The 72,089-nt window shown below is 38.7% G+C and overlaps 3 protein-coding genes across 4 annotated transcripts; 1 reads left to right on the forward strand and 2 right to left on the reverse strand.

Moving 5' to 3' along the window:
• Positions 1-845: 845 nt before the first annotated feature.
• Positions 846-8,630, reverse strand: LOC124261598 (toll-like receptor 2). 2 transcript variants are annotated; one of them, XM_046695927.1, is made up of 2 exons: positions 8,515-8,630; positions 846-3,117 (listed from the first exon to the last, which is right to left on the reverse strand). In XM_046695927.1, the coding sequence occupies exon 2, from the start codon at positions 2,759-2,761 to the stop codon at positions 968-970; it is 1,794 nt and encodes a 597-aa protein (XP_046551883.1). In that variant the 5' UTR covers positions 2,762-3,117; positions 8,515-8,630; the 3' UTR covers positions 846-967. The 2 variants fall into 2 exon arrangements, with proteins under 2 accessions (XP_046551883.1, XP_046551882.1); XM_046695926.1 differs by lacking the exon at positions 8,515-8,630 and adding an exon at positions 5,317-5,581.
• Positions 5,973-10,827, reverse strand: LOC124261554 (toll-like receptor 6). Its single transcript, XM_046695868.1, has 3 exons — positions 10,790-10,827; positions 7,377-7,554; positions 5,973-6,449 (listed from the first exon to the last, which is right to left on the reverse strand). Exons 1-3 carry the CDS (start codon positions 10,825-10,827, stop codon positions 5,973-5,975), a joined length of 693 nt encoding a protein of 230 aa, XP_046551824.1.
• A 6,099-nt stretch (positions 10,828-16,926) lies between these two features.
• Positions 16,927-28,286, forward strand: LOC124261555. Its single transcript, XM_046695869.1, is given in 4 exon segments — positions 16,927-17,047; positions 24,778-24,914; positions 25,164-25,362; positions 28,216-28,286. Coding segments are annotated over 4 exon segments (528 nt in total).
• Positions 28,287-72,089: the final 43,803 nt, after the last annotated feature.

Here is a 72,089-nt window from a genome sequence, read left to right on the forward strand (position 1 = left end):
GCTCTAACCCGGATCTTTACGGGTCAAGTACACACTGATGTGAACAGCTCATGGGAAGTATTCTTTCCACGGTACGCCGACAACAGCATTGCCACGACATCGTGCTTTGTTGTATAACGTGTTTAAACAGACAGTCACCCACTTGGCCAGAGTTGACCGTTCTCACTGCTGTTCCTGTGACTCAGTTATTATTAAAGAGATCCTTTTGTCATATAAAGAAGCAGGACACAGTTGTGTTTCATGGAAACAGGAAATATTACGTGTACACAAGTTCAAACAGATTTCACTTATGAGATGACATTCATTTTGGGGATATTTCGTCACAACCTGTCTGCTTTCATAAACACAAGGTTGAAATGTATTCAGAAGCGGATAGTGGTTTATTTGATAACATATCAATACAGACAGAAATATATTAAAATAGTTATGCCTACACGTTAAATGATTTTAATACGTAATTTGCTCTGGCAGCTTAAAATATTTGGTTGTTGTTTAACGCCGCTCTCAGCAACATTCCAGCTCCATGGCGGCGGTATGTAAATAATCGTGTCTGGACAAGACAATCCAGTGATCAACATCATGAACAACCGGCAAACTGTAGCGCAAAAAGGGCTGTGCAACAGTGAGAAAATTACCAGTCTTTTTTTATGCGAGGGAAGCGAGCAAAAGTTGGCAACGTACTTCCCTCGCTTCGGTTTGAAGAATATTTTTATTATCAAAATAAAATATCGCCACTATCATAGGTAGACACCCATTTCCTCCCAGGCTTGTGCTCTCAGATTTCCAACCTCACATTTAATAATTACTCACGTAATTTATATCTAATTCAACATTTTAAGCTCCACTCGTGGCATATCAAATCGTTCTTCGCCTGCATTACCCCTGCCAGCTTCCGGTTCAATTGACAAGACAATCCAGTGATCAACATCATCAACATTGATGTATATAATGAAAGTGCAGATCAGGTTCAGCGTTGTAAACAATGCCGGAGACGCATCCAGAATAACTCCCTGTCTTCCTCCTCTACAGGCCACGTGATGTAGGTTGTCGTCTGCAGCAGGGCATACAGTGATGACGTCATGTTCTGGGCGTGTATTTCCTCCAGCAGCACCACCATGACGTATCCGTCATCCTGCTCCAGAGAACGTTTCAGAACCAGAGTTAGCTCAAACAGACACCATGGACTCTGACTGAAATTGTCGGACAGCACTAGGACTATGTTCCTGCTGTTTTCCAGACTCTTCACAATGTTGTCCACTATGTAAAACCCAGGGGTAAAATCTCTCTCATGTATACATAACTTTAAATTGCCATCAGTTTCAATTTTTGGCAGCAAGTTATTTCGTATCCACCAAGAATCATCTTCACAATACAGAACAAATGCGTCATAGATGAATGCTTCCTCTCTTTCAACGTTTCGCTGCCTCTGTCTAAATCTCAGCATGTAAACGCAATATCGGATGTGCCAACGCCATCTGTATGTAAGGGAGATAATCACTAACAACACAATTGCTGCAATGGACAGGCCAAAAATAATAGGAAACATGTAAGGTGAGATTTGGCAGGTCTGTTCAGAGATGTTGGCATCAATGAGACGTTTTGATTGGAGTTCAGTAGGATATCCGCACACATAATTATCGGGGAAGTAATCAAATATATTTTTATCTGATTTTATCCAGGTTATGAACCAAAGATTTGCGCAAGTACAGACATAGTTGTTAACTGCTAGGTTGATATATTTAAGTTGGTTTCTCAGATTTACCGGGAAATTTGCTTCATGTATAACTTCGATAGCATTCTCTGATAAACTAATGTGCTGGAGTTTCTTCAAGTTGTTGAATAATCCCTGTTTTAACCGCATTATTCTGTTTCCGTGCAGATCGATTGTTCGTAGTTCTACTAACGTTGATAGGACCTCGGGGAAGAATGATAATTGGCATCGTGACATTTTTATCACTTGTAAGGTGTGTAAATCACCAAGAAGTACATTTAAATAGGTGTCGTTAAAATATATCATGACATTGTATGACAAAATGAGTCTTGTAAGTCCTGTACACCCTTTAAATGCATTGGGATTAACGATCAATTTAAAATACCCAAACCGAGCGATACTTGCAAGATAAAGTACTTTGACAACACTATTATTAAACGCATATGGCTCTATTCTTACTGTCTCTGCATATCCCCTTTCTTTAAAAACACCATTAAGACTTAAGATATCAATTTGAGGTAGTAACGAAAATGTACCCGGGGTAAGTGTGATTAATCTATTTCCACCTAAACCGAAATACTTCAAGTTAATGAGACACACTAAACTTTGTCTCGACAGATGTCCTATATTATTTCCACTCAGATCTATTTTAACCAAATTAGAATGGCTACTTCCAGAACAAAATTGTGGAAGTATCGACAAACGGTTCCACTGGAGAAAAAGGTGAGTAATTCCTTTGGGTACAGCATCTCGTATTTTATAGATATCATTTCCTTTGGCTGATAATCTCTGGAGAACCTTTAGCTCACGAAATACAGTAAAATCCAATGTTTTGATGTTATTTCCTTCGATGAAGAGATCTGTGAGTTTCAATCCAGTGAGTCCTTTGATAAACTCTCCTGTGATATTAACGCCCATCTTATTATGTGATAGGCTGAGGTATCTGAAATTATGCTGCAGGCTGTAGAAGGTTTGTTGTAGAATTACTTCAGACACATTATTATAGCCAAGAAAAAAGAACTTCAAGCTCTGTAAGATCCTGAAATGCATCACTGGAGATGTGTTTAATACTGTTGTTGGTAAGTGCTAGAACTCTTATGTGCGTCATATGGTAAAAGGTCATTCTTGATATGCTTTCTAAATAGTTAGTTGAAAAGTTTAGCTGTTCAGTTGAGGGGCTCAGGTCAGGAATCGTTGTAAGATTTCGTCCATTACCTACACAACTGACACATTTCGAGGTGCAGTTACACATGTTTTTGAAACATGGTGTCCACTCTTCTCCACACTGTACCCGGTCGAGGTTCTTAGCGACTGTTTCCTGTGGAATCCCACACAGGGTAAGTACTAACATCAGAGGGAGTATTTCCATCATTTACATGAAATCCAAATATTTCCAGAATCCTAATCTGAAGAATAAACGAAAGAAGATCATATTTACATATTTTATAAAGTGTACCAAAACTATTGTTCATTAAAGAGGTCGCATACTGTGGTTTGTGCGCATACCGTATGCAACGGGATGTGGCAGTAGGGGGGCGTATTTATGTTATGTTTCCCTTTATCTTCCTTCTAATCATACTTCATGATATTTTGACCACACAATCATTTATCCTGAGTTAAACCTGGGCAAGAGTTATCTCCCCTTATCAAATTTAGGTTGGGTATGCTGTTTTAATTACAGATAATGTTGATACCCTCTGGTAACATATTAATATTGATCTAGTGTGAATTTACTATATAAAAATTCATTTACAAAAAAATCTTGTTATTATAAAAATCTTTTTTTTCATTAATGAATCAATACATTTTTTAAATTCCTGTTTTTGTAGAAGTTAATGAATGTGTCAAATCCTACATACTGCCTTGAAAATTGATTTTCCTGCTTTATTTCATTCAATACTGAAATATCTTTATAAAAAAACACATATTGAATAATAAAAGTAAACAATTTACTTTTAAGAGAACTTTTATTGACATATTACTTTTTACAGACGGTGACACAAGGGGGCGCCACTTGTCAAACAAATGCCGTGGTGACTTGCTATTTTTTTTATTACATAATTAGATTCGGGACACATTTTTCAACAAAATTATACCAAATTTAGCAATTTCTTGACATTTTGATATTTAGTATGCAACCTCCTGAAGTGATAACATGTTATATTACATGACGAATGCTTTTTGTGAATATACATAAAACGTCAACGCCACTACTCGACTATCTACTGATTCCACCAGGCTTAAAAAACATCCATCCATCCATCCATCCCCACTAGCATTGGCCTTGGTATGACTTTGAAAAACCGGTATCTTCCCATTATGACTACTCCCAGTTTGACTACTCATGAACATAAACGGTTCATTCCCATTATGACTACTCCCAGTTTGACTACTCGTGAACATAAACGGTTCATTCCCATTATGACTACTCCCAGTTTGACTACCCGTCTAATACACAACCTGTTCCAGTCGAGTGTTTTTTATTACTAGCTCTCTCCCCTCCATCAGGTAGACTGTTCCACCAACACTTATACACAATTATAGCCTGTACCAATATTGATTCAGCTAATTACATAGGTCATTGTTGTGGAAGAGTTCAAGTATACACTTATACTGAGTTGCACGATATATCATATACACTACATAGTAAGTGAATTAAGAAGTTAGTGTGCTGTATAATATTTTGACTATGGGCAGCACAAGCGACACGGACTTTGTAAACACTGTGATGGGTGCGCCATTGACAATTTAATGAACTCTGGTACTTTAATATGGTTTAAACATATTTTTATTTCGTCAAAGCAGAAGCCTGGACAGGCGAACAAGCCTAGTGGCAATTAATAACGTCTCTCCAGGACATTGTTCCAATAGCTGGATACATAATTGGAATAATCTGACAACAAAAGAATGATACTGGGACAAAATAACAGATAAATGATTGAATAATAACTATGGTCGTTATGGTGTTGGTTATGCCTAGCAACGAAATGATCTGCCGCAGAAGTTATATAAAACTTGTGGTGATAATCACTGGAATCATTTTAGAAATGAACTGGTGTAATGAGTTGTAATTTCGCTGTTAGGCATAATCAACACCATAACGAACATATTGAATCTCTGGTCTCCTTAGGGCTCCTTTTCAATTTAAATGGGCTTGTTTGTTACTATCAAAATTATATATGTTCAGAGATTGAGCATTAGTCCATGTATGTGTATACTTGAACTCTTCCACAACAGTCGCCTATGTAATTAGCTGACTCAATATTGTATGAAGCTGGTACGGGTATAATTGTTTATAAGTGTTGGTGGAACAGTCTACCTGATGGAGGGGAGAGAGCTAGTAATAAATACCACTCTACTGGAACAGGTTGTGTATTAGACGGGTAGTCAAACTGGGAGTAGTCATAATGGGAATGAACTTAGAATCATAATTGGGGCGAACCAGGATTCGAATCATAGGTTCCTGGCATGACCAAGGGACGGAACTCTGTACAACGAGACCAAATCACCCGTAAGCGCTATCAATAGAATGAAATATCGTTTCTCAAAATGAAAATGTGGCTGTTTCTATGCATATTGGATATATGTAAGAATGAAACACTGACCTTTCAGTCCTCGTAATATCTGAATGATTCCCAGTCAGGATGAGATTTATGAATTACAAATTATTTCACAAAGTAGTTGGTGTGTTAATGCTGGCGTCTAAGTTTAAACTGAGGCGGGTTCAAATTGAAAAATACATTTAACATTGAGATATCATTATCAGCTACTACGTGCAGGAATATGAAAACGAGGAACATGTCCTGGCTTAATATCAATAAGGAAACACACGTCAACATAACATGAGTTAAAGGGCAGAGACGGAAGTAACAAATCACTGAAAAGGAGAATCACCGAACTCGCTCCAATAACGACACACTGAGTGCAAGGTCAGATGCAGTTGTTAACTAATCAAAACGATATGATGAAATATTTGATTGAGAGAGAGAGAGAGAGAGAGAGAGAGAGAGAGAGAGAGAGAGAGAGAGAGAGAGAGAGAGAGAGAGAGAGAGAGAGAGAGAGAGAGAGAGAGAGAGAGAGAGAGAGAGAGAGAGAGAGAGAGAGAGAGAGAGAGACCTTCCAGTGACACTATGACACTATTACAAAACCGAGCTTTTAGTCAAGGGCTTCAGTTTAAATTTAAACTTTAAATCCGTTAATGGTCCACCACTACTCATGGAGGAGAAGCTGCTAATTCAGTTAGGTCGCAAAGCTAGCCCATTCACACAAAAGAATTGGACAGCACCATGATGACTTTTCTGCTCCTTTCCAAACTGGTTACAATATTATCAACTATATATTCCCCAGGAATAAAGTCTCTTTCGTGAATACACAGTTTTAATTTGGCTTCATCTTCAATCCTTGGTATGATATTATTTCTTACCCAAGGGGAATCATCTTCACAGTACAGCACAAACGCGTCATAGACGTATATCGTTTCATCAATTGGCTTCCTCCTTTTGTATCTCAACATGTGCAAACAATAGCGAATGCTCCAACGTAATCTGTAGGCAATGGAGAGAACTACTATAAACACTATTGAAACTAAGGACAAACCAAAGATTATGGGAAACACATAAGGTGAGATTCGACAAGTCTCTTCAGAGATGTTGGCATCAATGAGAAGCGTTGATTTGAGGTTCAATGGATATCCGCATTGATAGGACTCGGGGGATTTAATGAATTTACTTGTATCTTCCTTCGCCCACGTAATGAACCAAAGATTAGCACAAGTACAGACAAAATTATTGAAAGCCATGTTCACTGTTGACAACTGCTTTCTTATTGGTATAGGAAATGGAGCTTCACTAACGACCTCAATGGAATTTTGTGAGAGATTCAAACTTTCGAGTCTTCTCAAGTTAGTGAAGACTTCTGGAGGTACAGACATAATTCTGTTTCCGTGAAGATCAATTTGTGTAAGTTGTTGGAGATTAGATATTACACTGGGAAAAAAGGATAACTGACACCTTGCCATTCGTAGGACCTCTAATTTGTCAAGTCCAGAAAGGAGATTTTGAAGATAGCTGTTGTTTAAATAGATCATAGCGTTGTAGCACAGGTCCAAATAGGCAAGTTCCGTACATCCTCTCAGTGCCTTTGGGTTAACAAGGTAATCAAAATATCCAAATTTAGCAATGCCTGAAAGAATAAGCTTTTTCACTGCACTATTATTGAATGTATATTCCTCCAGCACCTCATCGATTGAGTAACTTCTGAAAGCATTGTTAATAGAAATATGTTGAATATTTGACAATGATGAAAAGGTATTTGAATAAAACCTCCAAAACATGTTGTCTCCGAAAGTTACATATTCTAAATCTGTAAGACATTTCAAACTAATATTTGACATATGTTCAATGGCATTTTGACCTATATCTAAATCTCGAAGTTGTGAATAATTGATATCACTACAAAATCTGGGAAGCACTGTCAGGGAATTTGAAAGGAAAGAAATATGGATCAAATACCAGGGAACATCAGCTGATGTCCAAGAAATGTCGTTGTGAGCCACACTTAGATCACGGAGTGACTTCAGACGAGATATCACAGAAACATTCAAATGCGTGATATGATTGTATTCAATTATAAGAGTATTTAATTTGAGTCGTGAAAGCGCATGCACAAAGTCTTCCGTAAGATTTCGAAAATATTTGTTATTTGACACATCAATAGAGCGAACTGTATTTTGAAAACCGTTGAGTGATTTCTGAAGGTCCTTAACGTGTACAGTGTTGTACCTAAGATCCAGGACTTCTATCCGGGACATATCTTGAAATGCATCACCAGAAATGTAGGTGATGCTGTTGTTTCATTAACAGAACAGAGGATCCGGGTTAGAATTGGTCTTCAGCAACCGGATTCAATTACTTTTGGTTTAATGATACATAGAAATATAACCCTTTCCCCAACCATAAGAGATACCTGCTGACAGTAGAGAGGAATGTACAGTTCCGACTTAATCATGAGCATGAATCCCTATCAATGTGTTCGCGAAAATGGTGAGCGTATCATGCACCATCTGCAGCCAGAGATGAAATTGTTGCGGAACTGTTTAAGTGACAAATGTTCATACAGGTAGCTGTTGTTTTTCTGACAGCGTCACTCAACACATTCAGTGCCTCGTTACTCGCATCATGTGTCAAACGAAATACAGTTGTTGTCAATGAAACAGTTAGTTGCTAATAAAATGGTAATGGACGTTCTGAAGTAGGTGAGGTGAAGGTGAGGTGAAATTGGGTTTTACGTCGTGTTTGAGAATATTTCGCTCATATGACGACGTGCATGCGTGTGTATGTGCGGCTGCTTGTACTAGCCCAGACTGAAGCTGGTTTTATAGCGCTACCCCTTTGAGATACCATGCCGCAGTGAAGCATGAATACCCCACTTAGACACATTATACTGACTCCCGAGCCGACCAGTCCTTGTTGTACCCATTAATGCCGAGCGCCAGGCAGGGACCAACAAGTACCATATTTTAACGTCTTTTGGTATGACGCGGTCGGGGATCGAACCCGCGACCTTCCGCTCTCCGGGCGGACGCTCTAACTACACCACGGAGGCGGTCGTTCTGAAGTACAATATGAAAGTATACAATCATTCCTGTCATAAATGTACCAGCGAAATCAATGTTACGCAGATTTAACTGGAACGTACATATACTGGCTATTAGCTCTTAGATTGACAGCTACTTACAAACATTTTGAAGGCTGTCCCCGCCTTTAGTCATATGGGTTTTACATTAAACGAACACTTTGACATACCTGCAAATGTGTCTGTAAGTGACGTATGACGGCGATGTAAATTATATTTGAAGCCTTTTGTTCTAAGGATTTCTCGTGAACATATCAAGTCAAGTGTTCACAGGTACACGGCGTTCTGGACACTATCTGTAGTGTGGGGTGATATGCTGATTAAAATGTTATTTATACCCATTTCCTCGTCATGTGATCAATTTGAGAGTGTGGCATGAGTAATTGAGTGAACGAATATTTATCGAGGTATCATAAATTTGCACATGTGTATATTTTCGCCGTATAAACAGGCCTTATAGACTAATAATCATCATCCCATCTAAATTGAAAAAGAGCGGTAGGTGATGGGTGGTGGATGGGTGTTGAATGAGTGGTAGATGATGGTTGGTGAATGAGTGGTAGGTGATGGCCGGTGGATGAGTGGTAGGTGATGGGTGGTGGATGGTGGTGGATGAGTGTTAAGCGATGGATGGTGGATGAGTGGTAGGTGATGGGTGGTGGATGAGTGGTAGGTGATAGGTGGTGAATGGTTGTTGGATGAATGGTAGGTGATGGGTGGTGGATGAGTGATAGATGATAGGTGGTTGATAGGTGGTGGATGAGTGTTAAGCAATGGGTGGTGGATGAGTGGTAGGTGATGGGAGGTGGATGAGTGATAGATGATAGGTGGTTGATAGGTGGTGGATGAGTGTTAAGCAATGGGTGGTGGATGAGTGGTAGGTGATGGGTGGTGGATGGTTGGTGGATGAGTGTTACGTGATGGGTGATGGATGTGTGGTGGATGAGTTTTAAGCGATGGGTGGAGGATGAGTGGTAGGTGATGGGTGGTGGATCGTTGGTGGATGTGTGGTAGGTGATGGGTGGTGGATGTGTTGTGGATGAGTGTTAAGCGATGGGTGATGGATGGGTGGAGGATGAGTGGTAGGTGATGGGTGGTGGATCGTTGGTGGATGAGTGTTAAGCGATGGATGGTGGATGAGTGTTAAGTGATGGGTGGTGGATGAGTGTTAAGCGATGGGTGGTGGATGAATGGTGGATGAGTGGTAGGTGATGGGTGGTGGATGTGTGGTGGATGAGTGGTAGGTGATGGGTGGTGGATGAGTGGTGGATGAGTGTTAAGCGATGGGTGGCGGATGAGTGGTAGATGATGGGTGGTGGATGGGTGTTGGATGAGTGATAGGTGATGAGTGGTGGATGAGTGTTTAGCGATGGGTGGTGGATGGGTGGTAGGTGATGGGTGGTGGATGAGTGTTAAGCGGTGGATGGTGGATGAGTGTTAAGCGATGGGTGGTGGATGAGTGGTAGGTGATGGCTGGTGGATGAGTGTTAAGCGATGGGTGGTGGATGAGTGGTAGGTGATGGCTGGTGGATGGGTGGTGGATGAGTGGTAGGTGATAGGTGGTGGATGAGTGGTAGGTGATGGGTGGTGGATGAGTGGTAGGTGATGGGTGGTGGATGAGTGGTAGGTGATAGGTGGTGGATGGTTGGTGAATGAGTGTTAAGCGATCGGTGGTTGATGAGTGGTTGGTGATAGGTGATGGATGGTTGGTGGATGAGAGGTAGGTGATGGCCGGTGGATGGGTGGTAGGTGATGGGTGGTGGATGAGTGGTAGGCTGATGGGTGGTGGATGAGTGGTAGGTGATGGGTGGTGGATGGTTGGTGGATGAGTGGTAAGTGATGGCTGGTGGATGAATGGAAGGGGACGGGTGGTGGATGAGTGGTAGGCTGATGGGTGGTGGATGGTTGGTGGATAAGTGGTAGGCGATGGCTCGTGGATGAGTGGTGTGATAGGTGATGGACAGGTGGACGGGTAGGTGATGAGTGGGTGAGTGGTAAGTGATGGCAGTGGATGAGTGGTAAGTGATGGCTGGTGGATGAGTGGTAAGTGATGGCTGGTGGATGAGTGGTAAGTGATGGCTGGTTGATGAGTGGTAAGTGATGGCTGGTGGGTGAGTGGTAGGTGATGGGTGGTGGCTGGTGGATGAGTGATAGGCTATGGATGGTGGATATATGGATGGTGCTGGGTAGGTGCTGGGTGTTCATTCAGCTACGGATGGAATCGATTCCGGCGTTGTTATTTGACCTGCCAGATTCTTTTGATTCATTAAAATGAAAAGGAATCACAGAAGTGTATACACATATTACTTAATTACGTTTTAGGCAAAAATAATGTTAATGCGTTTGAAAATCCCGTGGATGTTGTTTCAGTACCTATAATACCTATAAATATATCTTACTAAAGAAACATCATCTTAATTCAATGTTAATTCGAAAAAGTGGTACCTGTAAATGGCCAAGCCTTGTAGTGTAGTAAGCGCCATGACAAATGCAGCAAATGATGGCTGGTGGGTGAGTGGTAGGTGATGGGTGGTGGATGGGTGGTGAATGAGCGCTACGTGATTGCCGGTGGATGAGTGGTAGGTGATGGGTCGTGGATGAGTGGTAGGTGATGGGTGGTGAATGAGTGTTAAGTGATGGCTGGTGGATGAGTGGTAGGTGATGGGTGGTGGATGAGTGTAACGTGATGGCCGGTGGATGAGTGGTAGGTAATGGGTGGTGGATGGGTAGTGGATGAGTGAGAAGCGATTGCTAGTGGATGGGTGTTATGTGATGGGTGGTGGATGAGTGTCACGTGATGGCCGGTGGATGAGTGGTAGGTGATGGGTGGTGGATGGGTGGTGGATGAGTATTATGTGATGGATGGCTGGTGGATGAGTGTTAAGTGATGGTTGGTGGATGAGTGGTAGGTGATGGGTGGTGGATGAGTGGTAGGTAATGAGTGGTGGATGAATGTTATGTGATGGATGGCTGGTGGATGAATGTTAAGTGATGGTTGGTGGATGAGTGGTAGGTGGTGGGTGGTGGATGAGTGTTAAGATGATGGTTGGTGGATGAGTGGTAGGTGATGGGTGGTGGATGAGTGGTAGGTAATGAGTGGTGGATGAATGTTATGTGATGGATGGCTGGTGGATGAGTGTTACGTGATGGTTGGTGGATGAGTGGTAGGTGATGGGTGGTGGATGAGTGGTAGGTAATGGGTGGTGGATGAGTGTTATGTGATGGATGGGTGGTGGATGAGTGTTAAGTGATGGTTGGTGGATGAGTGGTAGGTGATGGGTGGTGGATGAGTGTCACGTGATGGCTGGTGGATGAGTGGTAGGTGATGGGTGGTGGATGGGTAGTGGATGAGTGGTAGGTGATGGGTGGTGGATGGGTGGTGGATGGGTGGTGGATGAGCGTTAAGTGATGGGTGGTGGATGAGTGGTAGGTGATGAGTGGTGGATGAGTGGTTTGTGATGGCTGGTGGATGGGTGTTGGACGAGTGTTACGTGATGGCTGGTGGATCATTTGTAGGTGACGGGTGGTGGATGGGTCGTGGATGAGTAGTAGTTGATGGGTAGTTGATGGTTGGTTGATGAGTGGTAGGTGATGGGTGGTGGATGAGTGTCACGTGATGGATAGTGGATGAGTGGTAGGTGATGGGTGGTGGATGAGTTGTAGGTGATGGGTGGTGGATGAGTGGTTTGTGATGGCTGGTGGATGGGTGTTGGACGAGTGTTACGTGATGGCTGGTGGATCATTTGTAGGTGACGGGTGGTGATGGGTGGTGGATGAGGGTCGGTGTTGATGAGTAGGTGAAGTTGATGGTTGGTGGATGGTAGTTGATGGTTGGTGGATGAGTGGTAGGCGATAGTTGATGGTGGTGGATGAGTGGTGGATGAGTGTTGGATAGTGATGGTGGATGGTGTTAAGTGATGTGGTAGGTGGTGATGGGTGGTGGATGGGTGGTGGATGAGTGTTAAGTGATGGGTGATGGATGAGTGGTAGGTGATGGGTGGTGGATGGTTGGTGGATGAGTGTTAAGTGATTGGTGGTGGATGAGTGGTAGGTGATGGGTGGTGGATGGGTCGAGGATGAGCGTTAAGTGATGGCTGGTGGATGAGTGGTAGGTGATGGGTGGTGGATGGGTGGTGGATGAGTGTTAAGTGATGGGTGGTGAATGAGTGGAGGATGGGTGGTGGATGAGTGTTAAGTGATGGGTGGTGGATGAGTGGTAGGTGATGGGTGGTTGATGAGTGGTAGGTGATGGGTGGTGGATGGGTGTAAAGTGATTGGTGGTGGATGGGTGGTGGATGAGTGTTAAGTGATGGGTGGTTGATGAGTGGTAGGTGATGGGTGGTGGATGAGTGTTAAGTGATGGGTGGTGGATGAGTGGTAGGTGATGGGTGGTGGATGGGTCGTGGATGAGTGTTAAGTGATGGCTGGTGGATGAGTGGTAGGCTATGGATGGTGGATATATGGATGGTGCTGGGTTGTAGGTGCTGGGTGTTCATTCAGCTACGGATGGAATCGATTCCGGCGTTGTTATTTGACCTGCCAGATTCTTTTGATTCATTAAAATGAAAAGGAATCACAGAAGTGTATACACATATTACTTAATTACGTTTTAGGCAAAAATAATGTTAATGCGTTTGAAAATCCCGTGGATGTTGTTTCAGTACCTATAATACCTATAAATATATCTTACTAAAGAAACATCATCTTAATTCAATGTTAATTTGAAAAAGTGGTACGTGTAAATGGTCAAGCCTTGTAGTGTAGTAAGCGCCATGACAAATGCAGGCAAATTGATACACCGTTAGGAGCTGCATCAAGAAATACTGTATTCAAGACCTCAAATAGAATATGACCGTTCTGTGTGGGTCTGCTGACGTCTTACAAGAAAATATTACCAGATGTAGCCAAAATGATAACAGGTGTAAGTAATCTTATACCCAGTGTCACCCGTGAAGATCCGGGTTAGAAGTGATCTTCAGTAACCTATGCTTGTCGTAAGAGCGATAACCACACTGACGGGATCGGGTGGTCAGGCTCGCTGACTTGGTTGACACATGCCATCGTATCACAAATGCGTAGATTAATGCTCGTGATGCTGATCATTGGATTATCTGGTCTTGATTATTTTCAAACCGCCGCCATATAGCTGGAATATTGCTAAAAGCGGCGTAAAACTCGCTCATTCACTCAACTTATGTTCTTGTCTGTCTGAGATACTACAGTTCATTTGGTAAAGAAAATAGAAACAGCAAGTATACTTGTGACGTCATTGTAACACAGCACGTTACCGATACATGATATGGATACGAAGGCACAGTAGCGAGAAGACGAGGCGAATCTGTCTTGGAACACAGCCAAGTATTCCGTCACACGAATGTTCTCTATGAACAGTGATCGCTTATGAAAGCCCCGTTCACTGTCAATCAGTCGTTATGCATTAACACCCAACAGTAAGGAAGCAGGACATTAAACGTAGTTTCGATTCGGACTGTTTTACATTTCTAATTCGTGTCTCGCAACAGGAATATTTAGTTTATACAAATGAAATAGAGTTGAAAAGCATTCGAGGGCATCGTCTCATACTGATAGCTTTCATCCAAACAAGGATAAACAAATACACTCTCAAGCGGATACTGGTTTATTCAAGAAAATATATATAAAGACAACCGTGTTACCCGTGAAGAACCGGGTTAGACTGGGTCTTCAGCAACTCATGCTTGTCGTAAGAGGCGTCTAACGGGATCGGTTTGGTTGACACATGACATCGTATCCCAGTTTCGTAGATCGATGCTCATGCTGTTGATCACTAGATTGTACAGACCTCCGCCATATAGCTGGAATATTGTAGAGTTAGGCAACAACCAAACAAATCAAATACCATGTACAAACTGTAGCGTCAACCTTAATCACCGAAGAAAAAGAAAACGGTTATGCAAGGTCATCGCGAGCCGATGCAATATGCACTTACAGCTCGAAAGTATTTTAGAGTCAATATATTTTTCAATTTCTACCCAACCTTACAGAAACATGGACATATTTCATAAATTTGTTGTATGTCGAACACAAGACCAGACATAGCAGCATTAAGTCCTCTTATCGCAAGCATAGTCCAACGAGTGGGTACCAAATTTGGTAGATTGATCGTGTCATATTTTCGTCATGTCGCATCAGATGTCTCAAAGATACATAGTTTCGTCAAATATTGCCTATTGAATGCCATTGATTGAGGAACCCTGTTGATAAATACATTGAAAGTCAGAGTTATTGTGACAGAAGAACCTGGTACAGTGAAATGATATTTGGGTCTGGTAACGATCAAAAGTTCATACGAACAGCAAATCTGGCATATGCAAATAAGCCACGTCACAAGTAGGTTCTCACGGTCAGCTGACACGTGCTCCCTCTCGCAAGTGCTCATTGTGTAATGTATTCACAGGAAAAACTATAGACAATTACATGCAATAAATCTTAGATATTTACACTTTGTATGAAAAACAGTAAGCTAAGGATTGACACAGAACACGTTGTACCTTCAAACAAACTTCATTAACACACTCACGCCGAAGACCCGGGTTCGAATCCCGACATGGGTACAATGTGTGAAGCTCATTTCTGGTGTCCCCGCCGTGCTATTGCTGGAATATTGCTAAAAGTGGCGGAAAACCAAACTCAGTCAGTCAGTCTTTAACACACAAGCTTCAAACAACAGTAATGTAAACCTAACGGACTAGTTCAGCACTCCGCCTATATCTCTCATTTAGCTTTAGCGTTATCACATGCCGTTTATCAATATCATATGCTGATTACACCATAACTCACTCACTCACTCACTAATCTGACGAATGCAACGAGAGTTATGACAATTAACAATCTCCTCTACTGAAACTGAAACAAGACGCTACTTTGTGTGATTCAGAAGAAATGTATTTCTTTGCGTCACTTAACATCCGCGCTTTTGTCATTAATATTACCAGCGCAAGGAAGCAGGAAGCAGAACTCTTTATCCATGCTTGGCAGTTGACATTTTATTTACGTAGCCAAATTCCAGGGTGTGCCCTGTGAGGTTTCGGTATTCTTGATTTGGAAAAAATATATGGTGTTCCTCACCCAAATGTTCACATTTCTTTTAACACACACACACACACACACACACGCACGCACGCACGCACGCACGCACACGCACACACACACACTGATAATTGACCAGTCTCAATTAGCAACTCCAAAGTATATCTCACAATAAAAGTTCTTAACCGTCGCTTATTGGGCTTACAAGTATCAAGTATCAGAACTATAAGATCTTTGCAATTATGATTGCAAACGACCTTGTAAAATGATGCAGTCTCGAACAAACTCGTTAGAATAATAAATTACCAGTACCAATTTACATCTCAATGTATATCTCACAACGAAAGTCAACTTTATACCAAATATTCGTATCCTCACATCCACTATATACAAGTCATATCCACAGTGTCGTTGCTTTATCTGCCCAAGATTTATCCTGGGAATGGTGACTGGTTGGGTAACCCTACTGGGTATTGAGCTATGGCAGATAGCCAGGATATGATTTGCGCCAATATGAAATCCTTCCAAAGGGGCACGAGTCGCTATTCGGCTTGTCCCGGAATAACACGAGTTGGTCACGAATCATTATATAGTATTATTGTTTTGAAACTCGTAGCGATGTATAATTACATTTCCTAAAATTGTTGGAAGCGCACGTACAATATCCATAACAAGCCCGCAAGATCGTCAGAAATACACTCAGTTGGACCCATGAGAGCCGTTATGTCAACAAACGCACGTGAGTGTGTTTGTATCTCTCACCGTCAGTCGCATGATTCTTATTAAAAACTTCATAATAGGCAGCAAAATCCTGTTAGCTACGTTCTTTGTACTTTCAATATGGCAATATATATTTTTCATGATTTTTTAAACAATGCCATAATGCCATAACGATTTAAGTACTCGGGATTATATTTATCAAAGTACCGCGGTAATTTACGAGCGTTTTGATTGGTTTGTCGTATTTTCGCACATAACAAGCATCGAGAGGGGGACGAGTCTTCTTGGAGTTTACGGAAAGGGGCGAGTGGTGACGAATGCTTCCCTGCATGGACTCTGGGTTGGATAAGGCGCCAGAAAAGGGAGGTAATGCAATTATCGGGACGAGCCTTAGATGCATCCAGGGTACTATTGGAGATTTACCGGAACGTATACCCTGGAGATTATCGAGGATGGGTTTAGATTGGCATACAGAAAACTTTGAGGCCTTAGGTATAATTTTGAATGTTAACTTGAGTGATCTGTGGGTTATTAACACAAGGCAAAGACTAAAAGCTATTTCAAACATTCTTGGAAATAGGAGGAAAAGGAAGTTGACTATTCTTTGGAAGATTACTGTTATAAAAACTTTGGCTGTATCCACACTAGCTCATATTTTTACATCTCTCCCTAATACTCCAAAACATTTTATTGATGATATTGAGAAACTGTTTTTCTCATATATTTGGAATGGTAAACCGGATAAGATAAAAAGAGTAAATTTAAAAAAGGATTATGGGGACGGAGGAATTAGAATGATTGGTATAAAGTTCTTTATTGATGCATTGAAAATATCCTCCATAAAGAGATGTTTTAAGAATGAAAGTTATAATAACCCGTGTAATGTTCCCATCGGACAACTTGCAAGTATTGAGGGTAATATAGACCAATATTGTAATGTGGACAATCCATTTTGGAAAGATGCCCTGCAAGCATGGAAGAGATATATAGGTCTTTTTACAACCGATCAGAATGATATTTCCAAAATACTTCCGGAGCCGTTCTGGTTCAAGCATCAGCTTTCGGATCCATCTATATTTATAAAATATTGGTTTGATAACGGAATTAAAGACATAAAAATACCTCTGTAACTCTAATGGTCTGTTGTCTTTTGATGAGTTCGAGACCAGATGAGGAACGTTCTTAGACAGGAACGTTCTTAGACAGTAACACGGTGATTAAAATATCCCAGTGTCCTGGAGAGATGCTGTCACTAATACTAAATTCGTAAACCAAAATCTAGTGATCCGTGATGCAGTATATTCACTTTTTGTATCTTCCAAAGGATGTTTTATGACAAATTCACAAAAACTGATGTTTTACCCGAGGTGTGTAGCAAGTGGGAAAGTTTGATTACTATTTCATTACCAAATTGGATTTTCCCAGATCAGTCGACCCAGTCTGCAGCATTCCGATGGCCCTCTCCCGCTCTTCTGCTGTTAATCTCGGCATTGTAGTGAATGTACGGTGTGAAAAGATAAATCTAGGGGCCTTATATACCCGTTTCCAACAGTTTTCACGTGCATTTCATGCAAGGTGAAGTTACAATGGGTACGTTTTGGCGTTATGCTTCCTTATACAAGGACAGAAATAGGCAAAATTTTACAGTATCTAAGGGAAAAAATTAGTCTTTTCTCGTTTGTCGACTCTTCCTAAAACCGTCGAAAGTGATGATGATCCAAAAATTAAACCTCAAGTGGTTGGAATGTGTTTTAAAGAGGGAGAGAGGGCCATTGGAATGCTGCAGACTGGGTCGACTGATCGGGAAAAATCCAATTTCAGCATTGGGTCCCTTTTTACGGTAAACAACCATTCTTTCATATCCAAAACCCAACTTTATCACTCTTTGTGAATGTGCATGCATTATCTGGTTATATATATATTTATTTCGGTACTGAAAGGCCACAGGCCTGTAGTACAATGCATTTATAAATCAATATTTACACGCACGGATAATATACATGAAGAAGGGAAAATAATCAACTTTAGGTTACATTGTGTTCTGAGATATATTCTGTCCTAAACAACATGGCATAGTAAACAAACATGGACAAGTTTTGAAGTATAGTATGGGTTTTGTTATTCAACAATGCTGAGAATTTATAAAGGTTTGGATGGGCACAATAATATTTCTTAATATACAACTTTCTGATGGAATTATAAGCAGGGCAAATTAAAAGAAAATGATATTCATCTTCTATTTGGTTAAGATCACATAGTTTGCAAGTTCTATTTTCTTTTTGACATTTTTAAATCTTCCACTTTCGATAGATAAATCATGTGAAGAACATCTCAATCTGCTTAACGCTATCCTATACTTTTTACGTTTAGACATGAAAGATAAGTTTCGGAGTCAAAAGTACATTTAAACACCTTATAATACAGACATTTACTGGAAAGTGATATCTTTTCAAACCATTCTTGCAAGTAGATATCTTTTTAATCTTTGTGTTAGTTCTAAAATAAACTTACCCTCAGAATCAACATACTGATCGTTCCATACAAAACCAAACCCTTTCGAGAATAGAAAATGTCTAACAGCAGAAACCCAATTTGTGTGTCCATTCTTATCGAATAGCATCATCATATTGTAACATTTCTTTGGTAGCCTATAAGAAGGCATCTTCAGTAATTTTAACCAGTATTTTATAACTCTGATATTTGTAAATAAGTGCATCGGGTATTTACCACATTCTCCATAAACAATATCATTTGGACCCATTTTTAGCTGTTTTTTACACTTTTGATTTGAATTTTTACATGATTGAAAATAGGACAATGGACCCCACCTAAACAAACATGTCGATATCCTAATTATCAATGAATTCCTCAGTCTGATGTTTTGACTCAATAGAGGTTAATGATTGGTTGTTAAAACATACCAAACCAAAGTCTTCTATCCATATAACATTTTAGAGGATATGCTAATGTTCAGAGGTGTAACATTTCTTTTGGCGTTCAGTTTATATACCAAAAGACTGACTGACTGAGTTTGGTTTTACGCCGCTTTTAGCAATATTACAGCAATATCACGGCGGGGGACACCAGAAATGGGCTTCACACATTGTACCCATGTGGGGAATCGAACCCGGGTCTTCGGCGTGACGAGCCAACGCTTTAACCATTAGGCTACCCCACCGCCCCTATACCAAAAAGAATTAATGAAAATGAAATTAGTAGATGGAAATTTGATATGAGTTAAATGCGAGGGAACATCAGCTGTTGTCCAAAATATATCATTGTGAACAAAGCTTAAAGCCCTTAGTGACTTCAGACGAGATATCACGGAAAGGTTGACATATTTGATTCGACAAAACTCCATGTTGAAAACGTGTATGTTCAGTCGTGTAAGCCCATCTATAAAATCATCTATAATATTCCGCAAACACCTGTTTGCTGAAAGGTCAAGAGATCTGAGGTTGTTTTGCAAACTATGAAAGGATTCCTGTCAAACTTTCGGACACACTACTGTATCTAAGATCAAGAATCTCTAGCATCAACATGTCTTGAAATGCGTCTCTGGAGATGTTTGTGATACCGTTGTTGCAGAGTATCAGAATTTTAAACTGTAATGTATTTCGAAACATGTGTCTAGTTAGCTCTCAAAGGTGGTTTGATGAAAAGTTCAGAAACTCCATTGTAGGTTACAAGTCTGGAATCTGTGTGAGATTCGCTCCGTTGTTTATACATCTGACGCATTTAGCTGAACAGCTACACAAACTTTCAAAACAAGGTCTATACACTTCTCTACATAGAACAGTCTCTCCTTCCGCGTTAGACGTCAGTGATATAGCGCAAGATATTGCACAAATTGTTATTTCCAGAAGACCCGCCATGCCTTTTCGAATAGCTGTGTTAAATCCTCAGATTAAGATGTAAGATTGCTTCTTATTTTAAATCTGAAATTAGAAACGAGACCCATGATAACTCCAGACACGTCTTGAACAGCAGCCATTGAAACTACTGATACGTTTTAAAGTTACATGTATATATTTTGTTCTGTATATATGCAAAACAACACCTATGTTTATTAACCCACATACGGCTAATTACATTCATATCCTCATTATGTTTATATGAGTATTTTGACCCTTCTGGCACATCATACACTGATTTTAGATATGCACGTGCTACGATCAAAGGCGTTGTTACGTGGTTATCTCCAAGCTGAAATGTTGATAATCTCTACCATGGCCCACCAGGAGTCCAGGCCCCGATTTCTCGAAACAAACTTAAGTCTGAGTTTTTACTCAAATTTGAGAAAACGCAGGAAAATGCATTTCCCAGAATAAACTGAAATCAATATTAAACTCAAACTTAGTAGACAATTTGAGTTTGGTGGATAGATTACTTAAGTTGTTTTGGTTTTTTATTTAAAAAATGCAGTTGAGTTAAAAATTCAGCTGTTTCAAATTGTCAAACTCAGTTTGAAATTTGAGTATAAACTTAAGTTTGTTTCGAGAAATCGGGGCCTGGTCTCAATCCCATAGATCATGTTTGGGACATCATGGGTCGTAGACCACGCCAATACGATCCTCCAGTACCAAACCATGATGTATTGGAACAAGCCGTCCATCAAGAATGGAACGCAATACCTAAACGTCCAACTCAACGTCTGATACGGTCAAGAAGAGAGTCAGCGATTTTGCAGTTGGCACAGTTACACCAGATATTGATATTGTAATCGGTTATTGATATTTATGTGATATTTGAGGATTATGCCAAAATCTTGAAAATGACCTCACATGTTAACGTCATACATGTACGACCACAGTTATCAAAATTAGTCAATATTTTGTCATGTATTCTTTTCTGAACAAACTCCAACTTTTGTCGTTTAGATATGTCATTTAAAGGTAAGCTAGAGACAATATGAGCACGTAAATAATGTAGGCATCATCAAAATCTCAAAATATCGTAGCTTTATTTTCCTAAACTAGGTATTTTCAATCACAAGCATCAAGTCGGGCAACGATGTGAAATGTATTAACTATATGCTGTAAAAAACAGGGAGTCAAGGGAACCGAAATTTGATTGTAGTGATTCCATATATATATATATCTAAACATATGAATGAAATCCATATTTCGGCCATGATATTCACCATTAAATCACGATAAAAGCGGATTTTACCCAAAGTAAACAAACGCTTCTCAAACATATAGTATGAAGAAGTAACCACTTATATATGTCGAAGTCAATAATATAATACGAACCTCATTCGTAGACGTAGTTGTAGCAGAAAGACGCTTCATGTGTGGTGCTTGATGTGTTGCATGATCAAATGAACATGCCCCAGTTTCATGTTAAAATATTTCCTTCAATAACCTCGGAGTAAAGGTCCCCGACTACGCCGACAGTTTTCACCAATGAGTGCTATTCTTGTTTAGTTTCACAGTGGGTGAGTTTGGTTTGTGAAAGTAGTTACGGATTGTTTGGGTAGTCTAGTGGCTAAAGCGTTCGCGATTGCAGACAGCGAGTGAATAGCCCGAGGGCAGAGACAGAAACATTCGTGACCAACTCGTGCTATTCCATTACAAGCGGAATAGCGACTCGTGCCCCTCTAGAAGGATTTCCTATTGGCGCATGAAGATCAGACCTACTTTAAACAGGTATCCTCCCAAAACTTCCACAGCTTATAACGACAACATTTCTGGTTGACTGCACACACTTTAGCATACTGTGTGTGGTAGTATTGGGATGTGGAATTTTTAGGATGTGGAAGTTTTGGGATATAACCCTTTAAACAAGAATGATAACTTTATTCCTGTTTGATTCCGGGGGTACTTACTATCAACGAAGCACTCGTATATTGTGTTGCTTTTTTTATAGTTATTTATTTTGATACAACTAAAAGAAGGAGAAAACATATTTGTTAAACACTTTTTCTAACGTAATTAATACCAGCTGTTCACCATATATTTACACATATCTCCAGTCACGTGAAATATAAGGCCAGTGTTAAAGATTAAAGTTGATTAGTGACATGTCGATGCAATATTGTTGTTTTGAAACTCGTGGCGATTTATAATTATATTTCCTTAAAATGTTGATAAGTGCACGTACAATCTCCAAAACAAGCCCGCAAGATCGTCCGAAATGCACTAAATTTGACCCATGAGAGCCGTTATGTACACAAACACACGTGCGTGTATTTGAAACTTTCACCTTCCATGGCATTATCCTCATTAAAAATTTCCCATGAGGCAACACATTTCCGTTAGCTAGACTCTTTGTACTTTAAATATGGTGACACACATTTTCCATATTTTTTTAAACAATGAGGTAATGCTTTAAAGAATACTCGGGATTATTTTTTATAAAAACACCACAATCATCACTGGATGGGCAAGATAAGCTCATCTTTTCACGAACACGGGCATGTTAAATATCTGTGGTGTTCCATAGACGGTGTTCATCACATAGTCAGAATCGTACAATCTGCTCTGCTATCAGAGCATGTATACGATTTCATCGCAATTATGTGAGTGGCACAATTGTTAATGATAAGTTCTTCTTCCTATAAGCTACTGTTACATTATGAACGATCTATAATACAGCAAACACATCCCACACAATCATCGAGTATCTTAATTCGATTATTTTCTAAGATCTGTTTTTTTGCATTCTAATTAAAGATCAGTCATAAATCACTTTGACTGACTGAACACAATGAGGAACCTGGGGTCAGTGTCTCTGCATTCGTCAGAACATGGCTGACAAAGACACATCCGCCACTGAGGCAAAGGCTTGAGATGACAGAAAGTCACAAACCTGGAAGAAAAAGTTACCCTTGGCCCATTGCGAGACAAATGTTGCATGCTCAATTAACTACTCTTGGCAATTAAAAAGATAAATCAAATTAAACTTGACTCGCGTTGATATATACGTTCAAGTGTACAAAACTGTTTAAGTTCAAGAAACAATTTGTAGCTTTGGTAAATATATAATTTGTATGTTTCAAATTTGTGGTAAAATATGACCTCTGAATCATGTGGCTTTGGACTCAATAAACTCCTTGTACCTTGATGCTCATGTCGTTGTATATTCTGCACTTCCTCAAAGACTTTTGGGTTTTATAAAATCAAAATCAGTGAATCACATATTTTCACAATGTAAATAAACAGACAAACCTATTTACATATTACTGCAGAGTTCGATTTATTGTGACGATTATGACTTTATCACTAGCATGTGTTATAAATCACTCTCAAATGTTGATGGGGCGGTGGGGTAGCCTAGTGGTTAAAGAGTTCGCCCGTCACGCCGAAGATCCTGGTTCGATTTCCCACATGGGTATAAGGCCCATTTCTGAAGTCCCCCGTCGTGATATTGCTGGAATATTGCTAAAAGAGGCGTAAAACGTAATTCACTCACTCCCTAATATTGATGACACAATAAATATGAAACCTGTTTATTCACCTTAACTATGCTGACATGCATTTAACTTTCGTTTATCTAGCTGCACCATGATTACCTTTGGCGAAAAGTACAGGCATTATAGTGAGTGAGTGAGTTTAGTTTTACGCCGCGTTCAGCAATATTCCAGCTATATGGCGGCTCAGGCATTATAATCTGAGTGGACTGTACAATGAAAGCTACATGAAACACCAAAGAATCCGTTACATTATACATTTATTTAAGTTAAATAAGAATAAAATTACATTTTAGGTTTGTGCGATTATAATTGAAATCATCTGAGAGACCTGTCATCAATTTATCAATAAACACCTACGTCTCCCTGGTGAAGTATTTTGTTTACACGGACCTTTATTTACACGTCACTATACATTATTAAATCACGTAGCGGGGTTTCGCCGGGTGACATGAAAGTCCTGACAGAGTGTCAGTCAGTCGGGAAGACAGGTGTGTAATTAAGTTATACGTATGTTGTGAAGTAGCAAGAGATAGTGACTGTCAATGATCTTGGCCACATCACCGTGAACATGCATAAGGTTGGGAACAAGGTAAATATATCATACAGCGAAAAGAACAGCAGCTTAACATAAACTCGTTATTATTAATGTTATGATGCAAATGATATATGCTTGCTATTTTTCTTATATATCCTTCCATTCATTAGCCCAGTGGTTAAAGCGTCAGCTCGTCAAAGTCCCTTCTGTATCAATCCAAGTTCCGTCTCTTGTCTCCAAGTGGATCTCTGACTTCCTTGTGATGGAAGAACGTCATATCCAAGGAGACTAAAGATTGCAATATTCATTAAAGTTATCGCATTTCTACCTAATCCTCCTGGTGTTTTTCTTAAGGAACTTAACAAAATATTATTTAATTTTGTATGGAATCAAAAACCTGACAGAATAAAGAGAAAAACAATATGTAGACCAGTTAAGGAGGGTGGATTGGGTATGATTAATAAATTTGAATATGTAAAAGCTTTGAAGGTGACTTAGATGAGAAAACTAGATACTAAAGATCCCAAGTGGAAATATATTTAAATGTTAGTTATTGTAAATGTAGTGAATTTGATAAACATGGCAAAGAATTTTTGAAAAAAATTGTCAGAAATCTGAAAAATCTCTTCTGGATTGATTGTTTCAATGCTTTTTGTGATTTTTCAAGTAAAATTAAACCTGATAATTTTAAAGATTTCTTGTCTGATCAGATATTTTATGATAACAATATTGTTATTGATAAGAAAACTATTTTTTATGAAGGGTGGTTTCAAAGGGGTATCTTTCAAATTTGTGATCTTGTCGATGAAAATGGCAGTTATCTGTCTCTGGTTGATTTTAATGAAAGGTATCAATTGAATGTATCTTTTTTAGAATACTATGGAGTCATTAGCTCTATGAGAAAATATTTTGCTGGCTTGTCAATTGTGAAAGAAAACACTGGACAATGTGCAGGAAATACACCAATTACTCGGTTGTTACTTTCAATTAATAAAAGCTCAAAAGCCTATTACTATATATACTTTGTTCTTCAAATAGGAGACCAAGAGCACAGTTAATGTGGCAGGATGGATTTTCAGTGTGGTCTTGACTGGAACTGTATTTTTCTAAAATCGTTTAAATCAACACAAGACACCAAATTGAGATGGTTCCAGTACAGGATACTCCATAGAATTTTAACTACCAATACTTTTCTTTAAAAAATTAAAATAAAAGATTCTGACTTATGTTCATTCTGTAATGAAGAAAAGGAATCTATTTGTCACTTGTTATGGGAATGTGAATTTGTGCAAACCGTTTGGTCAAAATGTTTATCATGGTTAACAGAAGGTTGTGACCACATCCATAATCTCCAACTCAATATGGAACTGATAATTTTTGGCTGTAAGAAAAATGTTTTTACTGACTCTGTGTTTGGCCTGTTCATATTATTGGGAAAATATTACTTGTACAAATGCAAGCTCATTTCTGTTTTACCAAATATTGCTCAGGTCAGAAGTGAGTTGAGATTGAGATATAGTATTAAAAAATGTATTTTCTTTAGCAAAAGCTGTAACGTCGAATTTTATTCTAAATGGCTCTTATATCATGGCTTCTTCAAAGACGACTGAATTAGTTATATTCTTAATATGTTTGATAATTAAAATAAATCTTGTATTTGTGTGAATGGTGAGTGAATGGATTGTCTTGTTTCGTAAACGTTTTCCACCTATATCCCATTAAATTACTGTATATCTTCGAACTGAGCTGTCGCCTGGCTGCTTAGTTTTGACTGTAACAGGGAATCAGAAATAAAATTTTAATTACAAAAAAGTTATTGCATTTCGATGGTTATGACTGTGGTGGTTTCTGTTACCCTCCTCCCCTTCTCTCTCTCTCACATCACTTGTGCGACAAGGTAACGCCGCAGCATATATACGACGGACCCGTGAAGATCCTGGTTAGAATTGATCTTCAGTAACCCATGCTTGTCGTAAGAGGCGACAAACGGGATCGGGTGGTCAGGCTCGCCGACTTGTTTGACACATGTCATCGTATCTCAATTTCGTAGATCGATGCTCGTGATGCTGATCGCTGGATTGTCTGGCCCAGACTCGATTATTTACAGACCTCCGCCATATAGCTGGAATATTGCTGAGTGCGGAAACCTGCACAGGAGAAACTTCAAAACCAGAATACAAATTAATCTATTTTGGGTAAATACGGTAAAGGTTTGGGCTAACGCAGCAGGGTTGAGTTGCACGTGAAAATGGTGTCACGTGAGAGAGGTTTCTTGTTGTTTGGAGAAGAATGAACAATCATTCGAGGTCTTCGCACTGTGCAGGCGAGACGTTATCTCCATTACGTGTTTTCCATTGAGCAGCAGGCAGTTTTTCATCCCTATAGCCCCCAGGAGTTGGAAGAACAACGAGAACAACAAGGGTATGAAACATTTCCACTGTTTAAAGATTATATGGACATAGAATTAAAAACATTTCAACTAAGATTATTGAAGAGACTGAACAAAGATCAATAACTAGCATTTAGAAGTGCTTACAAAGATTCCGAAATTCCTTCATTCCGATTCAAAGGAAATCAAGTTCAATCAAGTTCAATTTCAATCTTTCAGACTTATTCAGACACAACGTTATGCAGAGGGTTTAGAATCTCTGCAAACACTTTCTGCCGACATACACAGGTGAAACAAACATATTAGGTTGGCTGATCGTTCTCCTTCTGGTTGGAGTGTTGTATCAGAGTTGGAAGGTGATGAAATTGCTTCAGGTTCAGAGGAAAAACGTAGGTTTGAGAAAGCTGAGATGAAAGCCTTAAGCAAACGATGTGCTTCCTCCCTTAGGCCCAGAGGAAAGTATCAGAATGTATCAAATACTATGTCTTCTCCACCTAAAGTACTGTCGGAAATAGAAAAAACCCTGTTTTATAGCATTTATATCTACAATTTATGTAGTTAATGTGTGAAAGTGTGAAACATCTGTTAAAGTAAGTTCGGCCTAACTACAGTCTCAGTAATAGGGAGATAGGAAACGTAGAAAAAGGACTTTACTGAGGAGAGATTAGTGCAGAAATGAGCAAAGTGACTTATTTGGAACAGACCATGGCTTTATGCAAATTAGTGTGCGATGATATTGTTTTACAAAGGTCATTTTTAAGTGCCCATTTTGAAATTAAACTTAGCTTAATTATACACGATAGCTGACGTAAAAAACCCCAAAACTTTAATACTGAAACTATTAAGGATATAGCTACCATGGAATCTCACTATCACTATAAAAAGAAACAGGTAGGTCGTCTCAGATGCATAACCAGGCCGGGTGTCGCAGACAGTGGTTGGGGTCGGGCTGAGATAAGATCATCCTTTAGGGGAATTAAGCTGGGGAACTGGGGAAGCAAACGACATGTCATTACAATTTACAAATATTATCCAGTCCTGTCGATCTTCGTGTGGTCATGCCACATATATATTTTGAGATATTTAATACGATAGCTGATTTAAGCTTTTCTATGGGTGTCATATTCTTTTACATATCTCAACATAAACCTAATGAAAGAAAGAGACGTAAGATGTTAATCAATAGATGAGACATATTCAACACACATGAAAAAGTATAATTATCTTTGAGATGACCCCTTGTGCCTGTAGGCAGCACATGCATTTCATACCAGGTGAGTCGACGGTCCGTCGTCATACCTGGCCGAGCGACCTAATTGCAAACTATAGTCTGATCTATTGTTTTCAGCATCTATTCGGTTTTGTAATACTATATCTCAAGCTGAACTCACTTCTGACCTGACCAGTTTTGCCCGATTTTACGAGTAAACATGCTTTTCTGAATATCCTATTCCGCATCCCACTGAACGCCCAGTTGATTATTGCTGATGTGGGCTGATGTGGGTTATTTCGACATATGTTATTTGCAATTGTGTAAATTTTAGGGATGCAGAGTAACAGCCTAAAATCAGTCTTTTTCTATTTCCGACAGTACTTTAGCAACGATGTTAATGTTAATGCTTCAAGTTTATACCCAATGCAGAATCAACCCTTTCGTTCTGTCAAACGAGGCCCTTCCCAAAACCAACAATGTTTCTACTGCGGTGGATTTGGGCACTGAAGGGCGTCTTGTCCCCTTGCAGCTTCTCAACGCGCAGCTCAGACAGCCAGTACATCCCAGCGTGAGCAGTCAAGCGAAACACTCAAGAAGTAGTACAACCTCAGATCGTCGAACAAGTTTGTCGGACCCAAGAGCGGCACATGATACAAACCCATTCAGTTTGGTCAAAGGGAACAGTCGAGTTCAGGGATGTGGAACAGCTGGTGGAAATAGCGCGGACTTTGAAGGTACTTTTGCAAAACTAGATTCGGTTTGTTTACAAGAGTTTAGAACATACGAGTTCGAATCCAAATCTACATTTATTGTCAAAGGTAGTTTAAGGAGGCATTATTGTTTTGGATTGGCATTGGTGCTCCAAACTTTGTTATTGACACTATACGTGATGTCTACATTATTCCTTTCATTGAGGGGCGGTGGGGTAGTCTAGTGGTTAAAGCGCTGGCTCGTCACGCCGAAGACCCGGGTTCGAATCCCCACATGGGTACAATGAGTGAAGCCCATTTCTGGTGTCCCCCGCCGTGATATTGCTGGAATATTGCTAAAACCGTCGTAAAACCAAACTCAGTCAGTCAGTCCTTTCATTGAAAGTCCGGCTTCACATTTTGCTAATAATATAAGCTATTTTCAGCTATCAAAAATGCAGAGTTCGTTACAGACGCTATTCAAGAACTCCTGAAAAACAAGTGTATTATTCGGCTAGATACTCTACCTCATGTTGTCAATCCTCTGTCGGTTTCCATACAACGTTCAGGAAAAAAAGTGGCTCATTCTAGACTTGAGGTTTGTAAATCAGTTTGTGTGGAAAGAAAAGATTGTTTTCGAAGGTCATAAAACCGCCTTAGATTTTGTCAAACAGACTGATTACATGTTTAAATTTGACTTAAAGTCAGGGTATCATCACATTGGCATTCATCCTAGCCAGCAGCAGTTTTTAGGTTTGCTTGTAAGTTTAATGGTTGTGTAAAATATTTCTGTTTTACGGTATTGCCTTTTGGCCTCTCGTCTGCCCCGTACAGTGTTTACGTCCTTGAGTTAAACACTGGGGAAACATTCAATTAACATTGTGGTATACCTTGATGATGGTTTTGGATACGATGAATCTAGAGAATTATCTTCTCAACATTCTGATATGGTAAAAGATACTTTGGACAAATCTGGTTTCGTATATAATGTTGAATAATCATGATGATCAGTGTGGGCTCCAAACACAAAAATGGAATGGCTCGGATTTGTTTGGGATTTAGATCAAGGTGTTCTTTCCGTTTCGGAGAGAAAATAGAGGATATAATATGTATTTTTGAAGGTTTCGTTGCTGCTTTACCTAGATTTACAGCGAGAAGTTAGGCTCGTTTGATAGGGAAGATCATATCACTGACTCCAGTATTTGGCGATATTTGTCGTCTGCTTTCAAGACAGATGCATGCAGTGATTCAGAAGTCTTCGTTCTTCGTCTTGGGATAAAGTTTTAAAAATGAATAATCCAGAATGTGTTCACGAACTGTTGTTCTGGAGAGACAATCTTCATTCCTTAAAGCCCAGATTGTTATCAGTGAGTTATATGCCCATGATTGCTGTTTTTTCTGATGCGAGTGATATCGGTTGCACAGGTCATATTGCAAGCTCTGAATGAACATGTATTTCAATGTACATTGGACTTGGAACAGGCTAAATTAAGTTCAACTTGGAGGGAAATGAAGGCTGTTGAATTAACTCTGAATGCTTTTTCAAACATATTGTGTGGAAAATCTATGAAATGGTTCACAGACAGTAAGCCTTGCTGTCACAGACTTACAAAAGCTTGCTATGTCAATATTTTACAGCTAGTCTTTACAGTATAAGGTTAAAGTTCAGTGGGATCCCTAAATTGGAGAATGAAAAGGCTGAAGCTGTTAGCAGATTTGAAGATTCTGATGACTGGAAAATAACAGATTTGGTTTTCAGAATCCTGGATAAAAGATGGGTCCCACATTCCATCGACCGTTTTTCAAATCACGTTAACAACAAGTTAGTGAGGTTTAATTCCAGAGTTTGGGTTCCTTGCACAGAGGCAGTAGATACGTTCACACAACAATGGGCGGGAGATAACAACTGGGCTGTCCCACCAGTACACCTTATACCGAAGACTATTCGGTTTGTTTTGAGTTGCCAAGCACAAGCAACTTTAGTTGTTCCTATGTGTGGTTCTGCCCCGATTTGGCCAATGCTGTTTTGGAAGGACAAACCTAGACATTTCGTTTCAGATATGATACAGCTTAGTGCTAACAAGTCCATTACAGGTGGCAGCAAGAAAGGTCTATTTGATAAGTTCAGTACACACATTATTGCAATCAGAATTAACTCTCTTTGTTGAATTTTGCAGATTTGTTTTCCGCGGGCATATGGAAGCAGCGTGAATCTTTGGTCCATGAAGATTTACTACATCTGTCAAGGAAAATGGCTAATATTGTTTGTAAATCGAAAGCAACTTCTACAATTCATAAATACAAAGGGGCTGTGAAATTATGGCAAAAGTGGGCATCAACGTTTGATGTTTGGTTTATCTTACCTCTCTTATTCAACAAGGTAAACATTCACCGACTGTAGTTAAAGCTATATATGGTATAAGCTGGGCTCACAGAATGGCGGGTTTGACAGATCTGTGCCAGAATGATCTTATCAAGAACATCAGAGAAGCAGCTATGAGGCATTACAGTGAACCAGTACACAAGAAAGAACCGATTGATACTGATATGTTGAGAAAGTTGGTTTATGAGTTTGGTAAAACAGATTTTTCGCTGTTAGACTTAAGGTTTCTTGGAAATGTCAATTATTTCGTTTGCAGGCTTTTTCAGATTTTCTGAGTTTGTTAGTATAAGAAGGTCAGATATAACTATCGCACACTGAGGAGAGACGCACCTATTTCATATTCTAGAGCCAGAGAAATATTTATTGAAAAATTCAAAGTTATAGGGGAAAATGTTAAGAAAATAGGATTGCATAGTTTTCGTTCTGGTGGCGCCACGACTGCCGCTTGTGCAGGTGTACGAGACCGTCTGTTCAAAAGACATGGCCGCTGGGCCTCTGAAAATGCGAAAGACGGCTACGTGTAATAATGTGTTTATTTCTTGCAGTTTCAGGCCATTGGCCCACAGAACATAGGGTTATGACAATAATTCGTACATACTGAGTGAAAACGATACATAGAAAGGGTGATATGTGGACAATCAGGTTTGTGATGAATGCTGTTTAAATGAAAAAAATACAAATTTTGATAGAGATACAAGTGCGCATTTACTTTCATACGACATCCATTCAATAAATTTACTGTATGTAGGATTAGAGTGATATTTAGGTTTCAGGTACTTACTTCTTAGATATTTATAGGCACCACATACAAGCAAAAAGTGATATTCATTTTCAATTTCATAAGTTCCAAAACGTAGACACTAGGCACATAGTCGGTCTTCTTGTTCTATGTTGAGATGTCGTCCTTTCTCAATCATGAGGGTGTGGCAGGAGCATCGGAATCTTAATAGGGCTTGTCTAAATAAGTTTATCAATATGAAGGAGATAATGTTCTATAGTTAGAGATGACTTGAAAAGCGAGTAAGCATAGAGTTTAGAGTTTGAGTTCATTGAAGTGTGCCATATTTGGATTGCAGAGTCTCTCACTCTAACGTTGGTAACCCAGGAAGTACACGTCTAACGTTGGTAACCCATGAAGTTCTGCCGATATCATCCAGGTCTGTTATATGTAAGATTATAGTCCAGTATTTGATAACTTTGAAAATACAGTTAGTATATATTTTATATCTCCTAGAACGACACTCTCCTAGAACGGCATCATTACTGGCTGAGGGTGGTAAATACAAAATCCTCTTGAAAAATTTAGTTCGAACTTTTTCCAATAAATCGAGGTTACTAAATCCCCAGATTTCTGCGCCATACGTAAGAATAGGCAAGATCATACTGTCAAAGAGTTTAGCTGCTGTTGAGATAGGTAGACCGCCAGTTCTGTTATGTAGTTTATAAATAAGTAGACTTGTCTTTTCTGCTTGGCTTGATAATACTTGTATCGTTTTAGTCCATATAAATGTTGGTGTAAAGAAGAGTCCACGATATTTGTAGGTTGAAACAGTCTGTATTTGCTGGCCATTGTAATACCACTTTTCGTAACTTCGGAGTATTCCTCCCTTTCTGCAAACAACAATCTTTGATTTTTCCAAATTTAGGCTCAATCCCCACTATCACAGAAACTGCTTACACAGTCGATTTGTTGCTGTAATCTCCCGACTGAATCTGCAGAATTAGCGATGTCATCAGCGTATAATAACGAGCAAATGTTAGGCGCTTCTTCTGTGATATCCCTCTGCACTGAAAATGGTTAAGTTCTGTAATCAGCTCATTTATATAAAACGAGAACAATAACGGGCTCACCATACATCCTTGACGGGTGCCGATGGAACATGAGAAAAGGTCTGTGAGACCATATTTAGTACGAATACATGATTTTAACTTCGAGTACATGTCGCGTAAAACTGAAAGAATGTGTCCATGGATGTTATACTGAATGAGTCTGTGCCACAGATGTGAATGTTGGATGCTGTCGAACGCCTTTAAAAAGTCTATAAAAAAGCAATAGAATCGTCCTCCAGACGACTTGGATAAATACTTGCTGATCATTCCCTGAAACGTAAAGATATTGTCAACAGTAGAATATTTCTTTCGAAATGCAGCTTGATTTTCAAATATTATGTTTTCGTCCTCCGACCATGCTTGAAGTCTGTTATTGAGAATTTTAGTGAACACTTTCCTGTGATAGAAATTAAAGATACTCCACGATAATTGTAAACGTCATTCGGCGAACCTTTCTTGTTAATAGGGCAAATAATCGCTTCACACCAGCTTTTTGGGAAATGACCTTTAAACAGTAATTGATTAAACAATTCCACCAATATGGGAGCAATAGTTGAAATCGAATTTTTTAAAATTCCAGCTGTAATTCCATCAGTTCCTAGAGATTTGTTGTGCTTGAGGTCTCTGATTGTCTTTGTCACCTCATCTAAAGTAACTGATTTATTTAACTGCTCAGGTAATCCGTCTGTACAGCTGTCACACTGTGCGTCATGTACTGAAATATCGTCGTTTACTTCATTTTGCATAGTCGTTGGCAAAGTGGCTGTGTTCAGCAATGTTTCGAAATAATCCTTCCATTCTGTTGCTTTTATTGTATTTGTAGTGTGTTTCCTCTTTTGTAATTTTATTTCCTTCCATAATAAGTTCGTGTCATGTTTCACTGATTCCACTTTCTCACGCAATGATTTCTGATAATCTTCTTTCTTCTTATTAAAGTTTGTCTTGAATTGAGCACTCAACGACTTATAATTTCTCAAACTGACCTCTGTGCTGTTAGTTCTGAATATATCCAATGCTACATATTTCTCTGTTTTTAACGCTTTTAACTCACTTCTGCCTGGCAGAGGACTGGTCGGCTCGGAGTCAGTATAATGTGTCTGAGTGGGGTATTCATGCTTCACTACGGCATGGTATATCTCAGTGGGTCAGTGCTATAAAACCGGCTTCAGTCTGGGCTAGTACAAGCAGGCGCACATAAACATACACACGCATGCAGGTCGTCATATGAGCGAAATATTCTCAAGCACGACGTTAAACCCAATTTCACCTCACCTTGTATCTCACTGTCCCACCACGGCTGCTGAGTCGCCTGTTGCTTGTCACGTGATCCGTGTCGTCTGCTCTTGTCAGTAGTTTATCTGTGAGAGTTACTGCCGCGTCAATATGGACATATATTTGATGCATTGTTGCGTCTACGAGTTGTTCAGAAGTATTGTCATGTAAAAGTTGAGTGAAAGAGTCGCGATATTCATCCTTCCACATGAACTTCACATGCGGTATTTCAGTGATTGTCTCGGGGTCAGTTTCACTGTACACACACACGTCCAGATGACACACAAGTGGAAAATGATCCGATCCATCCATATCCAATATTTCGAAACTGTTCTTGCCATTATATAGTCTACAGTGCTCATACCGTTATTTGCAGTGCAGGTAAACTCTCCATATCTGTCACCCATATATCTTCCATTTAAGATGTGAATACCAAATGTTTTACATAGGTGCAGTAATCGTCTTCCAAAATTATTTACTTCTTTATCCTTGTTCTTTCTAGGTTGTGTGAAGTTATCATTATCATACCAATCATCCCAGGCAGTGTGCGAAATAGTTTCCAAATTTTGCTGGCCAGTCGGGCTAGCTATGCCTGAAAGTTACTAGCCCACAAACTAATTCACAAGCCCGAAATTTGAATGTAGAAACTAAGCAAAAGATTAAAAAACTAGAAGAGAATAAGATGTTGTCGGCATGACACGGGTTTCATCACTAAGCTGCTAATAATATGAACATGTTTACCAGGCCACATAATCTTGCATGGTTTAAAAGTGTATTATAACTTAACAAGTCGAAGAGAGTGATATATTTACAAAATGCCCCATGAAAATTCACTAGCCAATCGGGCCAGTAACTGTGGAGATTTACTGGCCCAACTGGATTTTTACTAGCCACGGGCTAGCTGGCCAGTTGTATTTCGCACACTGATCCCAGTGCATGTGTGTTGTGCTGTCATCGGAACTAAAATCATCTGTTTCTCCTGTCCTGCAGTTGAAATCACCGCTTATAAGAACATCAGCATCATAATTACAGAAAATGTCAGTTAAGGTGTTTTACAGATCTACCAGGCTGTCTGTTGCTTTCCCCTGGTAATACACAGAGTTTTCAGGTGAGAAATACATAAACCTAAACTAAACTAAAACTAAAAATTACATCTGAATCTAGATTAAATTAATCATGATGTAATAAGAGATATATTGCATCCTTAACATGAGTGTATATTCTCTTAACACCAGCACAAACACTTTTGTTGACAAGCAAGCCAATTCCACCATGTTTGCCTTTATCTCTGCAAGAAGTGAAGACATTACGAGTTGATTGAAGCATGGTATAATCATCTGGTGTGTACAACCCTCACATAAACCAACAAACATATACTGTCTGAGATGTTCAATAAAAGATATGTCATTAAGATGTCTCTTTAAAGACTGGTAATTCCATGAAAATATACGGCTACGTCAAATATACTGTCAAAGAACTGTTGAGTGTGTAACATCGTTGTTAGGTTTGTAAGAATAAAATGTCAGAACACATATACCCGTTCTTTTAATTTCGAGCTGCGGTAGACATAACCCATAATGTGTGTTTTGTTATACAAAATAAATATTTTATGTTCGGTTGATCAAAGAGAATTAGAGCATAAATTAATTTATTTTGGGTTAGAATTGATCTTCAGTAACCCATGCTGGTCGTAAGAGACTACTAACGGGATCGGGTGGTCAGGCTCGCCGACTTGGTTGACACATGTCATCGGATCCCAGATTCGTAGATCGATGCTCATGATGTTGATCGCTGGATTGTCTGTCCCAGACTCGATTATTTACAGACCTCCGCCATATAGCTGGAATATTGCTGAGTGTGGAATCCTGCACAGGAGAAACTTCAAAACCAGAATACAAATTAATTTATTTTGGGTATATACGGTAAAGGTTTCGCTAACGCAGCAGGGTTGAGTTGCTCGTGAAAGTGGTGTCACGAAGTCACGTGAGAGAGGTTTCTTGTTGTTTGGAGAAGAATGAACAATCATTCGAGGTCTTCTCACTGCTATCTCCATTAAATTGACTGAATAAAACATTCCGTATGGAAGTTGTTCATGCTGTTTGGCAGTTGAAACTGTATGGTACTTTTGCGTAAGTTCAAGTGTTTTTGAAGAGTAAGGAATGTATGTTGATGTGAAATGGCGTATCAACCAGTAGACCATGAACGGGACGGCGGATCTGGAGACAAGTCTGTGACGATATCTCGGAAATTTACAAGATAAGTATTCTTCTTTAATATATATATAATTTATGAAGATATGTTATGAATAAATGAATTAATGTAAATTGGAGTTTCATACTAATGTTTATAACATATTAGTTTTTTAATCATTATCTTAAATATTGTAACTGTCTGCAAATTAAACTTAGTTATTTTGCATACATTGTTTTGCAGGAAGACGAATGTACGGCCTGCGTATCGCGTAAACATTGTACACGTACTTTGTAAATAAACCTGCTCGACGAGCTGCGGTAGACATAACCCATAATGTGTGTTTTGTTATGCAAAATAAATATTTTATGTTCGGTTGATACAAGAGAATTAGAACATAAGGAACATTTAAGTATGTTCCTTTTTTGATTGGCTGTTACTAAACAATAAGAAGTGAAGAATTTTCAATAACCACTTCTGAGAGCCGGTTCACTGCGCGTAGTGTCAAAACACTACGCAAGGGTAATGAGTGCATATTCAAAACGCGTTTTATTCATGGTGCATATGTCATGGTAGAATGGAGATAATCCTATTGTGTTGACATTTTTGGAAGTGATTATAGTTGGTTGAAACATTTAGCCCGGTTTTAAATGACATTTAGCAGCGTTCAACCAACTATAATCACTTCCCAAATGTAAACACAATAGGATTATCTCCTAAATGCACAATAACACTCCAAATTTGCTGCATCAGAACAGGAAAATATCCAACTCATGCGATTTAGTGCCTAGATTGAGTAGATATAATCTCGTTTTTTAATGTACATGTATCATTAAAACAATATCCTACATTACGAATGTTTTTTAAGGTGATTGTGGAGATAAAAACTACAGAAAGATTTTAATATTTTAAAATTAGTTAGAGAGCAATATTTGATTCAATAATCAATTACCGATTACGAACAATTCTGAGCAAACTCCCTGTGAGCTTATAATTAATGCGGTTATCAGTAGTGCCATCTCCGAGATTTGCCCTGTCAGCATCGTTCCCATGCTTAGCAGTTTCAAAATGCAGTCAACTATTATTAAGTAGGTTGTCCCACATTTAACTGACACGACGTCACAATACTGTTAACAGCAGCATCAAACTACTCGTAAGTGACCTCGCTTACCCAGCTTAGTTATCTGAACCGGTTGGTACGTCCATTTGCATGCTCATAAATACAGAACACACGTGTTTGAAGGGTCGTTGACATTAACTACGTACTTCTGAATGCACTGGCGGACCTGGATCCCGTTTCATAAAACCACCTTCGGCCCAAGCTAGGAGAGGTTTGTACCTTAGGCCGTCGTTAAGGACACTCTTTCTTATGGCAATCGTCTAAGGCGTTGCCAGTCGCTGAGTAGTCGTGTGTTCGAATCCCGGTTCACAGCGATCATGTTTCTGGGTTTGTCATGGCCATACCCGTGCTCATGGGTTTCACAGTGGTAAACGTGTAAGAGACCTGATCAAAGCGGCGTTATTCTCCCATGATCGCCAACATCGATCCTAATAGTGATCCCTTGGATTAGAGTGATCACAGAACGCTGTTTCTATTACAGATACATTAAAAATCTTCCGATTTTAGAAAATTATCTCCTCCTGCCCGCATATGTACATTTACCAGTTTTAAAATACAGAACCTGTAACCACAACCTACCTGTTGAAGTTGGCATGACATTGATCGTGAAAATACAACCTGCAACATCTGTAAATCGCCCGCTGAAGTAAATGAATTTCGTTATTTATCTAAATGCCAAGATTTTATATAACAAAGAAATAAAAACATTTCCATTAAATACTTATCTTTTCCAAATTTAATGACTTATAGAAACATATTCTTGAAGCAAAATCTTAGACAGTCACAAACTTTAGCAAAATATCTAAACTTTGTTGATAACAGTGTGGAAAAGATTGTATTGTAAACTGTAACTGTGTTGTATCTGTATTGTATATCTATAATTGTACTCTCTGCCATCTTGCCTTTATGTATTGTAAATGTTTAATAATGTTTCTCTTGTACTCCAAAGAGTGGTTTCCTTTGAGAATAAAAGAGTTTGCGTTTGTAATTTCAGCGATTACACGTGGAGCTAGCGTTTAACCACACAACACATCGTGATACAAGGGAAACGCTTTGCAACCCGGCGTTAAACGCAGTCAGCTACTAACCACTAACCAATGATCAACTGTCATGCTTTGATACAACTGATTAAGGTGCGGTGGCGTAGCCTAGTAATTAAAGAATTCGCTCGTCACGCCGAAGACCCGGGTTCGATTCCCCACATGAGTACAATGTGTGAAGCCCAATTCTGGTCCCCGGCCGTAATATTGCTGGCATATTGCTAAAAGCGGTGTAAAACTAAAATCACTCTCTTACAACCGATTAGGAAATTCACCTTTGTATTTTAGTGCACTGACACTGCACATATATTAATTGAAACGGTAGATGAGTTATTGTGATTCTGCTGAATTTTGATTTTGTCATTATAGGTTTCGATTTTTATTGCACAAGCCAAGTTTTTACACTGACAAATGATGACACAATAGGCCTTGACGGGAGATAGACTGTATTAGTTGAAGGTAATAATATGTTGGAAAAGATCCCTGTTGTCAGTTGCACAAACCAAGGAATTGCCCCCTCTTCGTAAAACTTTTGTGCATACAGGGTTTTGGAAAAAAACACACACAGAAAACACGATTTATGTAAATAAATCTTTAAGAGGGTAATTATATATACACCAATCACTCATTTCTTCCTCTAAGCACACGTACATGATGTAAGTGTCACAATGTAGAGTGCCAAGGAAATAAATGATATATTATGTTCCCACAAAGATCACATGAGTGGACTGAACTGGATTGAAGACTGGTTCAGGGCGGTATTAGCGTTGCGTCTCTTTTATCAGGGGTAACGATTGATAGTTGACGCGATCGATTGAGGTCAATGTCACTAAATCACTTGTGGATTTTTTACCCTGTTACCTGTTACACTATACAGATTGTAATATGAAAAGTAAAATAAACCCTTTAATGCGCATTACATTCAATTACCTGCGAAAACCAAAATGTTTTTTTAGTCATAATCTACTATAGAGAGTCTAGAAATATTTGCAACCATGTTCACAGTTACTCTCCGATAACTTACAATAACAAGGGGGCGGAGGGGTAGCCTAGTGGTTAAAGCGTTCGCTCGTCACGCCGAAGACCGGGGTTCGATTCCCCACATCAGTACAATGTGTGAAGCCCATTTCTGGTCTCCCCTCACCGTGATATTGCAGGAATATTGCTATAAGCGGCGTAAACCTAAACTCACTCACTCACTACAATAACGACTTTCATTACGGATCAGTATTAATCTTCTATATAGATCCCACAGATCCCACAATCGCGTACGCCGTGACCAGGTGATGATGTTTAATTGGTCGTTGTTCGTTGGATGTAATTTATTGTCAAAGTCTCTGGATTTCTGTCACTGTGGTGACTTCGTCTTCATTTGGTTCAAAAATATCGTTATTTACATTTGTACAATGCATAGAGAGAGAGAGAGAGAGAGAGAGAGAGAGAGAGAGAGAGAGAGAGAGAGAGAGAGAGAGAGAGAGAGAGAGAGAGAGAGAGAGAGAGAGAGAGAGAGAGAGAGAGAGAGAGAGAGAATATATACTTTATTCAGTATTGGAGGTAGAGCTTACAAGTACTTCAGACATATTAAAAAAATTGGTTTGGGAGCTCAACTACAAACATACATGATTCTTTTCAAGTAAATGGCTAAACCTTTCATTATGTTCACATTTGTGCAAGACATGAGTTGAACAAACTTTTGCTGTAATGGATAATGACGAAAAACATTTGGTATGAGTTTTGTTCGACTTTCCTTTAAAGAAAGGACAAACAAGAACAAAATGGAACTCATCTTCAATAGTTCCTAAATTACATCGCTCACATACTAAATCAGAATGAGCAGTATAGTTATTAAACGCACTTTTTGAATTTTCAGACTATGTGACATACATCTAAACTTTGCAATGGCTTTAGTCACATCTCTATCAATATCAGCACTTAAATACTTTCCTTGTTAAAAACAGCTTTATAAGAAGAATACGTTTTGAGAAATAAAGATGCCACTTTCCCATACCAAGATTGAATATCTAAATTAATACATGTCTGTTTTAAATTGCGATACATTTCCACATTCTTGATAAATCCAAGCATATGAATAGTCAGTTTGAAATAACAACATTCTGTCAATCGTTCTAAATTGTGGTATTCTTTAAGTAATGCTGGCCTGAATGGTAGAATGTATTCAATTTTAAAGCAATGTATACTAAAGTGACAGCTTGTGTACGTTGTGGTGATGATTTTTTCGACTGCCCCGTTGGCTTAAGATAAGGATGTGTTGTGAGTCCAATTCCATTTTCCCTGTTTATCAACGAATTGTACTACGATATTATCGCAAATGGTAAGCATGGCATCCAAAGGTTTCCAGATCTCTTAGAACTTTTTATTCTTTTATTTGCTGATGACGTAATTCTTTTATCAGAATCTGTAGTTGGACTAAAAATCCAGTTAAATATTTTGGAACGGTATACTAAAACTTGGGATTTATCCGTTAATCTAGATAAAACTAATATTGTTATATTTAGAAAAGGTGGCCGGATATCTTCTAAAGAAAGGTGGTCCTTTAATGACCAACCTGTAATTGTCTCTGATCATTACACTTATCTTGGTATTAAGTTTACACCTGCTATGAACTGGAAAACATCTGTTACTGAATTATCATTGAAAGCTAAGAAAGCATTGATAAGTCTTTTATCTGCCTTGTGTAAAATTGGTGTGTTGACGCCCAGTATTTACTTTAAACTATTTGATTGTCAAATTCAGCCTATTCTTTTTGTATGGATCCGAGATTTGGGGATTCCAGAGATATGAATGCATAGAAAAAATACATCTGATGGCCTGTAAGAAATTTTGAAATGTAGGATCCTCTACACCGAATTGTATGGTGTACGGTGAATGTGGGAGGTATCCCCTGTATATAAAGACTCATATTCGATGTATAAACTGCTGGTTTAAGATATTGTGTATGCAAGAACATAGATTACCCAAAAAGGCTTATAACATGCTTGTTCATTTGGATACATTGGTAAAGTGACGTGGGCATCTTATGTAAGAAATCTTCTGTTTTCACATGGTTATGGTTTTGTATGGTTAAGTCAGTCAGTTGGTGATGCAAGTTTGTTAAGAAGTCTTAATATGTTTAATCAAGAATGGTATTCAGTAATAGATAATAGTTCACGGTACGACTCTTGTAGAATATACAAATCACTACTCCAGCCGGAGAAATATCTGTCGTTTTTAACATCAAAGAAAATTCATTTATTTTGGGTAAATACTGTACAGGTTTGGCTAACGCAGCAGGGTTGAGTTGCACGTGAAAGTGGTGTCACGAAGTCACGTGAGAGAGGTTTCTTGGTGTATGGAGAAGAATGAACAATCATTCGAGGTCTTCGCACTGTGCAGGCGAGCAGCTATCTCCATTAAATTGACTGAGTAAATGATTCCGTATGGAAGTTGTTCATGCTGTTTGGCAGTTGAAACCTTATGGTACTTTTGCGTAAGTTCAAATGTTTTTTGAAGAGTCATTATCAGCCAGTAGACCATGAATGGGGCGGCGGAGCTGGAGATGTCTGACGATAGCTCGAAAATGTACAAGATAAGTATTCTTCTTTAAAATTAGATATATATATATATAAATGAACATATGAAATGAATTTACAAATTATTGTGAATTGGAGTTGTATCCTAACGTGTATTAAGTGTTTTAATCATTCTCTTAAATATTGCAACTATCTGCTAATTAAAGTTAATTTTGCATACATTGTTTTGCAGGAAGACGAATGTACGGCCTAAGCATCGCGTAAACATTGCACATGTACTTTGTAAATAAACCTGCTCGTCTGCTCGTTGAGCTGCGGTAGACATAACCCTAATGTGTGTTTTGTTATACAAAATAAATATTTTATGTTCGGTTGATTGAAGAGAATTAGAACATAATTAGGATATCCATTTATACGTTTTAGGTTAGGTTTGATCAACATAATGGTAAACGAAGGAAGACGTTTTTATATTGAACGATGCAAGAGAATGTGCCCACTGTGTAAGATAGATGTGGAAAATGAAATCCATTTTTCACTTGTATGTCCTTTGTATAAAGACTTGCGTACGAAATATATAGCTGAATATTATCTATGTAAGCCACCTACATTAGCATTTAAACTACTTCTTTCATCAACTGACCAGCATGTAATAATAAAGCTGTCGTACTATATCAATTATGCTCTTATTAAACGCAACAATCTGATAAAAAGTTTTGTAGGTCCCTCGTATTTCACTACTTGTACATAATTTACTGCCTGTATCATGATTTGCTGTTTGGATCACTAATTACTACTTATTGCACCATGTGTATAATCTATATGTATAACTCCAATGTATACGGGCCGGAGGCCTTTTGTACAATAAACATCTTTGACTTGACATGTGAGACCGAGTTTACATCGCCAGCTTCGTCCTGCGCTTTAAGCATGTTATAACAGGCATGAGGATTTCGTGCCGAGTCCATATGAATCAACCTACACCAGTATCTTATACAGCGGCAAAAGTAATGTACAGAAAGGTGGTAACGCCCGAGCTCACAGAGAACCGCCTTTGATGAAGATATTTTACTTAAACCAAGATATTGTTTGAAGAAGTTACTCTGGACTTTTTCTGCACTTTCACGAAACGTAAAACCCCATATTTCACTGCCATAACATGCAATTGGTGCAATTTTAGTATCACAAATATGGACAAAATAACCTTCAACGAAAGATCTGGGTAACATTTCATTAGCTGGTAGATAGGAAAACAAGCTTTTGATGCGTGGTTTGCAAGAGTTTCACAGGCTGTTGACCAACACCGTCGAGATGAAAAGGTCACACCTAAATGCTTATAATACGCAACAGTTTTCACTTGTTTGCCCTTATAATACCACTTCTCAACCTTTTTAAGCTTTCCGCCATTACGAAAAACAATGATGTTAGACTTTTCCATGCTTACAGTTAAACCCCATTCATTGCAAAATAATTTAAAAACATTCAACTTTCTCTGCAGATCCGCAACAAAATCTGCAACTAATACAATATCGTCAGCAAAAAGAAGTAATTTTATAATTTCAACATCATTATCCACAAATATGCCTCTAGAATCGCCATTTTGTAGATCAACAACTAGCTGATTTATAAAGAAGATAAAACAAGAGAGGACTTAGCATACAACCTTGTCTAACTCCACTTGATGTGTCAAACATTGATCGAACTGCCAATCTTAACACAGGCACAAACATTCTTGTACATGCTTTCTAGAATGGTATAAAGCCTTCCATGAATACAATTTTGGAGTAGTTGATAAAGCAATTTATTTTTATCAACCGAATCGAATGCCTCGTGGAAGTCAATAAATGCAGCGTAATAAACGGTGTTTAGGTTTTCTGATATAATTTAATGCTAATGACTGAAGTACAGAAATATTATTCGTGGTAGAATAGCCCTGCCGGAAACCGGCCTGTGCTTCAGAGAGAACATTATTTACTTCTAACCACGCTCTCAGTCTACGTTCTATGACACAAGTAAAACTTTACCGAGGACATTCAATAACGATATACCCCTGTAATTATTTGGGTCTGATAAATCCCGTTTTTTAAATAATGGAAGTATCGTTCCTATATTCCAAGAATCAGGAAATACTCCATTTTCTAATATGGAATAAAAAAGTAACTGAATATGAGGAATGAGATGAGGAGACTTTTTGTAGAATTCAGACGGAATTCCATCTATTCCGGGAGCCTTATTTTGCTTTAAGGAATCAATAGCATTGATAATCTCATTCACAGTAATGTCTACAGACAACATAGTTGAATTGTTACAATCTTCACAATTCCCATGATCATGTTCTTTAATAAAATGTTCTACAGACTTGTCAAATTCACTGATTTCTGTTTCAGGATTTAGCAGATCCTTAAAATACTGGTACCAAACTTCTGGCGTGATGCTGCTTGCTCTGTGTTTAGTTTTCAATAAGGATTTTACCGAGTGCCAGAAGGATTTACAATCGCTGAAATTAAAATTTACACGATCAATTTTCATCCCTTTCAAAGGCACTCTGTTTCTTCTTACATATTTTTCTAAACTTTCTTTTACTCTGAAGAAACTCATCAAGGTTTATTTACAGTTATTTATTCTGAGGAGCTGCAATTTAACATATTACATTTTTTCAATATGGAACATTCTTCGTCAAACCACTTAGATTGTTCATTGATAGAATTCCTGCGATCATGGTGTTTATCAACTTTCTGAAAGTGCGCTCCAGACATTTGAATAAGTTCAACTTGGTGGTTAGCAGCTTCATTTACATTTACATCTATACACTCTAGGAAGTTATCTATCATTTCTGATGCTTATAATTGTCAACATAAACATTTTTACCTTCATCGGACAAGATAAATTTCGTTATCGGGTAGGTACTTGACAAACTCAAGTTTATCAAACACCTAGGGATAGATAACTGATAACTGAGAACTGCTTGGTACAACGAACATACACGTTCATGACCTCAACAACCATGCATATTCTTCACTGGTGCCTTATTGCAATGGTGCTTCGCATTGCCACTTGGAATGTTCTTGGAGCTCAGAACTGTCTAGCTGATATTGAAGTCAAGCTAGATAGCACTGACGTCATGTCTGTGAATGAACATTAACTAGACCCATCTCAGTGTCATGTCCTTGAGACTCTACATAATGACTTTAAGGTGTTTACTAAATTCCATGTAGAACACATCTCAAAACGAGGTGCAGGAGGTGTTGCTCTGTTTGTGAGAAAGGGTACGTTTCAGAGTATAGATAGTATAGATATAGATGTAAGCAACCATATCTTTGGTGCCAAATTCATCAGAAACGGTGCACCCCTCTACGTTATTGGTGTCCGTCTACTGTCATCAAACGTCCTAGACAGTGCGTACTTTGATGTCATGTATGATATGCTAGACGTGTATACACGTTTAGGAGTACATGCGGCACTGTTAGAAGTATGATTGACTATGTGTTTATAGACCTTGAACTTCGCAGTAGTGTTGTAGGCTATTACGTAGATACAAGCGTCCCATATTCTGTGTCTGATCACAGCCCTGTCTTAGTATGTTTAAATATGGACGCTGATAATGTCAGTTATCATGGTGAACGTCCCAACTGGCGGAGAGCAAATTGTACTGACTTTATGCTGTTTCGGTATGAAACCGAAAATTACTTTAGAAATGTACAGTTTAATGTTTCCCATTTTTAATCTGATGAATACATCGAGTATCACAATACATATATCACAGAATGTCTACATGCTGCAACTATACTTGCAATTCCTACTTCAAAATTCCAAGCACAATTAAAGCCATACTGGAGGAAGTATGAATTTAAAGAACATCATGACCATATGCGTAATTGCCGAAAAAATTGGATTTCTAACGGCAAAGGCCACAATGAAATCTACCAAGCAGCTGAGGTAGACATCCAAGAATACTTAAGAGTTACAAAAAAGTTAAAACGTAAAAGAGAGCAAACACAGTCTCTAAGTTATAACGGTGACTCCTGTAACACGCAGGAAGGTGTATGCAATCTCTTTGCCAGGTACTTCAGAGACTTGTCTGTACCTCAGAATGCAGAATACTTTGATACTGGATTTACAGAGCACGTTGATAAGTTTGTAGAAGATGTTGTATATAACCCTGTAAATGACGACAGTGATCCTGTCATTCTCTCCCCGTTTACTAAAGATGAGGTACTTGATACCGTGAAACGTCTTAAAAACAACAAATCTCCAGGCCCAGATGGTATTTCAAACGAGCATGTAATGTAGCTGGTCGGTCTGTTATTGACCATATTGTATCACTATTTAATGCCATTGTATCGTTTGAATATGTACCAAATGCATTTAGTGTTGGTAATGTTTTACCAATTCACAAAGGAAATGGTAAAAGCAAGCATGATCCATGTAATTATAGAGGTATCACTCTTACGCCTGTGCTCTCAAAACTTTTTGAAAGATTACTGCTCAAAAGAATTGAAACATGGACAAAAGCAGAAAACGACTTCCCCCAACCTCTCCAGTTTGGATTTAGGAAGGGTGCGGGGGCGGAAACGGCAGCGCTTACTCCAACTGAAAGTATTGCCTACTATGTCGAAAGAAATTCACCAGTTTATTGTGCCTTCCTTGATAACGAATGGTTAAATGGACTTTTCTATAAGCTTTACAATTTCGGAATTCGAAGTAAACTGTGGCGACTTATATACACTATGTACACATCAATGAAATCATGTTTTGGCACTGGTGGCTGTATTTCTAAAGTATTCGGTGTAAAACAGGGTGTAGGTCAGGGTCGTGTCTTATCAGCTTGGCTCTTCACTCTATATATAAACGACTTACTTCACAGTATTATTGACTCTGGGCATGGCACATGTTTACCATGGGGTAAAACACCAGGGGTGCTGTTAGCCGACGACTTGTCTTTGTTAAGTGCATACCTAGGTGGACCTAAGTTTGCTTGATGTTGTACATAAGTATGCGCACACGTGGCACTTGCGTTTTAATGCATCAAAGAGTCTATTTCTTGTATTTGGAGATACAAAAAGAAATGTCCATCCTAAAATATACATTGGTGAGAAGTAAATACCGTCCAATACACTTGTAAAATTTGCTGGTCTCCAAATCTATTCATCCGGTAAAACCATAGAACGTACGCAGTTTGTATGTGAAAGGCTTAGGATACTCTTTTAATGCCAATAAGAACCATGGCCTGTGTTTTGGTGGCCTTAACCCACTCTGTTGTATCCGTATTTGGGAAAGAATTATTCTGCCATGCGGTTTGTACACTTGTAATGTATGGGCCCGTTTACCTGAAAAGGAATATGATATGCTGGAAACTGTACAAAGCCAATTTTGTAAGAGTATCCAAGGCCTTTCAAAACGTGGATCATCCACAATAGCCAGAGACAGTCTCGCCCTGGTCACATTACGAAGATATATGCACCAGAAGTCCTTGCTATTTCTCGGTAAACTATGTAACAGCGATACTGAATTTGTCTTTAGGAAAGTGCTTGTGCATAGACTCTGGGTTCTGTATCCCCTTCAATGATATACAGTTCTCCTAAATCAATAAATTGTTTATCACTTTGGTCATCACTAATGAAGTCATCCTGGGATGCAGTTCGAGTATCCATGTCCCAGTGTACTGATCGTACTCAGTTTTAATACATGCAATCTTAGCATTGAGTTGCTCGATCCCGCTGTGGTCTGTCTCTCGATATAACGGGGAGCCCTCGGGGAGAACGTAGACTCCACTCAGAATGACGGCACAATTGAAAGCAAGATCGCCACTGATTATCGGCTTATGTGAGATTATAAATCTGGAAGATATGATGATGCTTGCATTTAGAGAGGCATTTAAACAAATAGACCGACATAGGCGCGCACATGTCCCTTTATTCCTGTGTTGCTAAGGAGTGAGTTATCTGTGCCTCTATATTGTCTATCGGTGATCTGGGCCATATATTTCCCGTCGGTGATTGTGTCACTGATACTCCAGCGTGGGCAGGCGTACGACCAAGGTAAATGTCTCATGGCACAAAAAAAATATTATTTTGTCTCCTATATCTTTATACTGTGACAATATGCAGTTTATACATGTACTAATAAATATTCCTTACCTTTGCTGCTTTGAATTTAAGTTAGGTAGTAAACCTCCTTACTTTAACATGTTGAATTTAAACTAAGCAGTAAACCAAAATTTATATTTCGCTACACAGTATACTAACATGTTGAATTTAAGTTAGGTAGTAAACCTAGATACATATTCCCTTACCTAGCTACACAGTATACTAACATGTTGAATTTAAGTTAGGTAGTAAACCTAGATTTTATACTAACATGTTGAATTTAAGCTGGGCAGGTAGTAAAATATTCCTTTTACTTCGCTACACCTAGATTAATATAGTAAACCCTTACTTTCACGCTACACAGCATACTAACATTTTGAATTTACAGCTAGGTAGTAAACCTAGATTAATATTCCCTTACTTCGCTACAGCATGCAACATGTTGAATTTAAGTAGTAAACCTAGATTAATATTCCCTTACTTCGCTACACAGTATACTAACATGTTGAATTTAAGTTAGGTAGTATACCTAGATTAATATTTCCTGACTTCGCTACACAGTTTACTAACATGTTGAATTTAAGTTAGGTAGTAAAGCTAGATTAATATTCCCTTACTTCGCTACACAGCATCTTAACAAGTTAGAACAGAATGAAATATGTGTGAGCATAGAAACATAATTAAGGCACTACATCTACAACAATGGCAAATGTAGATAATATGAAACTGGTTAGTTTACCTTTATATAACAACACTAAGCTTTTCATGTCTTAACTGACTGATAAAAATGTGTCATACACGTATTTGTGCTTGTGTGCCTGTGTCTTTGCTTTTCAACAACGCTCTCAGCAATATCACAGCTACGGTTCCTTCAAATAATCAAGTCCGGACCAGACATACCATGAACAACGATCCACGCTCGTGCACGAAGGCACATCCTCCAAGACTCCCAGCCTGACTCCCCGGTCCACTGGTCCAAGAGAATATTCGATTTCTTGTCCCATTCCATTTTCGCTGTATTAAAGGAGAATAGTAACCTTAACCTTAATTTTTTCATAGGAGTTAAAGCATTCTAAAATCACCTACCATGATTGAAACTGAACAAAAAGTTTGCAATATTCTTGTATTCTCCTCCAATTGGTGGGTGACTTGCTTTCTCACAAACGCATATATTATCAGACGACTTTCGCGTGTGTGTTTGTGTTTGTGCGCGTGTGCGTGTGCATGTGCGTGTGTGTAATATTCTACACCTTTTTGGGATTTTGATTGCAGTTTAGATTTGACAACACTGTACTCAGCTTGTATGACTGTTGCGACAAGGGCAGTTCAATACGGGGTAAACTACAAGAGTTTTCTGCCCGGAATAAAAGAAAATACTACGATGTAAATATACGTATCAATCAAAGATGTATGTAACAAAACGCCGCATTATTTTACTCCAAATCCAAAGACAAGAAACATAATACTTTTGTATCGCTTCGTACGACCAGCATTGTTTGCGTGGACCAATTCTTACTCCCAATCTCAATGATGGGTTCTTTTCAGGTGTTCTGGGACATAAAGTTTGGACACACTGCAGTCCACACACACTGTTCATCCCCTATCATGAGAGGAGCCATGGTGGAAAGTGTGGTTTTGCTCCTGATTCTGATGCCTCTATTGAGTGTGGATGCTCAGTCTAAACACTTCATTGGAGGATCAGTGAGTTTCAAGTTCGTCGACACATCGAACCCAACAGAGTACAAGGTACGAAAAAGCTGAGTAGTAATACAGGCTTAACAATCATGTATTTATTGATAAGAAACACATATTCAGCTCAAGGTCGCATACACATACCGACATGAAGGTATACCTGTTAGTAGGTTAGTCATTACCCTTCCAAATCTGTTGCGCAAACTAACGACATCTTTTGGATGAATGTAATAGAATGAATATGAGACGACAATACCATGTGAAGACATTAAATTAATCGCCATTGTACATGTACTACCTGAGGGATGTCATTATCCTTTAACGTATCTAAACGTCGAGAAAAATGTCCCCTTAGGGGACTCAAACAGACTAATACTTGAATTGATTTGCATTTTTACACATTTCCTAGGTCATATAAGCAGTTAGCCATAACGCGTACAATGACCATCTTTTTTGTTGAATTGACAAATAAGATAAATCAATTCGGCTTCCAGATACACCCCTCTGCTGACAATGAAAATCTTTTTTTTCTTTTCAGGTCGAATTAACAACTGTTACCGGATGGGTGATGGGTCAAGGGCCCTGTGGAGAGAGCTGTTCGATCACTGACGTCGGAAAGAACACAATTACAAGTCGAAATCATATGTTAGACATAAATGGCGATCTTTTTTCGGAAACTGGACTTCGGAGACCGGATACTCGCATAGCAATGTCACGTACAGTCTGATTACTGACAAAGCATCCAAGAGACTCACTGGCGAGGTGGCAGCCGTAAATGTCCCCCTCCAGTGGGAAGAGGAGATAGCCGAAGTCGTTCTGGAAGTCGATCCATTAGGTCAATATACAGATATCGAGTAAGTAAGACTGGTATTTCCATATTACACTGTTTGTTCTTGTAGTTACAGAAGGTGAATGTACGACTGTAGTACAAGGTGCAATGCACAATGCATAATCTGTTACTTAACCAAAGTCTCCCCAGCACTGCAGCCTTCTGCATTACCCAGAGCGTCAGAAGGTCTGTGCTCCTGGTTGAGAACCCGGACACTCTCCTGATCTGCTCCAAGGGATCAGGTGGTACCAAACCAAGGATACCGAGAACAATGGGGAGCCTGCAGTGGCCGTTTGTTTCACCAGTTTTCTGAGTAATTGTCTACGAAAATGTGCTGAGCTCGAACCATCAGAAGCTTCCAAAATTTCCATACATTGTGTCCAGGAACTATTTCTTCTCCCGGGCTACTTAAAAGGTACATATCCCGTGCCCTCGGCTGTCTTTAAGAGATCCGCTTTCGTGTCGAAAACGTGTTCTTGGCCGTGTTTTTGAGATCTATTCACGATCTGTTCTGGCTTTCAAATACACTTCAGTCACTTGTATTACACACATCACGTACTTTTCGTCCAAATTTTGGATGTTCGTCTAGACTATAATTGCCAGCTGTATAACCCGATTGCACCCCGTGGCTAGTAAGACTAAGAGCAGAAAGAAACCACGATTCCTGGAAAACCAGGAATCATATTGCTTACTATAGTTCATATCACCAACGGGTCTGTACAAGCACAGCTCGGTTCAGATAAGTCTACCAACGTTTGTGTTCCTGACAGTTTGAACAACGGGTTCTTGTCCTCTATTTAACCCGTGGTATCAAATTATATTCTTAGATCTATTATAATGAGCTTAGAAATAAATTAAATCCAAATCAAACTTTTATTTATTAATCTCTAAACTAGCCACCTGTCTCATATTAACTTTAATATCATCCGAGGAAGTTCTCAAAGGTTAACCTGGTACTAAAGGACTGATTCACATAAAGACTATGGAGCTTACATCGCTGCTCGCAACTTTATGTTGAATTTCTACCTATTTCGGTTATTTAGGTTTCTGTCTTCACAGGCATTGGTGCCTCGTTACGCCGAGCATTTGGCTCTTGTGCTGATTTGCATTAACGACACGATAAACAACGGTACCCTTTAATAACATGTGGTGGGTATGGATTAACGGGATAGAAGCGTCAAAACTCATAATAATGTATCACGATATGATCTTGCAGGATGAAATGTTTTTCAACACATTTGAAATTGTAATGATTGCATTTTAGCTTTATTGTTTTACTTTTTGCAGTCTGCATGGTTTCTACTGGAAGGACTTTGACTATGGTTACAAAGGAGACACAAAGTTTCACCTTCCAGTAAAGATAAATGCACGAGAACGTAATGATACAGGACAACCAAACAACAGTCCTGTTGCGATGTTTAAACCTATATACAAGTAAGCTAATAATAACAACATAGTTAATATATGTTTCCTTCGATGGCATGATAACAGTTCCAATAATCTTTTGTTTTAAATGTTCTTAATCTTAAGGTTCCACATTCCAAATAATGGTATTGTCATGGTCCATCGATCGCTTTTTCAGTGGTTTGTCTGTCAGGAGTTAGGCAAGAAATAGTTATGTTTGTGCAAATTGTGTGGCTGGTGGGGGCGGGTGTGGGTAATGTTTTCCTTCTGGCAAATGGAATCCGTCTAAAGACTGGTTATTCTTTGGCACTCTTTTGCATCATATTTACCTTTTATTTTCCTCAAGTATTCACACAATGTGAACACATATCCCCCCTAAACCAATATGTCTACAATAAACGGAAATTTGTTCGACGTACCAACAGAAAACAAATAAACGCATAATGATATATTCATGTGTTCCAGAATTCTCCTAAACAGCCGAACAGTAATCAAACTGTCCACCATGGACGAGGATGGGGATTTTGTGCAATGTCAGTTAGCAACGTTCATAATTGCTGGTGGTCTGCCTCTACCACGTAACACGACCATAAACAAGGTAACTTAGTGTGTGACACACGTGAAAGTAAATGTTCCCTATTGCTAAAGGTATGTGCGTGTTCTTAGTTGATGTGAACTATTCAGTAATGGAAGACTTCATACTCTGCCGTGTTCAGATATTCAAATGTACAACTCCATGCACACTGCCACCAGTCAGAAGCAAGCATACACCGATAGAAGCTGAATAGGCTTACCACCATGGCTAAAGAAAACTGAATTCCAGCCCAAACACGCTCTGTGTACGTTACCATTCTTGATACTGATACTGATAACCAGGGAAATATTCCACTCACTCACCCTGATCGTCGGATGCTGTCGGAACGGCAGAGAGGTGAGCGATTCCAAGAAGTGCTGCGAAGAAGGCAATCTTGCAATCATCCGTAGGTATTGAATGACCAACGTTACAGGGATGCCATTCTGTAGCTAGTTGCCCTTCCCTTTCTTAGAAAACAGTCACCATAGGTATTGTTGCAACAGGGCAATGCCAGGCCCTACAATAAACAAACAGTCCAGCACTTCCCAACATCAACGGCTTACCCGCCCCCCTGATGTTCAACTGACCTCTCCTCGAGTAAACATCTGTGGGATCAACTTGGGTGAGAGATAAAACACCTCAATGCTTGCGAAAACGTGCTATTTGTAGGATTAAGACTGCATACCCAATTACGTCATGATAGCCCAAATGCCACAGTCGATACTGATGCCATTGTCGAGGTGCTGGGGAAGAGACCTTCAGTATCTGTTTTTCAATTATGGCCTTACAATTATTACCTTGATGTATTTGATCGGTTTTTTTGCGAAGTCATCCCAAGTGCCAACGATATTGATTTAAACTGATGAACTTAATGAAAATGAATGTGACACTTTTCCAAGTCGCAGATTATTTTATAGCTTAGTAATATATTAATACCGTGGCATATCAGTTTTGAAGCTGGGAGATTCAGGTGATTCTGTTATATTCTTCAGGACTGCAGCATAGAAATCACCGCCTATGAATCTGATCACTTCTACGATCAAGGATGGGGAGTGATACCTGTTAAGATCAGTGATTTTAACAGGAAAGCTATAAAACTCAAGGGGGATCATCGTCCGATTGTTCAAGCTGGATTACAGTCGCTCAGTGATATAACGGTTCAAGTAAGCAAATACTCCTCGCCATGTCCAACTTGTCAGGCAGTTAGAAGCACCATAAAAATGAGGGCACATTAATCTGATCACTTCTGTGATGGAGGATGGGGAGCGTTACCTGTTGAGATAATTTAACTCCAGACCTATAAACTTCAATATGGTTTTCCAGCTGGCTCAACTTCTCTCAGTCATATTACGGTGTAGGTAAAGACACTAACAATGAACGTTAACTTAAAAAGAAGTTGGCCTTGTGTGACATTATAACGTTATGTTCCGATTCCTGATTTCAGTTCATGATACAGACTCTGAAAATCACCGAGGCGCCGGAATTTGTGGACCCAACAAAGAGTGGTCAACATGTGTTCTACGTTTATGCTGGTTCAACTCTAGAAATACCTCTCTATGCTAAGCCATATGATTCGAGCAAAAGGTAAGTGTATGTGATATGTACTTGTGTTTTCGTACCTATATTGTGATCAGGCAACGTAATGACACGATGCATTCGCCTTTTAATAACGAGGATTCTTTCTTATTCCAGTGAGATTTCTTTCTTCAATTTGAGATCAATTCCATGGAGATCTTTTCCTATCCCACCACTGGAATATGATGCCAGTCGCAAAAGTGATGGCATTAAGTACGCAGTGATGAAATGGCGTCCAGAGAGGAAAGACGTTGGAACCTACCTCCTCAGTGCATTGGTAACAGATAGCTTGGGGTAAGCATTATTATGCAACATCATAAGCTGTTTCCAGTTTGTATGTGTCGTATAGAATATAAACAACAAAGATAGACAAAAATTCATTTAAATTTAATTTTTTTGTATCATTGATAACTATACTGATGACTCCGTGATGTTGCACATATACTAATTACAGGAATTTGGGAGTACATTCCTTTGTAAAAACTAACACTGCCCTTTGAAAGCAATCATGTACAAATCGGTTCTAAATATTATGTAAAGACAAATTAGTACATACCTGTTAACCTATCAGATATGATAATTAGGTTTAGCATAGGCCAAGGTGTGCTTTCTAAACCCCAGTATTTGTTTCTTTGTTACCCTATTGGGGGTGGAGGGATGTGATATAAAATCTAGATTTGTGGCTATTATAAGGATTGAATAAATACATCAGCCTGTGCACGTCGGTAGATACAAATGTTTTTCAAGTACGTTTCCTTGTCTTTTCTAGCAGTGGCGTTTTTCTCAGTGATTGAACTTCAAAAATGTAGTTTGTGGGTCAGAAAGTTTACAGGGATTAAAAAGTGTGAATTTGATGGTTCCTCCTCATGCAATCATTAGACCTTACTATCGCGCCATAGATGGCAGCATTGCTGAAATGTAAGATTTTGATGATAGGGTCAGAGTTATTGTTGTGGTATCTTTAGGCATCATTATATGTTTGAGATTACACAGACGGATGGTTGTTTGGCTTTTGGCAGGTCTTTTGGTTGGTGGGTAAGTTAGTTTGCTGATTAGCAGGTTAATTGGCTGGTTACATGTAGTTAGGTTCTTATTCACCCGTGTGTCTTATTCCGAGTTATATTAGGCCCCCACCAACCTTACAGTCCGTAAAAAGGCTTTGATGACCAGAGACAGATTGTGTGTCATCTCACCGCGAAGATGTGTTTGTTTCTCATCAAACCAATCCTGGGTTTGTCAGGTCATGACTCGACCATTTACAGGCAGGCTGCCGACACATGGATAGAACGTTGCGAACTGTTTTGTTACACATTAAATGAAAAATGCAATACAAGAGTTTAAATATACGTATAAGTCGGCTGAACAATATCAAATCTGCGCCTTCGATTTGAGTGAGTGAGTGAGTGAGTGAGTTGGGTTTTACGCCTCTTTTAGCAATATTCCAGCAATATCACGGCGGGCGACTCCAGAAATAGGCTTCACACATTGCACCCATGTGGGGAATCGAACCCGGGTCATGAACTGAGCATGCGTCGACTTGAGGGGTCGCGATTCAAACTGCTCATGTGAAAAAGAGAACATTATGTATTTTAAAGGAGATTATACCTTTAAAACACCATACAGAATGTGATGTACATACGCATGATGGCAACCGTGAGTTTGTTTGTTCAGAATGTACTTTATTACTTTAATTACTTGATGCAAACAAAAACTTACTGATACTCATTGTTCTGTGAGTACGAGGGACCTGTGGTGACCCAAATACAACCAAGCTTACGTTTTAATTGACCAACAATGGCAGACGGAGACGAGCTATACAGCACTCAGCCGAGTGACGCTCAAGACAAAGAAATCTATCTGGAAATCAAGCGTAAATTTGGACAAAGTGACAAGCAGTGTTTTGAAGAAGGACTTGTCAAAATATACGAAGAAAATGTCGCACAAAATAACCACATACGAGAGAGTCTTTACGACTACGCCAAAGACTCATGCAGCAATTTTCCCCCTGGTTCATTGGTCAGACGGAGAAATAACAATAATGGAGGACCTCAGAGTGTTCTTGAAAAAATATGCACAGGATATCTACTATCTATTCCACTTCATCGAGGGAGGTATTCAGGATCATGTGTTACAGTTAACTTTTTGAGAAAATTCTCTTAGAAAGACTAGAAACGTGGACCTTCCAAAATGCTTGCAATTTTCCCGATGTGCTACAATTTGGATTTAGGAAAAACATGGCGCTGTCATGTCGCTATTTACCCTTATTGAATGTGTGCAAACATATCTTAATATAGGGTCATGTATCTACACAGCATTCCTAGATAACGAGAAGGCCTTTGACCGAATATGGCAATCGGGTCTCTTCGTTAAACTTTATCATCTGGGTATAAGAGGTAAAATGTGGTCTCTACTACGTCACTGCTACACTTCCATGTATGCTTGCGTCCAGTATAAGGGTGAACAGTCTGATACCGTTGCTGTTAAACAAGGCATCGGTCAGGGTAGAGTTATCTCAGCTTGGTTATTTCTCGTGTACATAAATGACCTCATAACTGAGCTCCGGCAGGTAGACACTGGCATATGTATATATAACGTTAGATTGCCATGTGTACTACTTGCTGATGATACTACACTTATTAGTTACAGCCCTAAAAGTCTACAACTAGCTTTAGACACAGTTGTTAATTACGCATCCAAATGGCGATTAACCTATAATGCATCAAAAAGTAACATTGTGGTGTTTCAAAAAAAGAAGCAACTAATGCGTATGCATGCTTATCATCTTGGAGATCATGACATACCCCTGTCTGATAGTGTAAAGTACGCGGGTGTTCTTCTCAAAAGTAATCTTTCTTTTAAACTATGTATTGAGGAGAGCTGTACTAAAGCAAGGCGCACTGTTAATTCCCTCCTCTCTGTTGGTCTAAACAGTAGGGATTTGCATCAGTATTCATGTATTAAGATATGGAAAAGAATGATATTAACAACGAGCTTTTATGGCTGTGAATTACTACCCATTCTCCATGGTAAAGACCTTGAACTAACTGAAAGCACTCAGCGCTTCTTTGCCCGGATTGTACAAGGTTTTGATAAACGCTCTCCTACTGACGCCACCATTGCTGATCTAGGACTCTGGAGCATGGTCGGCTATATAGATAAATGCAGACTACAGCTGCTTGGGCGTCTCTGTAACTTATCATGTGTCCCAATCTGTAAAACAATCTTTTGAGCATCTACCTCACTCTATTATTCTCATACCAAGAACTTAGACAGTTTATGTGGAGTACTGCTTTCAACAGCTAAGAAATATAACTTACTTCATTATGTATTTGACTACATCTGCACAGGAAAATTCCCGGCGAAACATAAATGGAGAAAGATTGTAGTAAATGAAATAAGTAACCACGAGGAAGAAGTTTGGAAATATAAACTATCATGCAGAGCTGACTTGTCCAGATATTCTAAAATCCATACAGCACTTTGACCTCATGTGTTATACAGCATGGCATTGTTATATCCAGAACTGAGAAAAGAATTGCAATATGTAATAAGGATTGAATCCGGAAGCAAACTATCAAAAGAATGTAAAAAATGTAATACCTTCGCTAACGATTTCTATCACCATGTTATCCTAAACTGTGGATCTCTACTTTCAGAGAGAGATGTATTTGTCTCAACTCTAATCGATAATCTTGATATTGACGTGTATATCAAAATAGAGATGATGGAAGAGCATGACATGCTGGCATTCTTTCTTGGGGCCAATAACAATGATATTGATGAAATAACAAGGCATTTCACTATTATAGAATTATCAAAGTATTTGTATAAACTAAAAGATATCCTCAATATAGCCAATACCAGACTGTTAATAACCTATATATATTTAGGGAAATGTTCCCATATTCTATGTATGTACATGTATATATATATGTGTGTGTGTGTGTATGTGTGTGTGTGTGTATGTTTGTTGAGTATTCTGTTAATTATATAATTATATAACCATGATGTTTTGAGGATCTTCGGACCTATCTGGAGGAAATAAAGACATTCATTCATTCATTCATTCGTTGGAACCTACCTCCTCAGTGCATTGGTAACAGATAGCTTGGGGTAAGCATTATTATGCAACATCATAAGCTGTTTCCAGTTTGTATGTGTCGTATAGAATATAAACAACAAAGATAGACAAAAATTCATTTAAATTAACTTTTTTTGTTGTATCATTGATAACTATACTGATGACTCCGTGAAGTTGCACATATACTAATTACAGGAATTTGGGAGTACATTCCTTTGTAAAAACTAACACTGCCCTTTGAAAGCAATCATGTACAAATCGGTTCTAAATATTATGTAAAGACAAATTAGTACATACCTGTTAACCTATCAGATATGATAATTAGGTTTAGCATAGGCCAAGGTGTGCTTTCTAAACCCCAGTATTTGTTTCTTTGTTACCCTATTGGGGGGTGGAGGGGATGTGTGATAAAAATCTAGATTTGTGGCTATTATAAGGATTGAATAAATACATAAGCCTGTGCACGTCGGTAGATACAAATGTTTTTCAAGTACGTTTCCTTGTCTTTTCTAGCAGTGGAGGTAGTCGTTTTTCCCAGTGATTGAACTTCAAAAATGTAGTTTGTGGGTCAAAAAGTTTACAGGGATTAAAAAAGTGTGAATTTGATGGTTCCTCATCATGCAATCATTAGACCTTACTATCGCGCCATTGATGGCAGCATTGCTGAAATGTAAGATTTTGATGATAGGGTCAGAGTTATTGTTGTGGTATCTTTAGGCATCATTATATGTTTGAGATTACACAGACGGATGGTTGTTTGGCTTTTGGCAGGTCTTTTGGTTGGTGGGTAAGTTAGTTTGCTGATTAGCAGGTTAATTGGCTGGTTACATGTAGTTAGGTTCTTATTCACCCGTGTGTCTTATTCCGAGTTATATTAGGCCCCCACCAACCTTACAGTCCGTAAAAAGGCTTTGATGAACAGAGACAGATTGTGTGTCATCTCACCGCGAAGATGTGTTTGTTTCTCATCAAACCAATCCTGGGTTTGTCAGGTCATGACTCGACCATTTACAGGCAGGCTGCCGACACATGGATAGAACGTTGCGAACTGTTTTGTTACACATTAAATGAAAAAATGCAATACAAGAGTTTAAATATACGTATGAGTCGGCTGAACAATATCAAATCTGCGCCTTCGATTTGAGTGAGTGAGTGAGTGAGTTGGGTTTTACGCCTCTTTTAGCAATATTCCAGCAATATCACGGCGGGGGACTCCAGAAATAGGCTTCACACATTGCACCCATGTGGGGAATCGAACCCGGGTCTTCGGCGTGACGAGAGAACGCTTTAACAACTGGACTACGGTACCGCCCCCTTCGATTTGAAGTAGATTTGACATTGACCAAATATTAAAAACACGTGTACATATACTGATAAAGAATAAAACACAAATGCATTCTACATATTTTAATTATACAAGTATTTATTCAGCAATCGCATTCATTGTATTTTTCAGGGTCGACGGACTTGACAGGAATTACAACATCATTGTCAGAGGTGAAATATCGTCAGTAAATAGGTTTCTAAACCTGAAACAGTAAGACAGCGAGATGTGATTGATGACAACACACATACACGTTCATGGTCAAAATACTTTAACATAATAAATAATCAAAAATACTTTAACATCATAAATAAGTCAAAATACTTTAACATCGTAAATATATATATGTGACAGGGAATGTGTGAAACCAGGGATTTCACGTAATCCCTAACAGTCAGTGATTTCGTGAAATCGCTGTGACCCCCAGGGATGTAGGTTTTCCCTTAAATTTCAGGGGATTTCATGAAATTACTGATTTTCATGGTGTTACATTACACACATTCCCTGTTAGGATATCAGTAAATATCGGTGAATTATACCGAATATCTTGGTACACATGTACATTTGTGTTCACATTTAATGTTTCTCCATTTCGTATAGACATCAACTTCACAGCCCCTGATGCTGTCACAGTGGTGAGTATATAGAGTATACAGGTTTAGTATAGACTGTGTCCAACAGTATGCTACTTTGCAGGAGGGTATGCTTGGCTGAAGAAGTGTTGGAGAATATTCTCCAAAACCACACCGTGATTTCCGTTAATAAGTTAATTTGATTCCCCGCCGAGTTGAGCAGTACTCAAGTTATATCAGGGCGTGTATTAGCCGCACGCAGCAATATTATAGCTCATGGCAGCGGTCTGTAAATATACGAGTCTGGACCAGGCAATCCAGTGATAACCATCAATCTCTGCAATTGGGATACGATGACATTTGTCAACCAAGTCAGCGAGCCTGACCATTCGCCTCTTACTATAAGCATGCGGTGCTTAACCCGGATGTTCTACGTGTCGGGTGAGCTACATATCGGAGGACATCATGAAGTGATACACTTTGGTGAAATCCACAAATTCGGGTACAATTCAAACAAACAATCAGTGTGAACCAGGATCACCAGGAAACTTCAGTCATACGTCACTGGAACTTTAGGGTCACAACACTCTGGGTTCTGGTACCCGTGCCTCCATTGAAACTTGTAATTAAGTATACGCCGATAACTATCATTGAAATAGCAAGGTATGTATTGGAAAGAGATGTATTTGTAAGGACATGAAAGACGTGCAGATGTTTTTTTGTGCGATGAAGAGCCTCTTTATGGAAGTGCCTAAAGACAAAATATATTATGTATCATGTTTGATGTTCTATGATGTTTGAATATATCAAACGTCATGTTGTTGATGTGCCATGTGACGGTAGAAATGTCTTTTTCTTTCTTTACAGACTCGCCCCTTCTTTACATTATTCCCCAGCGATACTGTAATACGGTGCCTACAGAATTCAACATTTTCCTTCCCTATTTACTCGACAACTAAGCGTGCTGGGTAAGATGAAAGTAACAACCATGTAACATACATCGCAAACAAATACTCCTTTCTTGTACATATTCGGATCTCTGTGTAATTTGTGACACATACGTGTTTATTCTGAAACCAAACAAGACAAGTCAGTAAAAAAATAAGACATTTTAAATTCCAAAGTATGAAGGAAAATCTAGGAAAACAAGGTGTTGCGATACTTTTAACCTTGTGTATAGTTGGGTCTGTATGACTTGTACATTTTTATTTCGAGAAAACAATATTACGATTCGGGTGAGGAGATCGAGGGACCCTGTAGATGGAGGGTGACGTGATTACTACTGAGAGGTGGAACGTTTTATTTAATACTCGGATATTCCAAACAGGTGCCAGTACCAATCACTGGAACCGTCGTCCATTAGCTGGAATATTGCTGGAATATTGATAAAAAAACATACACAAGGCAATAACTGCACCGTCAATCATTGCAACATCAGTTGTATTATCACTGTTTCAAATGGCATTCGAACAGCCCACACAATATCAGCGGAATCGAAGAGGAAGTGGAATGACGTCGCTTTTTATAGTCACCTAAACCATTTAGGGAGGAAACTTTATCCACTGTTAACGATCACACTGGCCTATTGCTGCGTTCATTCCTGTGAATAACAGCTCCTTACAAAAGTTTGTTTCACTCTATTTGGTTTATATAGACATATTATTCTGCAAAGAACTTATTCTGTTTGTTTTGGCTAATAACGGTAAGGCTATTTTCAGCCTATGTCCGGGGCGGCAGGGTTACCTTGAGGTTAAAGCGTTCGCTCGTCACGTCAAAGTCCCGGGTTCGATTCCAGACATGGGTACAATATGTGAAGTCCATTTCTGGTGTCCCCCGACGTGATATTGCTGAAATATAGCTAAAAGCGGCGTAAAACTAAGCTCACTCACTCACTCACTCAGACTATGTCCATAAATGATAATGCCACGACAAGTATATTTACCTCTATAGTACCTGATACACAGAGTCAAGATTTCCAAAGGATAAAGATATCTCAGTCACGCGTGCAGTAATGACAACACATATATTCAATATTAAAAGTCACAGTTAGAGACTAATCTGAACTCTTTATACTTTGCAGAGGACGGATAGCATCTGTGAAATATACAACTTCGACATTCAAGAACACCCTTATTTCGATGCCAGTCAAAGTGACCAAGAATGCACGAGAAATGTTTGAGACTGATGTAACAATAACATCAGACCAAGTTGGCGGACAAAGAATATGTTTTGAGGCGTATGACGACCAAGGGTAAGGCGAAATATGTATATATATCTAAAGGTTATAGAGAGAACTAGATTTCGAATTTCTCATGACATTGACATACATATATCTAAAGGTTTTAGAGAGAACTAGATTTTGAATTTCTGAAGATATTGATATGCACATATCTTAAAGTTATAGAGAGAACTAGATTTTGAATTGATCAAGACATTGATATGCATATATATAAAGGTTATAGAGAGAACTAGATTTTGAATTGATCAAGACATTGATATGTATATATCTAAAAGTTATAGAGAGAACTAGATTTTGAATTTCTCAATACACTGATACTGACCACGTTCATGTTTTACATCAGATAATACAAGATGCATGTTCCGACATACACTGAATATCACTACTTTACAGGACAAGGTCTGAGAAGAAATGTCTTGGAGTCACAATGGAAATTGATGGTCAGTTTATGTTGATATTCTGTTAGGAACGCTTTTACAATAACGGTGTGCGACAAAACCCGTTTCCAAAAAGATAGTTTACATCTCATTTCTTTCAACCAAACTTCTGGGCGCTATGCTTCAACAACAGTTTTATGATACAGTTATCAAAACCATAAAACGTTTATACTCTGTGTTTGATTCAAACAGACAAATGTCAAAACGTCTCTTATGATATGTCGTTTATCATCATTTCATTTAACAAGAAAAAAGAACAGTATAGAACGCTACGTAAGGTGATCTGTTTATGTCACTTATGTGAGATTCATTTTTATTGAACATTTTTTGTAGATCCCTGCAAATTCAGTCCATGTGAGAACGGCTTATGTAAGAGCAACGGATCCACCTTCGAATGTATCTGTTTCTTAGGATACAGCGGTCGCTTATGTGATATCGGTAATAACTTGTTCACATGTTATGAACACACAATGACATTTAGAAAGTGGTCAAATGTAACACGTGTCATATTTGGATTATACTTTCTCAGTAGCACACAGATACTTTTGTTTGGTTGAGAGTCCCATCCGGGATTCGAACCCACACCCACAGAGCCACCACACAAAGTCAGCCATCTAACCCACTCAGCCACGGAGAAAGTGTAATCCCAAATGTAACATGTGTTACGTAATAACGTGTTACATTTAAGTTTAGCTTAGCAAAACAATTTAAGATAAACCATGGCAATCCTGTCATGGATATGGTTTATAAGGATACGTGTTTGTTTAATTGATTTGCTCTAAATACACTATCCCGTGAGTTCTTATTAACACAATATTCTTTGTGAGATGTGGACGAATGCGCAAGCAGCCCCTGCCAAAACAGCGGAACCTGTGCCACCAGCGAGCTCATGATGGGTATCTACTTCTGTTACTGCCCTGGGGGATTCACAGGAACAAACTGTGAAACAAGTAAGTATAACAGTTCCGAAATATCTGGAGACATAATATGCACCAATTCATACAGTAAGAGTTATTTATATATTTGCTTCCTTGATCAAATTTGAAGTATATTGCCAACAGTATGTATACACGTACCTGATTTAACATTTTAGAACTGTCCTTTAGCAGTCATAGATGGAGGTAGATTGATGTAACACATCCTATACGTGATTGTTACCGAGGTGCACAAAGCCAAGCTTATTTGACACCTCGAAGAAAGAAAAAGCGGGTCTTAGGTCTTTAGGTCTACGTGTTTGGTGCAAGCACAAGAGCCCTGATGAAGTGGGAAGCCTATATTAATCAATGGGAATATGGCATTCGACTTCACGAACACAGCTTCCTGGTCCTCTCATGGGACGCAACCCGTCACAGTGAACTGTTTAGCGTTATATAGACTTTGTCTCCCTTACTCAGAATCAATTTGAAAAATGATTGTTTTCAACTCATACAGATATAAATGACTGTAAACCCGACTCTTGCTCCGGAGCTGGTGTCTGTATCGACCAGATAATGGGCATTAAGTGTCAGTGCAACAAGGGGCACTCTGGCGACCACTGCGAAACCCGTGAGTAACGGAATATACTCGCTAACTTAAATATCGCTGCATGTCTTAGGATACAGCGGTCGCTTATGTGATATCGGTAATAACTTGTTCACGTGTTATGAACACACAATGACATTTAGAAAGTGGTCAAATGTAACACGTGTCATATTTGGATTATACTTTCTCAGTAGCACACAGATACTTTTGTTTGGTTGAGAGTCCCATCCGGGATTCGAACCCACACCCACAGAGCCACCACACAAAGTCAGCCATCTAACCCACTCAGCCACGGAGAAAGTGTAATCCCAAATGTAACATGTGTTACGTAATAACGTGTTACATTTAAGTTTAGCTTAGCAAAACAATTTAAGATATAACCATGGCAATCCTGTCATGGATATGGTTTATAAGGATACGTGTTTGTTTAATTTATTTGCTCTAAAACTCGATCGGCAACATTGCATGATATCTACACTATCCCGTGAGTTCTTATTAACACAATATTCTTTGTGAGATGTGAACGAATGCGCAAATAGCCCCTGCCAAAACAGCGGAACCTGTGCCACCAGCGAGCTCATGGTGGGTGCCTACTTTTGTTACTGCCCTGGGGGATTTACAGGAACAAACTGTGAAATAAGTAAGTATAACAGTTTGGACGTTTATGTCCAGCGACATACTTTGCAACAATACATTCAGTAAGAGTTGTTGATGTCTTTTCTGCCTTGATCAAATTTGTGATATATTAATAATATGTTAAAACTTGAGTTATAATAGTATGTATACTCGAACCTTATTGAGCATTTTGGAACTGTCCTGTAGCAGCCAGAGATGGAGGTAGATTGATGTAACACATCCTATACGTGATTGTTACAGAGTCCACCAAATTCACGCTTGTTTTGACACTTTGGAGTAAGAAATAGGTCTTAGGTCTTTAGGTCTGTTTGATGCAGACTTCCGAGCCCTGATAAAGTGAGAAGCATAATCATTGGGAATATGGCATTCGACTTCACGAACACAGCTTCCTGGTCCTCTCATGGGACGCAACCCGTCACAGTGAACTGTTTAGCGTTATATAGACTTTGTCTCCCTTACTCAGAATCAATTTAAAGAATGATTGTTTTCAACTCATACAGATATAAATGACTGTAAACCCGACTCTTGCTCCGGAGCTGGTGTCTGTATCGACCAGATAATGGGCATTAAGTGTCGGTGCAACAAGGGGCACTCTGGCGACCACTGCGAAACCCGTGAGTAACGGAATATACTCGCTAACTTAAATATCGCTGCATGTCTATATTGTTAGTTTAATCCTGCAATATTTGCAGTTACATTGTATTCTGCATGTTCCAATGCACTGTTTACACGCTATCGATCAGTGCTTCTGATATTCTGCAACACACCTGATACTGTAGGATTTGGGCGGTGGGGTAAGTAGGTAGTGGTTTGAGTGTTAGCTCTTCACGCCGATTTCAACTCCATATATGGGAACAATATATCAAGCCCATTTCTAGTATCTCCTGTCGCGTGCCTGTGAAGGTCCGGGATAGAATATTGATCTTCAGTAACCCATCACAGTGAACTGTTTTGCGTTATATAGACCGTGTCTCCCTAACTGTAAAATCAGAATCAATTTGAAAAATGATTGTCTTCAACTCATACAGATATAAATGACTGTAATGCCGACTCTTGCTCCGGAGCTGCTGTCTGTATCGACCAGGTAAATGACTTTAAGTGTCAATGCAACAAGGGGCACTCTGGCCAGCACTGCGAAATCCATAGAATCAGAAGTTGTTGATCAAGGTTACAACATCCAAGGCCTCAGTAAGACTTTCAAGAAGTTTTATGGTAGACATGTGGAGGAAACTCCCAAATTTGATGCACCAGTGACAAAACCGACGTCCGATGCAATTCACTATTTTGGTTTGTACCACACGTTCTCGAAATATTTCAGATGAACAAATGACCAGGCTTAGCATATGATTATGACGGGTGCCACCGGTGGGGCAGGATACGTTCACCTTTTCGTGAACACCTGGTTTCATTACTATTTCATAGTGATTCATAAACACATGCTCTTTCAGACAGATGGACGGCACTACACTTAGCTTGTCAGAATGGACATGAATCTGTTGCTGCATTTCTCAAGAGTGGTGCACCTACACTACATACTGCATACATGTGAATTACATGGACACTCAGCATATCAAAACAAATGTCTCATCAAACAGACACAAATACTTAAACTCAACAATCACCTCAAACCGACCTACCAAAACCAGCATACAACCCCATCAGCAACCACTCCCTCCTCTCTCTCATCCTCCATCCCAACCATGGTGACAAATCACTTGATTGTCTGGTTCAGACCCGATTTGTTTACAAACAACATCATACAGCTGTAATACTGCTGAAACAAATATCTGCTCGTGATATGGTCACAATTGTACAATCGACTGTGCTTTTGGAAGAGATTTCTTATGAATGTGGAAAGGGTTTTGTCGCTTCTATTAACGTAATATACTCGCCTACCTAATTATCGCTGCATGTCTATATTATTCGTTTAATCCTGGAACATTTGCAGTTACATTACAGTCTACATGTTTGTGTTCCAACGCGCATTTCACAAAGGTATATTTCAGCGCATGTGATATATGATATGGATTAATTTTGTTTGCTTGTTTGTTGTTTAATGCCGCACTCAGCAATATTCCAGCTATATGACGGCGGGGTAACGGGTCACTTCACCCCAACACGTTCACCCCAAGTTGTTTTACCCATGTTGTTTCAGCCCATTTAGAGGTTGTTTCACCCCAGCAAAAATATATTTATTATCAACTATAAAATTGTTTCAGTATTATATTCATCTATGTATAGTGTCGAAACAGCATATTCAGATTGTTTGAATAACTATATCAGTTCATATTGGCTGTGTTGGATTGGGTGACGTCCTTCAGTGACGATAGAAAGTAGCTGCCTTGGACAGGAATGAACTTGTGGAGAGTTCCTTGTCTATGTACTGTGTCCACAGGTGAAGAAGCTTCTCGTTGATCTTCTTGAATTTCTGTCTATTGTCTCTTGATAGAAGACCAATCTGACCCAGACAGTTGTTTCGTCTAAGTTTTACCTGTGCCACATATTCTGTGTTGATGGCGATGACAGGTTTCACACTGCAGTCCATCTTGACGCGGTCTTACTCTCTTCTAGCAACTGAGGTAGATCTCCAAACATGCAGTCGCCATGACACAAGTGCAAGTGTAATGTCTAACTCAATGTCGATTTATTTAAATGTTCATTCAAGTTTTAAGCGTGACGAGATGAGATTAGAAGAGATATAAGCTTAAGTCCGATGTGTCATCTCAACACAGACACAGTAGCATTTACCTGATTGATAGAAACATTGCCTAATTGGGATTAACAGATTTAAGCATTAATACCATTCTCCATGTATACTTATTTAGTTGGGGTGAAACAACTCTTGATTAGGGGTGAAACGACCCCTAATGTGGGATGAATTGACTCAGTTTGGAATTGGGATGGACATGGGGCGTGCATTGGCGAGACAAACCACACCAGCACATGTTTTTGTGACGATGTCCATTCCGGAGATACACAAATGTAGTTGTTATAAAGGTATTTCGGCGCATAAGTATGCATGTGATATATGATATGGAATAGAGTTGTTTGTTTGTTTGTTGCTAAACGCCGCACTCAGCAATATTGCAGTTATATGACGGCGGTCTGTAAATAATCGAGTCTGGATCAGACAATCCAGTGATCAACATCATGAGCATAGATCTACGCAATTGGGATACGATGACATGTGTCAACCAGGTCAGCGAGTCTGCACATCGGATCCCGTTAGTCGCCTCTTACGAAAAGCATGGGTTACTGAAGACCAATCCTAATCTGGATCTTCACGGGTGATATATATAAACATGGCATATACTAAACATGAAGGGTTGACTATATATTAATTAAATCTAAAGGAGAGAATTTAGTTATGTGTATCAGTTTTAAAACATGCCATTCAAAGATATGCATTTAATGTTTTATTTGAAAAAGTATACTGACATGTCTCTTACTTAAATACATCATATTTGTACCGTAACATGGGTTATATTATTCTCCCATTCCACAATATTAGTGCTTATTACGCTATAAATAATCAGAAATAAATACACTGAGCTGATATACAGTATTAATAAGCATTTGCCATGTCCTGAAGGTAATAAAGAATGTGAGATAGGAGCATGTAACACAGTTAAAATCGAAGTTTGATACACTATATGTTGGAGAACATACTACTTGTTGTGTAGCGTTTTATATGTTTATATATTAGTGGAGTATATTGCCTGAAAATTTATAAGGATCTATGCATATTCTGTTTATGTTGATGAGTGGAGCATCATAGCTCTAAGGTAGCGGAAGATATTGACGCGAAATGAAAATGTACAATAATGCTTGGAACCTAATTGCCCTCATATGTTTTTGTCTGCTTCAGTTTATTATCATTTGTTGTTCATTTTATATGTTCTTTCTTTCCTTCCTTCATTCTTCCATTCATCCATCCATCCATTTATTCATTCATTCATTTATTCATTCATTCACTTTTATTCTTTTAATTATTTATTTTTACATGCTGTAACTATGTTTCAGGAAAACACGTCCCTCCTCATCAGAAAGTATTATGTTTTATCAGTTTATCTATTAATGTGTTTAACTGTTTTTAACACGATCATCGCGCTTGCTACGTTACTTATTTGGTGTACACACTAAAATATGAAAGAGTTATATTATAAGGCAGTTAACTGATAAGTAGTCAATAAATTTAATAATATATCATACTCTCTTTTAGTTATGCTAACACTGGATTCTTTTAAAACATATCTGACAACAACAGTTCATTCCATTTCATGAAGCCTACATTTTTTTAGCCAAGCCTCGAAAATGGTGGAGTTTTCAACTGTGTGATACATGAGACCTGCACAATTCCACTCTTCAGTTCCCAGGGACAAGGGTAATACAGCTCCTTCTTTGGTGTTTCTACCACTGACAGGTGGTTGATATACACATTCAATACACATTCTGGAATGATGTCTCTTTTTGATTGACAGTGTATGGCAATCATATAACACACTATCTATCTAACAGTTTACATTTCATTGCCAGAGTCTTGATCAATACAAGTATATCGGTGCATATGTTTTAGGCATTGTCCATATTTTGATCCAGACCAGCTCCAGTGATTGGCCCTCATAGTGACGGACGAACCGTCCTGTCGCCAGACCCACCAGCAATGGATCCGGACAGGCCAGGACGTAAAGACCTGTACAAGAGTGACATGCACATCACCCCAACCGAGGCTGGGGAGAAAATAGTGTGTGTCAAGACTGGAAGTAACACCAAGGATGTCGATAGGTACAATCCAGTCAGACTAATGAGATATGTACTCCATAAACGAATTGTGATACAAAACAGTAGATTAAGAACATGTCCCTTTGAAATATTGATCGTTTAGGTGACATTCATTCTGTTTGTACAATTACAATATAATTCATAAGTGTGATAACGGTTTTATAGATCCCTGTGAACACCACGGTGGTCTTGAGGGAGGGACATGCCAGTGTTTGACGGGATGTACGGGGCTGAACTGTGAAACAGGCGAGTTTATAATATGCAGTGCCGGCAAATGCTTATATGACACTAATACAATAAAATAGTTGTGATATTGATACCTGAGATTTAATATATACGTCGTCCTGTTCAATACTGGTATGTCAAACTGATGCTTTTTTGTTTGACAAAATTTCAAACAGGACCATATTACATTTAACAGTAACAATTCCTGCATTTATACCTAAACTGATGTGCCCCGTATGTTGATATGGAGGCCAGTACTTACTGCGTGTATGTCCTCATTTTGAAACCAGATCTACCCAATCACTAAGTCCAGGTCCTACCACTCTATCGTCAACACCGACAATATAAAAGCCATTGACACCTGATCCAGGCTTGCCCAATACTGGCATAGAGAACGAGGAAGTGCAGATCAAACCGACAGATCCGGGCAACCACGATGTGTGTGTAAAGACCAGTGCTGGAGGGTAGGTAAAAACTGAAAATTTGTGAAAAAAACTATCAGACAGCATTGTTTTCGGATTGATTTTTAATATTTATTGATATTTTTCTTATTAATGTTTTTCCAACAATCAAATTGCGGACAACATAAATATACAAGTTCATAATTCACTATTATATCATGTACCGTTGTCGCTATATAATATTTACGGATATTTTTCTTATTAATGTCTTTCCAACAATCAAATTGCGGACAACATAAATATAAAAGTTCATAATTCACTATTATATCATGTACCGTTGTCGCTATATAATATTTACGGATAGTTTTCTTATTAATGTCTTTCCAACAATCAAATTGCGGACAACATAAATATAAAAGTTCATAATTCACTATTATATCATGTGCCGTTGTCACTATATAATATTTACGGATAGTTTTCTTATTAATGTCTTTCCAACAATCAAATTGCATAAATATAAAAGACAACATATATATAAAAGTTCATAATTCACTATTATATCATGTACCGTTGTCGCTATATAATATTTACGGATAGTTTTCTTATTAATGTCTTTCCAACAATCAAATTGCGGACAACATAAATATAAAAGTTCATAATTCACTATTATATCATGTGCCGTTGTCGCTATATAATATTTACGGATATTTTTCTTATTAATGTCTTTCCAACAATCAAACTGCTGTCCGGAATTACCGGACTCGCTTGTACATTGTATCTAAAAGTTATAGAGAGAACTAGATTTTGAATTTCTCAAGACATTGATATGCATATATCTAAAGGTTATAGAGAGAACTAGATTTGAATTTCTCAAGACGCTGATATTGACCACGTTTATGTTGTACATTCGAGATTGTTTTATTCATGAAATATTAGCATGACATGAAAATGGATTGGCACAACAAGCCAATGGCTTATGTGAGTGCCGCTCCATAAAATATAATACAATACAATAAATAATTAATTTCAAACAAAGTACACAAGCAATTATTTTCACAAAAGCAGGAAATGCATAATAACAGGGAAAAGTCTACAAAATTACACAAAATGATTCGCTAGTTACAGTTCAGAATAATTTGAATCTATTTGAAAGTAGTGTGTATTTATGAACAGAGTCAAGAATAAGCTGATTTATGATGTTGCTTCAAGTTTGATTTCCATGGTGAATTGAATTCAAGTCAAAACCATTAGTGTAGAAATATTTATCTGTTCTTATTAAGTCATAACAAGGGCAAGAATAGAAGTAATGGAGAGAATCTTCCCACGGATACCCACATGCACAATTCGGATTATTCGAGAATATAAGATGCATGTTCCGACATACACTGAATAACAATACTTTACAGGACAAGGTCTGAGAAGAAATGTCTTGGGGTCACTATAGAAATTGATGGTCAGTTAATGTTGGCACTCTGTTGAGGAATGCTTTTACAATAACTATAAATGACAAAAAAACGTTTTCAAAAAGATACGTTACATCTCATTATTTTCAACAGATGTATTGGATGTTTTGCTTCAACAGCAGTTTGATGAATCAGCTATGAACACCATAAAACGTTATACTCTATGTTTGAGTCAAACAGACAAGTGTCAAAATGTCTCTGACGTAACGAAAAACTTCTGTCATTTATCATCATTTCATTTAACAAGAAAAAAATCGAACGGTACTAAATGCTACGTAAAGTAATCTGTTAGCGTTTATGTCACTTTTGTGAGGTTTATTTTTAGGTTACATTTTTTTAGATCCCTGCAAATTGAGTACATGTAAGAACGGCTTATGTAAGAGCAACGGATCTACCTTTGAATGTACCTGTTCCAGAGGATACACCGGCCGCTTATGTGATATCGGTAAAAACTTGTTCAACTCTCAATCACGTGTTATGAATACACAATGGCATTTAGAAAGTGGCCAAA

This window comes from Haliotis rubra, unplaced genomic scaffold (assembly GCF_003918875.1).
Source record: "Haliotis rubra isolate DU_JTF1 unplaced genomic scaffold, ASM391887v1 Scf80, whole genome shotgun sequence".
Taxonomy (NCBI): Eukaryota; Metazoa; Mollusca; class Gastropoda; order Lepetellida; family Haliotidae; genus Haliotis; species Haliotis rubra.

What these genes read in the sequence shown, in the direction of transcription:
- LOC124261598 (XM_046695927.1), bottom strand. Translation starts at nt 2,761, where the DNA reads ATGCATTTCAGGATCTTACAGAGCTTGAAGTTCTTTTTTCTTGGCTAT.
- LOC124261554 (XM_046695868.1), bottom strand. Translation starts at nt 10,827, where the DNA reads ATGGCGCTTACTACACTACAAGGCTTGGCCATTTACAG. An exon ending in CAAGGCTTGGCCATTTACAG is followed by an intron (nt 7,555 to 10,789) that starts GTACCACTTTTT and finishes ATGAAACAACAG; the next exon opens with CATCACCTACATTTCTGGTG. An exon ending in GAAATCTTACGGAAGACTTT is followed by an intron (nt 6,450 to 7,376) that starts GTGCATGCGCTT and finishes ACGTGGGCGAAG; the next exon opens with GAAGATACAAGTAAATTCAT.